The sequence below is a fragment of the Phoenix dactylifera genome, chromosome 7, assembly GCF_051530095.1.
Source record: "Phoenix dactylifera cultivar Ajwa chromosome 7, Ajwa_hap1_PhDact_Kaust_v1.1, whole genome shotgun sequence".
Taxonomy (NCBI): Eukaryota; Viridiplantae; Streptophyta; class Magnoliopsida; order Arecales; family Arecaceae; genus Phoenix; species Phoenix dactylifera.
In genome coordinates, this window is record NC_143196.1 from 27,679,881 (window position 1) to 27,751,969 (window position 72,089).

The 72,089-nt window shown below is 37.8% G+C and overlaps 3 protein-coding genes and 1 long non-coding RNA gene across 36 annotated transcripts; 2 read left to right on the forward strand and 2 right to left on the reverse strand.

Moving 5' to 3' along the window:
* The first annotated feature begins 15,868 nt into the window (after window positions 1–15,868).
* Window positions 15,869–33,701, forward strand: LOC120107848 (protein LNK1-like). 31 transcript variants are annotated; one of them, XM_088701447.2, is made up of 11 exons: window positions 15,870–16,086; window positions 16,182–16,259; window positions 22,733–23,105; window positions 23,252–23,360; window positions 23,478–23,623; window positions 23,732–23,775; window positions 23,887–23,979; window positions 28,815–29,537; window positions 30,144–30,286; window positions 33,043–33,178; window positions 33,265–33,701. In XM_088701447.2, exons 2-11 carry the CDS (start codon window positions 16,245–16,247, stop codon window positions 33,313–33,315), a joined length of 1,833 nt encoding a protein of 610 aa, XP_088557573.2. In that variant the 5' UTR covers window positions 15,870–16,086; window positions 16,182–16,244; the 3' UTR covers window positions 33,316–33,701. The 31 variants fall into 31 exon arrangements, 26 of the variants coding, with proteins under 26 accessions (XP_088557573.2, XP_088557574.2, XP_088557565.2 ...); XM_088701448.2 differs by having other exon boundaries at window positions 33,268–33,701; XM_088701452.2 differs by having other exon boundaries at window positions 15,871–16,086; window positions 16,165–16,259; window positions 22,772–23,105; window positions 33,268–33,701.
* Window positions 33,702–38,460: 4,759 nt separating this feature from the next.
* LOC103711327 (TLD-domain containing nucleolar protein) lies at window positions 38,461–48,050 on the forward strand. Of its 2 annotated transcripts, XM_008797434.5 has the most exons (8): window positions 38,462–38,720; window positions 43,007–43,509; window positions 43,628–43,700; window positions 44,327–44,407; window positions 44,521–44,584; window positions 47,377–47,464; window positions 47,609–47,693; window positions 47,787–48,050. In XM_008797434.5, exons 1-8 carry the CDS (start codon window positions 38,628–38,630, stop codon window positions 47,868–47,870), a joined length of 1,071 nt encoding a protein of 356 aa, XP_008795656.4. In that variant the 5' UTR covers window positions 38,462–38,627; the 3' UTR covers window positions 47,871–48,050. The 2 variants fall into 2 exon arrangements, with proteins under 2 accessions (XP_088557588.2, XP_008795656.4); XM_088701462.2 differs by lacking the exon at window positions 47,609–47,693 and having other exon boundaries at window positions 38,461–38,720.
* A 312-nt stretch (window positions 48,051–48,362) lies between these two features.
* On the reverse strand, window positions 48,363–54,175 carry LOC103711328 (uncharacterized). The gene is made up of 2 exons (XR_001879695.5): window positions 53,538–54,175; window positions 48,363–50,503 (listed from the first exon to the last, which is right to left on the reverse strand). It is a non-coding gene; the product is annotated as an uncharacterized LOC103711328 (long non-coding RNA).
* A 10,396-nt stretch (window positions 54,176–64,571) lies between these two features.
* LOC103720233 (uncharacterized) lies at window positions 64,572–70,278 on the reverse strand. 2 transcript variants are annotated; one of them, XM_008809840.6, is made up of 5 exons: window positions 70,086–70,275; window positions 69,919–69,992; window positions 66,848–66,980; window positions 66,176–66,487; window positions 64,572–65,089 (listed from the first exon to the last, which is right to left on the reverse strand). In XM_008809840.6, exons 1-5 carry the CDS (start codon window positions 70,197–70,199, stop codon window positions 64,817–64,819), a joined length of 906 nt encoding a protein of 301 aa, XP_008808062.4. In that variant the 5' UTR covers window positions 70,200–70,275; the 3' UTR covers window positions 64,572–64,816. The 2 variants fall into 2 exon arrangements, with proteins under 2 accessions (XP_008808062.4, XP_088557587.2); XM_088701461.2 differs by having other exon boundaries at window positions 69,919–70,278.
* Between the last annotated feature and the right edge of the window lie 1,811 nt (window positions 70,279–72,089).

A 72,089-nucleotide genomic window follows, 5' to 3' on the forward strand; every position in this document is an offset into this window, starting at 1 on the left:
GCTCTCCTCCGCCTCCCTGCCACAACCGCTCCTTTCCGCCCAGATCCGTCGGACTCCTCCGAGCTTCGCCCGACCAGCCGCTGATCTTCTGCAGCGCCGCCTCTGTGCCCTCCGCCGGTGCCTGCAACCGACGCCACCACCATCTGCGACAACTACCACTGGTGTATGGCCGAGCATCGCCGGATCCCCGGGTTTCGATTGGCATACGAGCTCTACGCAGTACCCCGACCCCGGACACCGGAGCGTGTCGACGGGTCACGAGCAGTTCTCGTTGCCGGAAAGAAGAAGAACATCGCCGCCCTTCGTTCGGCCTTGCCAATCGAACCCGTCGAGACACCCGCCGGCCACCATGTACACGTTCAGCCGCCGCCTGTCGCCGCCGACCACGGAGCTGCATTCGCGAACGCCGTCGCCACTCTGTTCGGCCGTTCCGCCGCTGCCGCCGAAGCGACCGGATCACCCTCCCGAATCGGTCGGGAGGTTGAAGAAGAAAACCAAGTAACAGGTTAGTTCTAAACTTGTTACCCACAACCTGGTAACCCGGGTCCAACAAGTCAAAAAAAAAAAATGCACGTGACCTGCACGTGCTCAACTTCACGGTTATCGGAGCGGGTTGCAACAGAAAGCCCGAACCCGTTAACCCGAACCTGTTAAGGTTCAAAAAAAAAATGCTTACCTCCGTTTTTGCCGAAGGGAAACCCTAGGGTTTTGCCGCTGTCGCTGCCGCCTCCGCCGTGCCGACGAGCATTCACCTGAGCTCCGCTCGCCGCTGACGTCGCCGCCGCCTCCGCCGTGCCGCCTTCTGCCGCCGTCGCCTTCTCCTCCGTCGTCCCAGCCCGCGCCGCTCTGCCACGCCGTTCCCCATCCCAACCTATATAAAGTAGCCTGGGTAGATAAGACGTCCATCTCGGTGTCGGAAAGATGCCTTGTCCCGATTCAATTCCTATCTTATAAAGATGAGATCTGGTGTGACTGTCTTCCGATGGACGTAGATCAAATCATTCTAGGGAGACCTTGGTTATATGATAGGGACGTCACCCTTCATGGTCGGTCGAATTCGTGTAGCTTTATGTTTGAGGGGCGGAAAATTATACTGAATTCATTGCCACCTAAAGGTCCCGCCCCTGAAAAGAAGGGTGCTACACCACGGAAAGATGAGTCACTTCACATCATTACTTCGAAAGAGGTAATGAAAGATATCGAAAGCCACTCACCTGTATTCGCCCTTGTGGCTAGAGTTATCAATGTAGAGTCAAATTCCGAGCATTCGGCCGCCGTAGTTCCCCTGTTGGAGGAGTTTCACTCTGTTTCTCTAAGGATCTTCCAGATACACTCCCTCCGATGCATGATATCCAGCACGTAATTGATCTCATTCCAAGAGCATCTTTGCCAAATCTTTCCCATCATAGGCTAAACCCAAACGAGCACACTGAACTGAAACGTCAAGTTGACGAACTCTTCACTCGAGGATATATTCGTGAGAGTCTTAGTCCCTGTGCTGTACCTGCACTCCTCACTCCCAAGAAAGATGGCTTTTGGAGGATGTGCGTCGATAGCCGTGCTATCAATAAAATCATGGTTAAGTATCGTTTTTCCATTCCCAGGCTGGACGACCTTTTGGACTATATGTCTGGTGCTACAATTTTTTCCAAGATCGACTTAAAAAGTGGGTACCACCAGATTCGGATTCGTCCTAGGGATGAATGGAAAACTGCCTTTAAAAACCAAAGATGGACTCTACGAATGGCTAGTAATGCCTTTCGGATTAACAAATGCTCCTAGTACTTTTATGAGGGTGATGACACAGATCTTTCGACCTTTCTTGAATAAATTTGTCGTTGTATATTTTGATGACATCCTCATCTATAGTCAAACTCAAGAGCTCCATCTCTCACACTTAAGGCAGGTTTGTGATATCCTGCGGAGAGAAAGCTTCTTTGCAAACCCTAAGAAGTGTGCCTTTCTGACTGATCACGTCACTTTCTTAGGATTCATAGTGTCTTCCAAGGGTGTCTCCGCTGATCCCGAAAAAGTAAGCGCGATAGTCGATTGGCCTGAGCCCAAGACCCTAGCAGAAGTACGTAGTTTTCATGGTCTGGTTACTTTCTATCGTCGCTTCATTAGAAATTTTAGTTCGATAATGTCTCCTATTACAGATTGCATGAAGAAAGGAGACTTTATCTGAACTAAGTCGGCATCCCAAGCATTTAAAGATATTAAGAAAAGGATGACCGAAGCACCTATCTTGCGCCTCCCCGATTTCACTAAGGTATTCGAGGTCGCATGTGATGCCTCTGGCATTGGCACAGGTGGCGTGTTAAGCCAAGAAGGTCACCCTGTCGCGTTCTTTAGCGAAAAGTTAAGCGACAGCAGGTTGCGTTATTCCACCTATGATAAGGAATTCTATGCGGTAGTGCAAACTTTGCGACATTAGCGACACTATTTGCTACCGCAAGAATTTGTCCTGTATTCAGACCATGAGGCTTTAAAGTATCTCAATTCTCAAAAGAAACTAAACCTTCGACACGGCCGATGGATTGAGTTTCTGCAAGCCTATACTTTTGCACTGAAACATAAAGCTGGAGTTGAGAACAAGACTGCTGATGCGCTCAGTCGACGGATCTTCCTCCTATCCGTGATGAGCACTGAAGTAATTGGTTTTGAAAGGATCAGGGAACAATATACCACCTGTCCCAATTTTAGTGATTTATACTTGACCCTACGAGATGGAGTAGAGAGAACAAGATGATTTTTTTTTACAAGATGATTATCTCTTTCGCTCCGACCGATTATGTATTCCTCGCTCCTCATTGAGAGATTTTCTAGTATGGGAAATACACGCTGGAGGACTGTCTGAGCATTTCGGGAGAGATAAAATCATTGAAATGGTGGAAAGACGTTTCTTCTGGCCGAGTCTCAAGAGAGACGTGGCCAAAATTGTCGGTCAGTGTTGCACATGTCAACTAGCCAAACAACATAAACAGAACACTGGTCTTTATACTCCACTACCTGTTCCTGATTGTCCGTGGCAAGATGTTAGCATGGATTTTGTGTTAGGACTTCCACGTACCTCGACCAAACACGATTCTATTTTTGTAGTGGTGGACCGATTCTCTAAAATGGCTCATTTTCTTCCATGTTCTAAGACTTCCGATGCTTCTAGGATTGCGAAACTCTATTTTGACGAAGTCGTTAGACTCCATGGCCTTCCAAAATCTATTGTGTCCGATAGGGATGTTAAATTTATGAGCTATTTTTGAAAAACTCTTTGGCACATGATGGGTACCAAATTAAAATTTTCCTCTGCCTATCATCTCCAAACTGATGGCCAGACAGAAGTTGTCAACCGAAGTCTAGAAAATCTTTTATGATGTCTGGTAGGTGAGCATGCTAGGACTTGGGATCTCGTATTACCAACTGCCGAGTTTGCATATAATAGTTCGGTCAATAGGACCTTAGGCATGAGTCCTTTCGAAGTGGTGAATGGATATAAACCTAGGCAACCCATAGACTTGATTTCCATGTCTCATCAACATAGAGTCTCTGAGTCTGCACAATCATTTGCTTCACACCTGCATTCATTGCATCAGGAGATCAGCAAACATATTAACTCTAATAACTTAAAATATAAATCCCTTGCTGATTTGCACAGACGTTATAAAGAATTGAATGTAGGCGATTATGTCATGGTAAAAATTAGACCTGAACGACTCCCTTCAGGAATGTTCAAAAAGTTGCAATCTCGTCGTGCGGAACCGTTCAAAGTTTTAAAGAAAATCAATTCGAATGCTTATGTTGTAGATCTTCCTGAAGACTATGGGATTAGTGCGACATTTAATATCGAAGATTTGGTCCCATACAAGAAGTCCACATTCATTCCTTCTGATCCTTTTGTTGATACACCCGTTGTTGTTAATCACTCTGACCTAGCACCTGCTATTGAGCCTCCACCTCCAAAGTTTCATACACGCAGAGAACACATAGAACATATATTAGATGAGCAGGTTATTTCTACCAGGAGAGGAAGCTACCAATGTTACCTTATTTGGTAGAAAGGTCGACCCGAATCAGATGTGACGTGGATTTCGCGAGCCGAGTTGCAGCGCCTTGACCCTGATCTTCTGGAGCAGTACAACAGCCGACCAGACCTGCACTCGACTGGGTCGAATTTTTTCCATCCGAGAGGAGTTGATGGGGACATCAGCTAGGAGGCCACTATTTTATTTGCATTTTAGGGTTTATTTGTGGTTTATTTTATTTCTAGGCTTATTTGTGGTTTATTTGTGTTATTTGTGGGTTTATTAGGATTTATTGTTGTGTAAGGGGGTTTATGCAAATTGTGTATTTGGGCCCTATATATAGGAACCTATTTTCATGATTAGGGCTTAATGAAGGTTTAATAATTTTTCCCCCACGTCTTCTCCTCCTCTCTTTCTCCTTCTCTTCTCTTTTTCTTCCTCTTCCTCATTCTTTTCTCCCTCTTCTTCTGTTTCCATCTTAAAGCTACAACGTACAGCAATCCCAACAGTACATTCTCATCACTGCAGCCATTTCTCCCTCCCGGTTCGGCATCATGAATGAATTGCATTCTAACATCCTGGGATGGTTGAGTAGGCAGTCTGACCTTCCAAGAAGAATTTCTAATATTAAGAAAATCAACCACCAACCCTTTTTTTTTCTATTAAATTTGAAGAGGTCTGGAAATAGAACTTGAAGAGGGGCATCGCCCTTTGCACCATCTAGAGGTTTTGTTCAGGAGAACCACGCATTTGTCCTTTCTCCTTTACACTATTTTCTTTTTCTTTGATTTTGTGGGCTGTACCCACACCCATTGTGTGTGAGTTGCCATTGTACAAAAAAAAAAAAAAAAAAAAAAAAAACTGGCGTTACAAATCTGTCCTTCCATAAGAGAATATTTATTTTCATTTCCAAAAGGCTGGAAGGGCAGTGATAATATTCCTCCATAAAATAGAGCATCATCTGATGGGCTTCCAAGTCATGTAAAGTTCTAATATTTTACGATAAGCAAACATCACTTGTTTTTTGCCACAGCCCTTAATCATTTGATAAATATTTCCAACCCTATTTTACAAGAAGAGAGTCATTGAATTGTGTAAGATCTTTAATCCCAAGGCCACCTTTCTCTTTTTGCAGAAAAACGATTTTTCAACTGACTTGGATTGTTTACCACCACACAAAAGCAACCCAAGGTATTTAAGAGGAAGAGGGACAAGAGGGCAGTTAAGCCAATTAGCACAATCAACGCCAAATTCCAGTCTTCTTCCAACCGATGGAACCGTGCTCTTTTGATAATTGATTGACAGTCCAGAAGTCAATTCAAAACAATATAGAATAATTTTTAGAATTGCCAAATTACCTCTCTTTGCTTAAGCAAATATCAAGGCATCATGAGCATATTGAAGAATTTTTGTCCCACCAAAAATCCAAGGACTCCCAAGTCCTTTACAGATATTGGCTGGCGCTTCTACATTAAGCATTCTACAAAGAGGATCTACTGCACCATTGAGGTGGTAGCCCAGTGGAAGCGTGGCCTTACGTCCAACCAAGTGGTTCCGAGTTCGAAACGCATGGGCGTCGATTAAATTATGGAGACTGGATACTCCTTACTCGGACACGGGGTTTGAAAGAGTGTATCGCTCTGCTGGTAGCCTCGGTGGTGCTAGGTGTTGCGTACTCACGTGGTATTCGTGCCGGAGCTCAGAGGGGTAACCGAGCCGGACCCACGGGTAGGGAGGGTATGAGTAAAACCGGCCGGGGTGCCCAACATACGGTCATTTCTGCCCGCATCGAACATTTTTCTAGCGAGGTGGGGGTCCAGTGGGGGCTACTATACGGGGGTGGCTTGTCCCTTCCTCCCCCCTTCCTCTTTTGCCCTAGCGAAAAAAAAAGAAAGAGGATCTACTGCAAGAATGAACGAAAAAAGGTGAGAGAGGATCACCTTGTCTAAGCCCCCGCCTACAAGGAATCCAATTACCAATTTCTCCATTGATATTCACTGCAATTTTTCCAGAAAGAAGACAATTTTTTATCCAAAAGATCCATTTAGAAGGGAAGTTCCTATCAGAGAGAAGTTCAAGAAGGCATTTAGGGGATACTCTATCAAAGGCCTTTGTGAAGTCTAGCCTACAACTCACCACATCTACATCAGATTTCCTAGAATGATGAAGTATTTCATTTGCACAGAGACTATTGTCCATAATGGATCTACTTTTAATGAATGCAGTTTGGGCTGGGTCAATAAGCTCCTTCAAAAAAGGCTGCAATATATTAGCCAAAACTTCAGTCATAATCTTGATAAACCTGTGGATGAGATTAATAGACCGAAAATCTAAAGATGCTTTAGCAGCTTCCTTCCTGGTAATTGAAGAAAATGGTTGCCTAATTAAGTCAAGCAAGATCAATGTAACTCTCATGTAATTGCTTGAAGAGAGAGATGAGATCATCTTCGACAATCTCTCAAAAGTGTTGATAGAAGTGCATAGAAAAGCTATCAGGTTCTAGACTCTTGTCCCCTCTGAAACTGAAGATAGCCACTTTTATTTCCTCCAATGTAAAGGGATCATCTAAACAACCCATGCTTGGGCTAGACAAAGGATAAAGCCGATTCCAATCTAATTGCAATGGAGCAAGCAACCCCTGGTTCATCAAAAATGCCCTTGAAATAATCTGAGAAAAACTCTTTTATTTCCTCTGTGTCTGAAGTTTGTGATCCATTCCATTCAATGCATGATATCTAGTTATACTTTTTGTGAAGGATGGCAGTTTTGTGAAAGAACGCAGTATTATTATCTCCTTCAGTTAGCCATTTAACTTTAGATCTTTGCTTCCAATAAATTTCTTCTCTTTTAAAAATTAATATAAGGTCTCGCCGGCATTAATGTTCTCTAAACTCCTCTCCAGAGGAAAGAATACATTGTTCCTCCTTCCGATCGAAAAATTGATTTCGATTAAGAAGCCTCTCCTTCTCAGCTCTTGCAATTAATCTGATATTGGCTAACCATTCTTTCAAAGCCCTTCTAGATGCTCTAAGTTTAAGAACAAGATAACATTCTTGTTCTTTCTTGAAAGTATAAACAGGCCGTTGTGTCTACGATCTCATGCAGTCGCTGTTTCTGTCTGTCCTCACGAGCCACTCTATCAGAAAGAAAAGGCTGAGCTCCAATATTAAGGTTGAATTACCAGATAATGTGGTGAAGATGACGCTTTTCTTTTACTTGGGTGGACAATTTTGATCTGATAACCACACACAAAATCTGTGCATCCTTTTGAAAGTAAGTACAAGAAAAACTAAAAAAATAACCTTGCCATCATGTAACCTTTTTACTGGACTTTCCATGGACAACCATTATATGACATGGTGCAGGCTGTCAGCGAGAGGGTGAGCAGTAAAATTACAAATAAGCTATGCAATTTTCGGCACGAGATTGTTGGAATTTTAATTAAAAAAATATATTTTTTTTTATTTTCTAATTTTTGGTTGTTTTAAATGTTTTAAAATACCTGAGATGCCTTTTAGAAGAGCTGTAACTGGTCGAAAAGATTTGCAAAAAGATATGGTATTTTTGAACATTACTTATCTTCGAAATCATCGCATCTCTTTGCTCTTCCAGAAAGAGTTTATAAATAGACTCCTTTGAGATTAATTCTTTTATCTTTCGAGAGTTTCTTCCATAGATAGAGAGTTCTTTCACTCTTTAATTTCTGCTTTCTATCTTTTCTTCTTTTCTAGGCATCTGAAGGCATCGGTCAGGTCAAGCCTCCCCAGCGATTATGCTTATTAGAGGAGGATCGGGTGAGCCAGATTGTTGTATTTTGGGGACGAAATTGCTACAAACCTGCATGTAGAGGGCAAATCATATTCTTAGAGCAGTGTATACCACACGTTTCGATTCAAATAAACTCTTTTCAATATTCTGATTTTATTCTAGTAAATAATTTCTTTATAATACTTCTATAAAATAAAAATATAACAGTAGTTTTTAGGCAAAATACTTCTATAACAAAGATTACCATGTTATTTTAGCACATTTCTCTAAAAATTGGTGAACATGATTTATCTTGCAGTTCCATGAAAATTGCACCTCCAACTATTCAATGAAGGAATCCAATAATCGCTATGACTTATGCCCATATCTCCTTGATGCCCTTGCGCGACTTCGTTCGGAGGCCCTTCTCGCCGGTGCAGGAGATCACACAGAACAGTTAGATCCCTTTCTCTTCATTTCTTTCACCACACTACCTTCTCCTCTACTTTTCTGTCGGAACTTGGCGAAAGGATTGAAGGAGTTGTGAGATAATCTGTGAGACTAGTTGGTGCCCATGAATACTTACGTCTATAGAATTAATTAATGATCCAAGAAGCTGGTCTGCCTGTTGGAAACAGCTGGTTCTTTTGATCAAGAAGATGGCTTTGGCTTTGGACCTTGGCGGGGTCAGACAGCTATTTATTATAGAGATCAGAGCAGGTGACCACCTTTACGGATGGAGTTGCGATGATACTGTTGCTTCATTCCATTTTTCGGGTTTGTCAAGTTTCTAGTTCTTGCTAAGTTTACAGTTCTTCGCTTTAGGTGTTGATTTGGATCTGGTTTCCTTCTGTGTATCAATTAGATTGTTCACCTGCTTGTTCATTTTTTTTTTCATGAAAGAGAGAGATTGTGATCAGATTTTTAAAGAAAACATTTTTTATGATAATAAAAACCTGCAAGAGTTTATTGTGTGATATGTGAAATAATTATGGAGAGAGGTTCTCAGGATTCCTTTTTGGACAAGCGAAGCAGGACTCCAAAGCCTGTCGAGGGAGATTCTTCGATTGGATTCAGGGGGTAGACAGGTACGGTGATGGTCATCCACTCATTCTTGAGACCAGGAGACTGGCTCAGAAGATGGGTGATTTTCATGCTATACATGTGTATCGGGAGACGAACAGAGGAGCTGACTGGGTCGCCTCCTATGTCGCCCAGCACTCGGGAGAGTTTCTTTGGACATCAGTAGCTGATAGCCCCACTCCATTGTTTTCTTTACTTTCTTTTGATATGGCTGGATGTACTCAAGTTAGAGTTATATGAAATGCCGTTTTCACCACGGAAAAAAGAAGAAGAAGAAGAAGAAGAAAGAAAGAAATAAAGAAAGAAAGACGCAAGCCTGTTGAAGAGGCTTTAATTACTTTGTAGCTCAAGCTTAAACCTGTATAGACCAATAGGCTCATCACCGCAAGTGATCTGAAATAAAATTGAAACATTGGAAGCAATCATCCTGTGCATGATTGCTAGAACCACTGAAGTCATTGGATGTCGATGACCAGTTGATAGCTATATGATTCGTACAATTCATAAGAACCTGCAAGACAAATTGCATGTGAAATGCTTGTTAAAGTTATAACACCGCATATTAGCTAGTCAAAAAAGGAGGTGGAGGGAAGATCCTAATGTGGCCCAGATTTGTCGTTCGTGTCCGTTACCGACCAGATCAATGTACCTGTGAGGCACACCGGACGGTTATGTTTAGACAATAACAACACGCTTGTTTGTTTAACTCCTCTGCTTTTTTGGGACAAAGACTTCATGCCTTCACCCCTCTGTTTGTTAAGTCGGGTTTTGGTGTTTTATCATATTAAATTTTGGCGGCAACATATCTATGCAATGTCCCATTCCCCATTTTCCATCCAAAGAACATATTTAGCATTGCATACAAATGTCCTTATTTTCAAATTTTATTTTGGAAGATATAAAATATATCATTTTATCTATACTATTTAAAAGATAGAGTTTCTTATAATTAATATCCCACGGTCTTACACTATGTAGTCAAAGTTCCTTTAAAGTAAAGAAGAGAAAAAGTATCCATTATGATTTATTATATACACCAGTATATAGGGTTGAAAGTTGTTAGTATAATTTTAGAGATCACGTAACAACCTATATGACCCATAATATTTTTTTTATTAGCATGATCCTTTATCAACCTATATTATTTTTCTTTATTAGTATGAAATTGTTAGAGTGATTTTGGGAGTCACATGATAATCTGTATCATCCATAATATTTTTCTTTGTTAGCATGATCATATATCAGCGTATATTATTTTTTCTTATATAGAGTCTATACACGCGTATATATAACTCTTGAGATATACCGAATGTGATAGGACGTAGATATAAAATCTTTTCTCTCTATCTCTCTCTCTTTTTTCTCTTCTCTTGTAAATATTTTAACATAGTATCAGAGCCACTGATTACCTAATCTGCTGTCATCATCTTTTCCGCTTTTGCTGTGGTTATCGTTGCCATGTCTAGAAGTTTGAAGACCTCCATTGCCGATCTATCGATTTCTATTTCTAGGTGAATCAACACCCGAAGATCCTCTATTTTTCAGTAGATCCGCAAATCCTTTATTTTTCCACATATCTCCTATTTTCAAGTGAATCAACATTCGACGATCTAATATTCCTTAGTAAACTTATATATCCTCTATTTTCAGTGGATTAATACTTGAAGATCCTCTATTTTCTAATAAATCTGCAACTCCTCTCCACTGCTTGTCTTCTCATCTTTAGATCTTTGATCGTCTCTCCTCACTATTGTTCGGTCCCTTTCTCTCTATCTCTAGTATTATTTATTGCCTTCGGCTCCTTCACCATCCAGTTTGAGGTCTCTTCCTCTTCTTCCATGGTGCATCCATCTATGAGGATTATCGACCTTTGGTTTCTTCTCTAAGCTCTATCCTCGCTGCAACCGTTATCTCTTACGTGTCTTCTCACTGTCGCATTATCAGACAAGTCAATCAGCCAATTGCTCCTCTTTCATGGTACCTATGTCTATGAGGATCATCGATCTTCGGTTGCCTTTTCTCTGAATTCTATTTTTGCTGCAACTGTCATCTTCTATGTATCTTTTTGTTGCTACATCATCAGATAAATCAATCAGCCAAATCAGCAGACACATCAGTCGGACATATCGATAGACATAGTTTGCTATGTTAGTCAGTTATGTCGGTGGATATATTAGCCTACTGATCAGTTAGCTATGTCGGCATTGCCAAATATATCAGTTTGTTGCATTAGCTTCTTGATCCGTGGCATCAGTTTCTAAGCTGCTATATCAGCTTCTATTCTACCATATTAAATTATGTATTGTCACATTAGCTTGACACATCAATTTGTCATATCATCTTTTAAGTTATTATGTCAACTTCTAATCAGCTACATCATCTTTTGAGCTGCTATAACAACTTGCGTTCTACCACATCAGGCTCTGTGCTGCCTCATCAGCTCTTAATCTACCACCTTGTCAGCTTTTGAGATATCACATCAGCTTTTAATCTACCACCACGTCAGCTTTTGAGTTGCTACTTCAGCTCTTGATCTAGTACATCAATTTTTGGAGATATTCGTGATCTAGTTTCCAAACTTAAGTTGGCAACTATAGTACCATCTTGAGTTTGAGGAAGAATATCAGCATAATTTTAAGAATCATGTAACAACCAGTATTACCCATAATATTTTTTTATTAGCGTGATATCGTATCAACCTATATTATTTTTCATTGTTAACATGATATTGTTAGAGTAATTTTAGGGATCACATGTCAATCCGTATCACCTATAACATTTTTCTTTGTTAGCGTGATCATATATCAACCTATATTATTTTTCTTATATAGAGTCTGTACATAACTATATATAACTCTTAAGATATACCAAATGTGATGGAACATAGATATAAAATCTTTTTTCTCTCTCTCTCTCTCTCTCCCTCTTTCTCTTCTCCTACAAATATTTTAACAAAAACGGGCTCGATTAGATCGAGGATAGGCACAATTCAAATTCCAATTTATTGCCGCCAAAATCAGACTTGGAAGATGGAAGAGAGCTAACGGATCCACATAGGAGGAAGAAGTGATGATCTGCACATAGAAAGAAGATGGAAAGGAGGATGTCCCAACTGATCCAACTGTGGACTCTTTGATACTTAAGTTAGAGATAGGGCTCTAGGAAACAATACAGAAGGAGGAGGAAACTTGAAATAAAGTATACAGTATTGTGTTTGCATATAGTGGTCATGCGAATCTGGTACCTTAAGCCTCCTTTTATAGATGCAGAGTATTTGTCTCATCAAGGTTGGACTCTTAAGTCCTAATTCAAGTAGAGAATTAACTCTTAACTTTTCATATCCGGATCAGCTCAACAATACAAGTCTAACTGAAACATATTTCGGTGAACTACTTAGGTAGATATTTTTATAATCCAAAAGGCCAACGATTTGAGATATGTGGGCATCTCATTAGGTCAAGAATGTGATCGGGTGTGTAGATCTTCAGTTGATATGAGCCATTGCCTTTGAGGTCTTCTTGTTTTGAGAGCCATTGAGGTCGGCTTCTTATATTGACAGCTGTTGAGGTCGGCTTCTTATGTTGAGAGATGTTGAGGTTGACTTCTTGACCTAAGAGTTGTTAAGCTCGGCTCTTTGACCTGAGAGCCACTGAAGTTGGCTTATTGATCCTTGTCTCTTATTCCTAGCCTTAGGGGGCGAGTTTTTGGAGTTCGGCTTTGCATGTCATATTGTTTGGGTCGGCTTTAGGAACCATTATTGTGCAAGGTTGGCTTTTCTTTGCCTTTGCCCTCGGGGTGAGTTTGGACAAGTTATCTAATAGTGTGCACTCAATTGATCAAGTCGGGCTTTGCCATCTCCCATTTGAGCCTAGCCTGATGTAGGACTTTTCACCTTGGCAAGCTTTGCACTCGCCTGGCCAGGTCGGACTTTGCTACTTCCACTCCGAGCTTAGTTTGAGCTAGAATTTTCCACCTTAGTAGGCTTTGGACTCGATCGATAGGTTGAGCTTTGCCACTTTCGATCCAAGCCTAGCCTAAGCTAGGATCTTTCACCTTGGCAATCCTGGGATAAGTCCTGTAGTAGTCACTTTGGTGTTTAGGTTAGTGGTCATAGGATGAGTTCCATGATTCCCATACATTAGAAGGCAACTTTGTAAGTCAGGCCTTAAAGATTTGAATCATGTGGGGATGCTTTCATGACGTTTAAGAAGAGCTAAAATAGAGCTTTATTGATGGTTAATAGCAAAAGTACAAAATTTCTGTATCTTAGGTCTTATTGATAGTTCCTAAGATTGTCAGAATTTTAGGTCTCTCCTCGTTTTCCATAGATGATGCTAATTTATTGCATGTGGAAAGTGCAAAAGCTTCGATGAATCTATACAAGAGGAGGAAGCACTGATCTGCATATAGAAAGAAGACAGAAAGAAGGCTACTGGAGCTGATCCATCAAAAATAGATGGAAAGAAACCCTTCCATGGACCCAATCTATTAGTATCTTAATAACTATGAAATTTTATTGATTTTTTTTTTAACATCTTGATCTTAATTTTGATATTGTGGCAACTGATGTTACACATTAGTGTGAATCCATTGCTCAGTAGTAGTCTATTATTGTTTTTATCCTTGAAAGAGAAATAGAAGCGGAGGCAATACCATTCCACATGATTTACTTTCATTTTTCTTTTTGTTTTTTTTATGTTTTTAAAAGCTTTCTTTCCTCAGTTTCCCTCATTCTTTCCATCTTCCCTCGGATTGAGAAAATAAAATTAATATATATATATATATATATATATATATATATATATATATATATATATATATATATATATAAAGAAAAAACAAGTTTGTTTCTAGTCGATTTAGTTCTGTTCCTCATTAATAATGTACTAGTCCAATATAACATTTTGAGTATTTATTTCCTAGTTAATCACATTTCAATCAGATTTCATTTGATCATCTGATCAACAGCATCTGTCAAACACTTATTCTTTGCATGTGTCAAAAACTAGCTGAAAATGAATGCGGCCCAGTCCAACCGATTTAGATTCCAACATGGACCGTTGATATCACTATTCCGGATTTTTTTTTTCCATCTGGAAACCAGTCCATTTTTTTGCATGAAAAATTCCTTGCATGCAAACCAACTCTCCAGTTTCTGTTAGGGTACCTCCTGGCTATGTGGTGTCTTTAGTGGCTAAGGTTTTTAGCACCCAAGCTTGCCCAAGGTCCATGTAATTGGGTTAGGGGAAAGGTAGTTTAGAATTTGTGTTGAAAATAAATTTTCAGAAAATCTCTTAATCTTGTCTAAGCATGGCCAGCCTTGGCACAAATTAAGGGCATTGCTTTTATAAGTACATTTAATTTTTCTTAAAGAGGACATGTATGTTCATTTAGAAGTCCACTATATTCATGTACAATAGCATTTCATATCTTTTGCGCAAAAAAAAAAAAAAAAGATCGATCTTCTTTCACAGCATCGATCATTAGATCATACCCTACACAATTCTTCAAGCAATCCAAACTCCTTCATTCATCCATCTACATAATCTCAAAGTGACCATCGTGCAATCCAATAGTGGATTCATGTGAAAAAAATTGATTTTTTTTTTTCGTGCGAAAAATACAACCCGAACCCTTCATACAAAAATGGTATAGGATGAATTTACAACAATAAATATAAATGGTTTTCTTTCGTATCAAAACATGAAAGCTTTTGCACGTTGTTTTATAGCCACGGTGCTTGCAAATGCTATCTAGTAAATAATCTTGTATGCCGAAAAAATCTTGTACGGTTTGCTCTAGTTATGCTCTAATCTTTTCTATGTGAACTATCAAAATGCACATCCATTTGTGCATAAGCATGGCCTTCTACAATCCTAACATGTCATTTCAATGGGATCCCCTATGATATACACTTGAGTTTAGGCATGATTCCTTACATCCATCTACATCCATCTTGACATGTTTAGAATTTTGACTTTTATCTCTTCAGCTGACCTACTATCACCTCATCGCCCTTTCATCCATCATAAGTTGTCTTAGACACAATAACTCACATTCTTATTCTACCACAAGACGAGGCCCAAGTTCCTCCAAGGGAATAGGGCCATGTAAGAACATATACGTTCAATTCTAGCATTCTAGGTTCATAGCAGGGTTTTGATAATGACCGTTCTAAGATTACAAAAACCATTACTGACAACATTATACAATGGTTATAATCAACCAAATATACTCGTAACTCTATTATTTAGTTGTGATAGGTAGTTACATGCAAAATTTGTTGTTTCAATACTGGATCATGTACCGGTGTCATACTAGCACATTATCGATATTTTGGCATACCGAGTATCGATACGTCATCCATACCGTATACTGGTACCGAATCGGTATGGTACGGTATGCCTAGTATTGTTTGGTTTATAATGGTAGGGTATACTATGGTTATATATAATATTTTCAATAGCAAACATCAATGAATGTGTTAGTTATAATTGCTATAAGGGTGGTAACAATTTTTGGCTGTAGCGGTTGGCCCCAACGGAGTTACATGACCCAGTGCGAGATCTGGGGGGACCCTGGCCCAAACCCTTATCCAGAATCAGGTCCAAATCGGTTCAATTCGCCTAAATGTTAGGCCTACCGAACCAATTGTCCCATATCTCTACCATCCAGTCCCAAGATGTACCGCCGCAACATTTATTCCCCTACGTATCCCCCCGCGCAAACCCCCAGAACGGCAACCTCGAAAGCCAGACAAAGACTACCAGTCAACACTACACTCCACCGCCGCCTCACCAGAACAGGCCGGCCCCACCCACTTCTCCGCCAAACTTTCCACCTCCACGTGCCGGTTAATTAGCGGCCCCCGTGCTCCGAGCCAATCGGCAACTGGGAATAGATCGGATCCCGTACTTCTCTCGGCCACGAGTTAAGGGTAGGTGGGTCCCACCGCCATGGGTCCGCCTCGGCCCTCCGAGCTCCGCCTCGCATTTAAAATAAAAAAATTCAGGGAAAAGCGTTTTATTTTTCTAAAAAAATTTGGTCTGGGAGACGACGGCAGTGGGAGGAGAAGGCTCTGGAGAGAGCGGGGCGGACAGCGATTCCCTTCGCCATTGAGATCTAGGGTCAGGGTTTCTGGCTTCTCGGATCGATCGGTTCTGGTCCGAGGTGATTTTGTGGGAGGATCCGGTGAAGTCTGGAGCTCCGAGGTTTTGAGGAGCTTGGAAGGTTTATGGTTGGCTTCTTTTCGTTCTTTCTTAGTGCTTTTTTTTTTTAATATCTGTTTTTAGCTGAAATTGTAGTAATTTGGCAGTATTTTTGCCATCGCAGTAAATATGAGGCTGGATTCGACGGTATTTTATAGCTTTGGTCCGGGATAAAGTATCTGGAGGGATGTCAGATCATGAGGTATATTTGCTTTAGATTTTGATAATTCTCGAAAAAAGTCAAATTTTGGACGTTTGGAGCTTTCCTGTTTATTTTTGGATTTTTAATTTTACATGTGAAGTTTAATTGTTATTGTTTCTAGAAGTAAAGAAGTTCACACTACATCTAGTTGGCATTTTCTTTTATGGATAGCGTCATGAAAATTTTTATTTAGCGAACTTTGAAAAAAATTCATTAGGCTGTGTCAATTTATTTGTGGATTTCTTTGTGCTTTTGATCCCCTAATCATGAGGTTATACATATGTATGCTACTGAGCTTCCTCTATCACAGTTACGGTACTGTGGTTTAGCAATTAGATATATTTTATGATATTTGACATGGTTTCCCCTAATGCTCCCCCGCAATCTGGTGTTTGATGTGGAACATACATCTCGTCATTTAAATGATGAAGTTGCTTCTTGCACTTTGGTCTGATGAAAGCATCTATAAGCTGATGTTGGATCAAACATTAGATATGCTTAGTGGCAGGACATATATTTTCGCACTATTGATATGGTCATCAACATGGCCTATTGTTCCGGTACTGGGCACAAAACTGGGTGCCTAGTGGCACAGGTTGGTACGGGCCTGCGTCGTGTCGTGCCGAGTCTGTACCGACATAGTAGAGGAGGCAGGGAAGAGTGCAAACTGGAGAAAGGAAGAAAGAGAGAGAAGGAGAAGAGGGAGAGGAAGGCTTGCGAAGGGCCGGCGGAGGCCGGCGGAGCGCTGTTGGAGGCCGGCACCCGGGAAGGAGGCAGAGGCCACGGTCGGGTCCAGGATTCGCCGGCCTCCACCACCCTCCGCTGGCCTCCCCCCTCTCCCTCTCCCTCCCTCGCCCGCTTGCTCTCTCTTTTCCTCTCTTTCTTTTTCCTTCTCTCCCTCCAACAACTGATTTCGTTTTTGTTGCCGGAACCGTTCCGGTACACCGCCGGGACGGCTCGGTATGGCCGAAACTGTTCAGGTCCGCTGCCGGGATGGCTCGATATGACCGGAACTGCCCGGTTTGAGACGATTCCGCCAACCCTAGTCATCAAGTTCTATAGGTTTCGAGAGCTTATGAAATACCATGTTGGCAGCATTTTGTAATGTTAGCACGATTATCATAGAAAGAAGTTGGGCTGGTTGAGAATATATAACATCTAATATACGAAATAAATAGTGAGAGTGATCTCATGACTTATGGAGGCCATAACCCACAAATCCACCTTGTCTAAGGAGCGAGAGCTAGTTGTTATTCTTTTGAGAAACTGGAGTACGTCATAAGCATGATGCATTATTCAATGGTGAATTTTCTTGTTAGGATACATGGACCAATGAGAATCATGGAAGGCTTGCAGCTTGGTCAAGTTTTTTGTGAGCATGAACCTTTATTGAGTGTAATGTAACAACCCAGGACCTCACCCAAAATGGCTAGCCGGAAGTTATTGTTTTTGGGTTCCTTGATCCTGTATAAGTACCTAAGATCTACCCAGCAAATAACCAATGTGGAACTAAACACACGCCCGCACGGATCCTCACATAATACCAAATGTCACGCCCCCGCCTGCGCGAGGCACGTGAGGCACCCAGTGCCCACGTGGGGGCCACATGAGGGGGAAACACGGGGCTCCCCTGCCAGATATTGTCCGGTTCTGGAGCTTCACGCAAGCGTCCTTCACCCCTCCCCGGTTTTGTTTTCCACCCAAAACGCGTCTGCAGGATTTGGAGACACCCGCCTCATATGCCCAGGCTCTGAAACGAGTCTTTCCGATGTGGGACTATTGGGCCTCACACCCTTCCCACCATCGGACAAGAGTCGTCCTCGGCTCTGATACCAAATGTCACGCCCCCGCCTCTGCGAGGCACGTGAGGCACCTAGTGCCCACATGGGGGCCACATGAGGGGGGAACACAGGGCTCCCCTGCCAGATATTGTCCGGTTCTGGGGCTTCACGCAAGCGTCCTTCACCCCTCCCCGGTTTTGTTTTCCACCCAAAACGCGTCTGCAGGATTTGGAGACACCCGCCTCATATGCCCAGGCTCTGGAACGAGTCTTTCCGATGTGGGACTATTGGGCCTCACACCAATGTCACGCCCCCGCCTTTGCGAGGCACGTGAGGCACCTAGTGCCCACATGGGGGCCACATGAGGGGGGAACACAGGGCTCCCCTGCCAGATATTGTTCGGTTCTGGGGCTTCACGCAAGCGTCCTTCACCCCTCCCCGGTTTTGTTTTCCACCCAAAACGCGTCTGCAGGATTTGGAGACACCCGCCTCATATGCCCAGGCTCTGGAACGAGTCTTTCCGATGTGGGACTATTGGGCCTCACACCCTTCCCACCATCGGACAAGAGCCGTCCTCGGCTCTGATACCAAATGTCACAACCCAGGCCCTCACCCAAAATGACTAGCCGGAAGTTATTATTTTTGGGTTCCTTGATCCTGTATAAGTACCTAAGATCTACCCAGCAAATAACCAATGTGGAACTAAACACACGCCCGCACGGATCCTCACATGTAATCATGTGATAGACTGTGGCACTCGAGCAACTTTATGATGTTCTTTCTTGATTTTCTTATAAATTGACTGAAGATTTAGTGTGGTCCTGACTGAAGGTTACCTTTCATCAAACTCAATAGTGTTGTTTTGTTGCAATAAATCATGGTGTATGATCCAGGTAATCTCATGTCAACATAATATCTGTTGTTCATTGGCACTATTAGAGGCGAATATCTGAGCAATCTTGATTAATATATCAGTGTGTCAAAACCTTTCATGCAGAACTGATGATGAAGTTCTTGAAGGGATTGATAATATGAATGTTGTTGCTGGTGATACAACCTAGTCAACATAACCAGTAACATAGTAAACTTTGAATGAGCTTGGTGTGTGCTGTCATATCTGTCTTCAATTTTGTATGTTTGCATAATAATGTCTCAAATCCAGAGTCAAGAAATCTCTTTCAGAGTATAATGATATCTGTCTGGGACTCTGGGTAATGGATACTTATCCACCGGAGAAACCTGGGCTGGTGGGGAGGGGTGAAATTCCTCATATAATTGCCATAAGAGGCACTATTTATATTTAGATGATGCATATGCCAATAGTATCCGAGGGTGGACCTTGGCGCAATAGTTAGATTGCTCCACTATAACCTAGGTGCCATGGGTTTGAAACATGGAAGCAACCTTTCCATACGCAGAGTAAGTCTGCATACACCCGACCCTCCCTAGACCCTACAATGGCGGGAGCCTCGTACACTGTGACACCCTTTATATGCCAATGGTATCCCTATGTTATTAACAAGAAACATCTCAGAATAGAAAGTCCAGTTAGTAGCATCCGAGCTTTACCACAATTAATAGTGCCATTAAAATACCCATTTACATCCATGGGATTATCGTGCATCAGCATGGAGGTGAGAATCCAAGTTGACCATTGACTGAAGGGTGAGAACATAGAGCTTGTTCTGTCTGATTGCAAGGAGAGGTCGAGTCAATCTTCCAAGGGTGCTTATGGCTCCTTTATTGAAAGATCGACATCACAACTTTGCCAATCCTCATTCTTGCAACTTCTCATTTTATTTGTGATTCGCATCACATCATTTAGGGTCTTGCACAACTTAAGAAAAAAGGTGGGTTCAAATCAAGTGGAGAAAATTAGAATGAATATGCCGTCAATAGTTGACGACCAGTCGTAGGAAACAAGATTCATATCTACCTTTTATGATCTCAATCACGGAATGTAGGTATAACATAGGGAAGTATTTTGGGTGTGGTGGTAATTGCAACAAGAAGCAAAAATGGGGGCATTTGTCTGTATAACTAATAGTTGCTGGTTGTGGTACAACCGTGCTAAGGTAGCTTGAATCTTGGACACTCCAAATTTTGTGTTTCTTGAGATATCAGATTCTTGGACACATTGGAAACTTCAAGACATTTTTTGACACTTATAAACTTGCCAAGTCAATATGTCACCTCCTAAATGCATCTGTATGCAAAACTTCTACAGAAAATTGTCAAGCCTACCATAATATTTAGTAACGGATATCATATTTATAAAATTGTGCAAGTGGTCTGGTTATACATTTGATGCAATCCATTCATAACTTCATATTTACATGCACAATTATAAGATATAGATATTCATATATGTCAGGTTCTTAAAGGATTCTGTGCTATACTCTTATTGACCCTTGACTATTTGCATACAGAGACCCCATTAAGTGTGAAATGATGATTTATCAAAAGGACTTCCCTTTCTTGTATAATAGTAGTTTCTATGCGCAATTAGTAAGGTAGGTTGTCATCAGATTGAGTTAACAGCAAAAAATAGATCATAAATTTGCTTGAAATCTCAACAGATGAGTAACTTTAAGAACCTGGTGGTATTCACAGTTTCTAAATGTGTACATGCTATTATATACAGTTCTTTACATGTGTGATGGAAAATACTACATCCAGAGATATAGTCCATTAAATTGGCATAAATTAGTGTTCTAGCCTCCTTTAAAGGTTTGCTGAACTTCAATGGTCCATTCAGCCTTGCTCCTCAAGTTTCATCGTATTAGAGCACCAAAATCATCTCCCTGTGACATATTACTGTCATGATTGTTGTTAATGCTTTGAGTATCATGGTAATTTAACTGATACTGCTGTTGATCTCCACTGATTGGATGTGATAGTAGTACGGAATCTTACTATAATATGTTCACTAGTATTAAATAATCTAGTACTTATTGGTCACAAAACAAATCACTAGATTTAGAAATTCTCAGGTTCTTAATATCAAATATTGGATATCTAGTTGCTTGTAAGAATGAAGAGCATTTCACCACATTGACACATATCATTTATAAGTTATGCACTATTGTCCAGCATTGGTATGAGATTGGATCACTTTAGTAAGCACCATGTTGTCCCTTTATACCTTTCCTAATAGCAATTCCATTCTTCAATACAAAAGAAGCAAATTATCCTTTCTTCCAATTACATCGCTGCTAATCTGGCTAGAACAAGCTAAATTCCCCTATTCTTATCAGTTTTTGCCTCTTGCCCTCATATTTCATCACATGACATCTTAACCGTCTCATGCCAACCTAATTTATGAGATTGCAAGGCTTCCTCCCCTTTTTTGCTTTTTTCTTTTGTATTATATGTATTTCTGAATGCCTTCTTGATTTGTTGGGCGGGTGGATGTCTGGGTACACATGAGACCAGGCCCTAAAACCCCCTCTAACATAATTCTCAAATTTGAGTGGCGATGAGGTGGTGGACATCTGACAAGTGGGACTTTCTTAGGGAAAGAAAAGAACTTGAGGTAATTTTCATCTTCTCCATTAGTCATTATTTTGCCCTATGAAACAGATATTTGGATTTTGTAATGTTGAGTGAAGTTGGTGACAAATGATGTCAATTGATCTAGAACAATATCACTTCGTACCAACTCAACTCAGCTCAACTAAGCCTTAATGAAGTTTTCTGTCGGCTTCAGTCATTTGGATCGCCCTTGACTTGGTTGGTATCTTGCTTTAAAAAAACCTGGGACGATAGGGAAGCTCAAGACTCCATTTATGCCTAGACCAAAACTGGTTTGGAACCAACGAAAAAAAAAACGGTCTTGTCTCGAACTTCTTTGATCCTTGCTTGGATTTCGGCTCGATCGACAAAAAAAAGGAGTAGAGTAGCCCCCCTAGAACTGACAAAAGTCGCTATCAATGAATTTCCGAGCAATTCTAAACCAACATATGCGATTCATTCCCGTTTTATTTCTCTATTTTCTTCTCTACCTGAACTCTGGTTCTTTATCATACGGTCATCCCCCACCAATGCCAATGAATGATAAGTACTTTTTTTTTAGTATTTTTATTTTTTATTTATTATCGCAAACTAGTTAGGTCAGCTACACGAGTCCATATAAGAAAACAATAACAATACCAATTTAGTTTTATTTTTTCTTATATTTTGATAGAAATCTAGTAATGGTGGCCACTGTAATGTAACCACACTTCCGGAGGAGCTCTGCCAGTTGATGCTTTCAATCACATATTTCCGAGCAAAGGTGCTATTGATTACATATTGAAATGGTATTCAACAAATATTCTTTCTACCTTTACAATGAAGATAAAGGGCATGAGGTCATCTTTTGTGACATATGAATTAATTACTAAAATAATTTTGTTTTTTGTTATATCTTTGGAAAATTCATTACAGTGAAAGAAATATATTGCTGCACTTGCTTCCGCTCAGCAGAAAAATTAGATCATTTCAGACTATCTTCTGTTCGATAATGGTAAAAAAATTGGCCATTTATATCTGATGCTCATCGATTTTGATGCTTTCTGATCATTTCAAATTCAAAATACATGTTCAATCCAGTCCTTTCAGAGTTTATATAAGCATTGGGTTATTAATATTGCATACTATCAGATTTAGATCTTTCTTATATATAAATAATTATAAATTCATTGCTTCTAGGCAATGTTGAGGAACTTAGTTGTTAACTGGTTTGTCCAGACGGAAAATGTTACTTGGTTTGAATTTGATGAGACTGGTCACCAAATGCATCATCAAGGTGGTGAAAGGGTTAATGAACCTGTAGCATTAGGTGATTTTCTTAAAACGCCACAGAATGAAGTAGGAAATGATGATGGAAAGAGCACAAGCAGCAGAGGATCTAAGAATAACAAAGTTCTTCAGGAAAAATATGAAAGAGCTTTTCGTCCTTCTCCAAAGGTTGGAAGCTCCACTGTACCAGAGGGCTCATGGTCTCATGAATCAAGAAAAGTAGTTCCAGCAATTTGTAATCCTAATTCCTTCCGAGACTTCACTTCTTTGGCTTCCCAAGATGGTAAATTCCTAAACTACTGTTTCAAATAATGCAATATGTATACAGAAAACAAGATATTTTGCTTCAGAATCCTATTGTTAAATCTAGGATTGCTTCCAGGTAGAGTAAAGGCTTCCATTTCTCACTTCTTTATAATTCCATTGCAGATGCTGGACTTGTTTATGTGGAAAATCAGTACATGGACAGAGAAAATGATATCCTATATCATGATTTGCCTGATACTGGCAGTTTCGAGGATATTGATAGAATGCTTAGGTAGCTCATATGGCTGTTAGTCTAAATCTGTTTTCTTATTTCTACCGTAATTTCAACTTTTTCTGCCATGATAATTGTTTTCATTTGTATTTTTCTTATTCTTTTTCTTTTTTGGAGGATTTGTGAATCCACATTTGGGCAAGGAAGCAGCTCTGCAGATGAGCTATCATGGTTTTCATCTTCTTCACAAAGCACCTATGGGATAGGAGATACTTTCAAATCATACTCACAATCTTCAATTTTAGACCCAACAGCTTTAAATGGTACATTAGCACATCACAGTGCAATAACCAATGTTTTTCCTGAAAACAATCCGTTTGCTGATGATAGTGATAAGATCTTGGGTCATTGTTATCGATCTTTTGTACCAGTCAGCAGTGGTGAAAATAAGAGTGACTGTACACCACAAGAAAAGGTTGGTAAACGTTCACATCATGGACACTCATTTTTATGTGTGGTTGATAGGAATGAAAGTAGAACATTTACATAAAGTTAGTTCTTAGAGTGATTGCTTCTATATCTGCAGGCATATGATGGGGATGGAAGTACTGAGATTAAATCAACTCTTATACAAGTCGGCGATGAAAATAGCTTGAATGAATGTGAGAATTTTAATATGGTAATCAGCATACCTTCATATTTTTTTCCTTTTTTCCATTTTTTAAAGCGAGAATGACTTCATTGAATGCGAAGCCCTGGATACAATAATTACCATATTCTCAATTTTAAGTTTTTATTGAATTGCCACAAATCTCTCGCATTGACATTCAATTAAAAACTGTTTCAGCATTTGCTGGCCCACTGGTTAAATTGATCTCAACACTTTGTTTCAGAATCATGCATGCGGTGGAAGTTGGATCTATATTAAATTGTCTGATAAAACAAGTTAATTAGATAGCACGAAACTTATGAAGTGAATTTGTGCACATTATTTGGGTACTCTTTGTTGATCACCAATTTGGAGCAAGGAAGTAGGTGTTTAAGGCTAAGGATGACCAATGAAATCTACGAAAAAATAGTTGACCTGCACCAAGACGAGGAGAGTTAAGAGCATATGCTGGTGATTATCCAACCAAAGCCCTTTTCAGGTCCTCCAGATTGGCCTGACATGACCTTACCTTAACTATTGATCATGCTGAGTCTACTTCAGGTTCACCCAAAAACCATCCAGAAGTTGAGTTTCGCTAAAGGTGAAAAGAGGAGATCCAAGCAATCTGACAATCTGCAACCTGTATAATCTCAAGAAAAAGATCCAGCACTCAAAATTCCAAAACCCTTACTGAATTGAAATTTATAATTGAGAACTAGAAAAATATGATCTAATTTATGACAACTTAATGCGAAAAAACAAGATAGTAACATTGTAATCTGTAAATAACAAGCTAGAAAAGGAAACATATTTTGAAGATGCTTCTTATGATAATTCTCCTGTACTTTACTACCTCTCTTATTATTGATGCTGTATTTTTCAGTACACTTGAAACTGAGTGCATGGAGACGGGTTGGAAGTGAGATTTGGAAGAGAATCTGGTGAACGTAGAGGAGTTCCCACCTACTAGCACCAGCAGCAAAATCCTATCTTGTGTTCGAAGAAGGCCATCTAGTTAGAAGACTGGCTTTTAAAGTGGGGTCAAAGTTCTAGTCTTATTTGTAGTCAAGTAATAGGCATAATTGGTGAAGGACCAGTAGAATCTTAAAGAAATCTTCACCAGTATTTTTGATATGAAATTAGAAAATTAAACTAGTTCAATCAGATCCAGTATCAAATCAGCTTTCTAGCACGCTCTGAATTGCGTCATTTGGAGGTCAGGCAAAGAAGTTATGGCCTTTCATGCGTAGTACTGTTTTGCTCAAAGATATGCTGATATTCACAATTTTTTCATTGTGTAGCTTCTCAAAACTAAACCTGATTTTTTAACTAATTTCTAGAATTGTGCCCATACTTTTCTTCATTTGGAAAGGTTGTTGCTCAAAATAGGAGTTCTATTAAGTTTACTTAAAGGGATATATTATTTCTTTTCCTTTCCTTTTCTAATTATAATTCAAGTTCTGAGCAGTCATGGAACTCCAAAACCATCAACTTAGTCCTCTTTTCTCATATAGTTGAGAAAATTGCTTGGTTTGATTGCTATCTTGAGTGTTTTTCAGGTCCTTTTCTAATCTCTGTTATTGGCATGGCATGGAAAACTTGCCATGCCAGCATCACTTAAATCCTTGATTTTTGTTACTTCTCTATTTATTCTACAAAAGCTTAGCCTTCATCTTTTGCTTTGTTCTATCGAGATCTTGCTTTTACTGAGGTTAGTTTTGCTTTTTTCTTTTAACCTAGATTTTATGCTTTGAAGCCTGCACTGTTCATGAGTGCATTAATTGTGCTAGTTCCAATGATGAAGCGGATATGGAACCTTTGATGAATGGTTCTGGCCACTAAGCAATCATACATGGATAGAACAAAATTAAGTTTTTTGTTATGTTCCCACATGGACACAATATGACATATCTGACACGTGTCATATGCTGTAGAGATGGTTTGTTTGAGTGGTTCTACGTTCACAGCACCTCTCTCTCTTTGCGGAATCCAGCAAAGGAATGAAAGAAAAAGAAAAAGCAAGATGTGTAGTTGTGAGAGAGAGGGCTAGAGAAGAGAGCTTGGGCATGAATCCCATGCTTTTAAATTTCCGATCCCTTTTTGATGGTGAAGGGAATGCACAATCAAGTGGGCAAACAGGCCATCCTCCTCTTTGCTGGCCTAGGGTTTGTGGTGAATTGGGACTAGCACGAGAAAAAGAAAGAGAGAAGGTGGCGGGTTTCCAATTGAATGGGTGGATGGGCAAAGAGCTTACAAGGTGCACCCAAATCTTTCCCTGTATTAGGCCTACCACCATGTCAGGTCCAAACTAAAATGGAGTCAAACAATACTATATCCCAAAATAGTTGCTTAGAGCAATTACAACTCAAAACTGTTGCTTATCAATAGTCTAAATATTTTGAAGTCCACATAAGTGACTTAATAACCACGATAATTTTGAATAAAACCCAAGATCATATTTTATGTATGAATAATTAAATTATATAGCCATGTTCTTGTGTCGAAGTCTTTTAAGCTTGCTGTGTCTGATTCTTCAGCACATTTGGACACTTGACACCTGCATCCTGTGTCCAGGTAACACCACTAGTAAGATGCATGGTAGCAATTAAAACAGCTGAGAAAGTTGTGAATTATAGAGGTTTGGTTGGTGGGAAAGTCTCTTGTAATCAAGTGAGTTTGAATTATAATATTTAAAATGCTTTTGAAATATCAAAGAGTTTCATACATCATGCAAGGGGCAAATATGTTAGGTTTTGCAATTGATAACTCGAGCTTTAGTTTTAGTGTGTAATGAGATTATTCAACTAGAAGGATATGCTGAAATAATACAGCTAACTCGATCTGTTGCTATACCTACAAAATAGTTAAGCAATGAAAGCAAAGAAGCTATTGACTATGAGGTGATGCAGGGATAACACATCAAGGAAAAGTGCAATCTGATGAAATTATGAAAAGTTTAGTTTGTTCTTCTGATCAAGTCGATTGAATAATGATTTTAGTCTTGACGGTCATTCTTTTGGGTTTTCTGCATGTTTTTAGCTACCTTTTTTACTTTTTCTTTCAAAGTACCGACTCCTACCCTTTGCACCTCCACGTGATATCCGTAGAAAGGTTCAAATAGCACAGAATATAAGCTAATAAAGCATATATTAACAGTTCATTAAGCAATACATAAATGTGTCACTAAATCATAAAGAGCATCTAGGAAATTCAGATAATAGTAAACTTTAGTTCACTGCAGTCCAAATCTTGATATGTTACACGGGGTTTCACTGGTGCTTGAAGACTTAGTGAACAGAAAGTTACTGCATAAGGCTTATTCATATTTTTTCTTTCTCACTGGATAGGAATATGGTTTTAATAAAACCAAATGTATAAACAAAAAGAAGGAATCAAGGACAATGCAGCTATTTCTTATGTAGTTATCCCTCCATGTCATCATATGGGAATTAGAGACATATGCCGGCTTTAGATGGCTTGCATTGTGCGAGGTGAAGAATATTCAACAATAACTAGGCCTGAAACTTCCCCTCTTAATCGCCTAGCAATGCCTTGTTACACACAAATCAGAAGCTAACTAAATATTTCAAAATTAACACTACAACCAAGATAGAAAGATAGAGTTAATTTCTCATGATACAGAGGCTCCCAGTGTAAAATAAAAGTCTCTAGATAAAAACAAATTTTTCTGCTAACAATGCATTTGGAGAAGAAATGCAGAGATTTGTTCATACTTAATCATCTTCAGCTAGCGGACTACTAGTTTGGCTCTCCTTGCAGACATGAAATCTTGCCAAACTAAATACATCCTTTTATGCTATTTATCATTGCACATAACCTTACATTGAATCTTTTTAACCCTACTAAGAGCATTGCATCAACAGAGCCATGTAAGATGGACATATTGGCGTAAGAGAGCATGGCAATATATGTTATATACAGAAGCAGTCTTAATTAAGCAATGCACTTGACTTTGTGGACCAAAATGGGAGAAATAAGGTGGGTGAGTGGAGGAGTGATAATATTACAGGCTGACCACCGGCCTCTCTTAAGTAACTACTTCTATCTCCCAAAAGTGATGGGGCTTCACTAGTTTATTTAACAGAAAATATTTTTCTATATTTTCATGCATATTAGTACTCCTTATTTAAAACTACAGGGCTTCTTTAACGTGAAGGGAGAATGTTTCTGACATTTCCATGTAGCAAAACGATCAAAAGAAGAGGGGGACTTGCATTGCATTAGGAGAGTGAAATTCCATAGCTACTATTTACAGTTGTTCATTTCACATTTTACTTTATGTTGACTGTGTTGTGGAGCCATTTCATGTTAGGGTGAAATAACAGCTATGAGATTTATAATCCACATAAAAATTAATGTTATGTATTCAAAAATGAACTTGAAATGGCATGCCTGCTAAAAATATATTTTATTATGTTATTATTGTTGTATACCTTTGCATGTTTTACTTTCTTGAAGCATTGGGTATAATGGACCAAAGCAAGTTATAGGCAGTCTTGTGTTTTGGATCCTTAAAGAAAGTGACATTTATCGATCACACAACTAGCATTCAGACTATGGTATGGACATTATTTTCTAGAAAAAATCGTGTTTAAGTGTATAAGTTATGCAGTCAGTGTCTATATCATGTTGGTTAGACTTCCAAGCATTTGATTTACAGATGACATATTACTGTCACTATATGTGACCCTTTAATGTCAGTTCAGACCTATGATTGCAATTTTCTTTCAATGATTTATGATTTGAACAGGCAATCTTGGAGTTTTTTCTCAATGGATTGCCTAAGATTGCCTAGTCCACACTGTATTTTATATCCTTCAGTTTCTTCATTTGAGTTTCTACAGATTAATATGCACTTAAAGAAGCTGCGAAGACCATACTTATTTGAAGGAAATGAAAAAGATCAACTTTCAGAATCTACAAGTAACATGTCTTTCTGTGGCCCTGGCCAAATGCAGCAAATTGCTGATCAGGATAATGTCTCTTCAGTTTTCTCAGCTCAACCTTATTCCTCTCAACTTTTTCCGAAGCAAAATCATGTTTGGGGATCTAGTTCTTCAAGCAACATGCACACCTTCAGTCTTCGTGCACAACTTGAAGGAAGCCTTCCTCTGCATCAGGATCTGTTTGCACAGAAAACATTAAGCATTTTATCTGCAAGTGATTATAATCCTTCCTCCTCTTATGAAGTCTCTGCACATGCTAGCAATTATTTTCCACAGTGCATGGAGAACTTGCCTGTTCCTTTGTCTGAGCCTCCAGCTATGATGCCTGAGGAAATCAATGAGAAACCATGCCTTGAACAGATTTTATGTGGTGCATCGTCTGCTAAGCATCCATCTCACCTGTCTTCATCAACAAGTATAACATCACGTCAGGAACAGCACCATACATTTCAGCATGAAATTAGAGGTGACAGCGTACAAAAGGACGTAAGCTTTAAACTTCCAGCAATTGAGACAGATTCTTCAACCATACAAGAAAGCCCTTGCATGACGTCTGGCTTTTCTGATGATATCTCGCTGAAAGCAATTAGCTTTCAACAGCTTCAGGATGTCATGCTTCAGGTATATCTCAACTCATTTGATCTGTTTTCCATCATTTGTACGCACTGTACATGTACATTCAGATGGAATGATTGTTCATACATGTAAATGGATATATGTGTATATCAGCATTTGCACACTTTCCTTGTGTAGCTATGTGTTCCCATGGCATATAGAAGCTTACAATCTGAATCCACGATTTCATATGATCATATTTGTTCACTGTTACTACCAGATATGCTTCAGTGCAATTCCATGCTTGTGTAGATGCTCGAATCCAGAATGCATGATTTCATATCAGTTCTGGTTCCCTATGTTTGATCTGCTGCCAGCATGCTATGCACCATGAACAATCCAAATACATATTCCTTGGTGGATATTTCTGTAAAATGCTCTCCATTGTACACTCAGAATTCACTTCCTTATATTGAATTAGATTTTTTCTACATTAATGTACGGGCATAGGACTATTCAGTGCATCCAATTTTTATGTTATTGCACCAGATTGGTACCTTTTTATTTATTCTTTCATGGATAGGTCAGTCGAGAATTTACTAGGAAGTACAAGGACCGTTTTGGCAGTGACTGAGAAGTACTCACTTTTTTCTTTTCACTTTCTAAATTCAGTTGGATAGTGGAACAAGACTATGCATAAGAGATAGTTTGTACCGTTTGGCACAGAGTGCTGAAAGAAGACATAATTTCATTTCTGCAAACAATTCCAGCAAAGAGAGAGGAGGAGGAATTTTGGATACAGAGGAATCAAACAGGTTTTCCTTATCCCACTAAAGCTTCTGGATATATATTTCTTACATCCAATGGATTTTTTTACTATTTGGCACTGTCACGAAAAACATCCAAAAGTTACTATAACACATTGGTTAAATCACTTGTTGGCTAAAATAAATTAATTTCTTAAATAAAGAAGAAGCCCATTCAGTTATATCAGTTAAAGGGCAGGCTTGGATGGGTTTTCATGAGGGAAACCCACAAAAGAAACACGCCAATAATTGCATGGGAGCATTATCCCAAGCTGCATAGGCCTGCCTTATTGGAGGGCTCACTTGGTATATCTATTAATTGTTCTAGTAGGTTCTTCTATATCTATTATAATCATCAAATCCCTCTTTAATACATCATTCTAAAAGGTGACAAAATGACCTTCAATGATGCTCCATCATGAATTTCATTCTAGTAATTTAAGATTAACATTGATTCCTGTTCTTCTATCCATATTTCTCCATCTCTTATTACTTGTTAAAGCGAGAAACTGGCCAGATTATTCCCTTGGGATTGTTGCTACTTTTACTAGTTGTTATTCACACCTCATACTTACTTCTACAGATCCTTAGTTATTTTCATCATCTTCGTTCTAACAGATAGGAGCCAAAGTAGTTATTTTGTTGTTGTTCTTAGCATTTTATTTTTTTAAAGCTTCTTTGGTTTCTTGTTCGGCCTTGAGTTCTTGTCCCTAGACTTTTCAAGTTTTTCTCTAGATGTTTGAATTGAATGCAGCAAGGGGCTTTGGATACCATTACCAGGCCTGGAGTTTTTTTTGTCTTGAAATGATACAGTACTGGTAAGGTACCAGTATGGTCAGGACAGACCAAGACAATTAGTATCAACAGGAATAAAAAGCAACTGTTATGCAGCCAGTATGGTTGGCATGGTCTATTGATACACAACCAGCATGGACCAGTTCAAGAGACAATTGATGTACTGCATCCTTACTGGTACTATTTTTCTGTTAGAATTGTATCGGTACCATTCGAACTGGCGGAATTTAAATCATTGGAATGTGGGCACATGTGCATTATTAAAATAATTTTGAGCATATGTTTTCCATTTTCCCTTAATCTTACCATTCACTAATGTTATATTGTTGTTAATTCATCTATTTGGCATATATCTTATAGTTTCTTTTAATTCATCTTTGGTAATTTATAAACTTGCCTTTATTAATCAAACTATCATACAGATAGAAATGAACCCAGATTTTTTATAACCAGGGGCACTGTTTGCTTGATGCATGATAACTGAACCTGAATCATAATAATATTCTATTAAAAATATAAAAGTTATACTAATGAATTAAAATTATTTGGTATAAACTAAAATATTGAAAGATGGAAGAGTTCTTAAGCTACTATTTATCATATTTTTTTTATCTTTTTTCCCTTTTTTCAGCTAATTTCTTTAATCTATTTTAAGTATCTAAAGGAAAATACATTGCATGCTGCTTCCTTTTTTTTTCATCTCAAGAATTATCGACAGGCTACTTCTGTTCTGAACTCTTTCATTAAGAGGCATCTGATGTAGTGGACAGAAAAACAGTTTGCTATGTCCCAATTATCAAGAAAAAGCTAACTTTGGTTAGATATAATCACAATATGGCTAGGCCAAGAAATATTGCGAGTACTGAGTAGTAAAGACGGAAAAAAATATTCATGAGATAGACAATGAAGGAGCTTGGTAAGTGGTCGTTAGCTATTGTCAGGAGTGGGTGGAGGAAGAGAGGTGGCCGGTGATCATGTTAGAGAGGGAGAGACGGACAGAGACAGAGACAGAGAAAGAGAGAGAGGTAGAAAGAGACTTGGTCCACCTTTAAATTCTATAAAAGCTTTTAAGTCATCCACCTGTTGGATATCCTTATGGTCCCGCTCATATTTGGCACATGTTAACTTCCACTTTCCCACATTCAGCAATATTTCCCTCATGAATGTTTCATGCAACTCATTCTTACAGCTCTGTCTTTGCTCATCTTTTGGTCCCAATCCTTAGTTTTTGCTAATATTCATGACAACCAGTGAAAATAATGTTTGCTTCAGAACAGGAAAGTAAAGAGACTTTTGTTTTATGCAATCTGTTCACAATGGAGACAATTATTGAAACCATCTAGATAAAGTAGTCAAAAACTATGATTTTGCCCTTTCAGTAACCTTGGTAAGGAATATATGTGAATGATTAGGAATGACATTATGCCTTTGTTACTTTACCATGTGTGTGTGTGTGTGTGAAAATTTAATTAAATAATTTGTCTTTTTTGTATCTGTATGTTTTTTTTTCTTTGGGGTGGGAGGAGGGAGATATCTTGGCTTTATAGAGCTTTTTCCAAAAGATGCTTCAAAAATGCTTATTAAAAATCTTGGGGAAAATGGGTCGCACTTTGTTTTATTAGTGTCTGCATATGGCACATGTGCTGTTGTCTTTCTCTTTCATCAAATGCTATTTATTATCATAATTTTTTTGATGAAGAATGTGAAAGGAGGCATTTTTTTTGTTTAATGGATTCTATCCTAGAGTATAATAATATGATGTAAGTAAGACAAGGATGTGTTAGACATTATGTGCTCGGTCATTATTGACTTTAGTTTAATACAATATGCTTGTGACAAGAATCTGAGTGAAAAGAATATCGTCCTTTAGAGAAAGATCTGAAAATGCATGAAGCTTTTTTTCCCTTGTGGATAGTTAACGTTTCTTCATGTTTACCATCAAATTTATTCTGCATGTTGGTCTTTGTCAGGTCTGCGGGGTATATAACTACTGAAACTGAAACAAATTCAATAGATCGCTCAATTGCACATCTACTTTTCCACAGACCCTCAGAGACTGTGACAAGGTCCAGTGAATGTGCAACGTCACTTGAATCGCATATGATTGTAAGTTTCTTATTGCAAATGTTGTCCTAGCCATGTTTTTTGTACTATTCAAATCTTCTGCTCATCTTTCTTACTCTATCATGTAGCAGGATGAACAGATACATGGTCATGTACAACTTCCAGGAAGTAATTCCTGATGAATTTGGTCCAGCAATGAGTATTCAGTGGTTGTACTGAAGTTCCACAAAAGGAACTGATTCAGCAATATGGCATTTGGTGCTTCAGCCACAGCTTCCACATAATGGACTGCTGCCCTTGCTCAGAAGTGTCATTTGAGTGGTATCGTAGTGATGGGCAGGTTTTTATGGTGTAATTTTGAGTATAATTAGCTTGTTCTCACATGGTTATATATTATATCCGAGCTACTATAACATGTATACCTTAGTTCTCACATGGCACCATTGAAACTAACTAAAAGGATAAAATAAGGTGATATGTAAACTCATTGGTTTTTTAAATATGTGGATATTTAAGTCAGCGCTTTCAAGCCATGTGGAATAACATGATCCTTTTAGTTTATTTATTTTATGTATCTCTTAAAAAGCAGTACAAGCGTGCACTGTATGTGGTTCTTCTTCATTAGATATCATTATTTATTTCTTGCTCCTATGCTTGCATTGTTTATGCTTCGTTATAGTTTTTTTCACAAGAATTTTCAGATGTGTCTCCATGGATAACATTCTTTTGTCATCTATGTTGTTTGAATAGTTCGTTGTTTGATCTACCGAGAAAAGGTTATTGCGTTAAGATTTTGAAACGCTATATTATATATTTAGTGTTTCTTTTGGCTTAGTAGCTGGAGCCTTATTATTTCTCTGATGTACTTTTGGGTTATCCAGGAGGACAGGGAGCTTATGTGAAAATAATTCTATTGTTCGTCATTCCTATTGAAACCCAATGTCAAATATGTATGTCTGTATTTGTTAAAGAAAAATCAGAAGCACACCATATTATAGATTAGTTTCTCCTTGCAACCAGTCCATTCATGATGCGACCATAGTGATCTGCCATTAAATCAAGGCGTGAGACTTTTCCAGTGATTAACTCTCCAGCTGGAGTTATTATTAAATGATACCATTTGACATCTGGTGTGGGGTTTTCTCGAGCTTTTATAGGCTTAATTTAATTACTTGGTAGTCAAGCATCAAGCAGCATTGAGCAAAGAATTGCAGAAGGATTTATGACTTACAGATCCAGAATGTCAAAATTGTAGGAAAATAAGACTTACATTTGGCTAGGATGTAAGTAAGATGCAATTGTTCATCATAATAAGATGTTTAGTTGCACTTATTTGTGGGGAATAAATGCTTTACGAGCAAATTTTTGGTAGAAAAATGCGAAAATAGCTCAGTAGTCAAAATGCTCTTCGTCCTTGATTATTTACAGTCTAAAATAGCACAATTACTGAAAAAGTAAAGATAAGCTATATTTTTTTGTGCTGGCCTAAAGAAAAGAAGTGCCAAAATGTATGAATTACCTCTGGACTGATTATATTTGTAACACGTGATGAGTGACATTTTATATGAATATTAGAATTTAATGACAAATGTAGGGGTGATTGTACTTTTTTGATAAGGTTATCGACTTAATTTTTTAAAAAATAGGGTTTCCTTGGAGTTGAACAAGAACCCTCTAAAGAGCTCTTATTAAAGCCAGGATCCTCTCCAATTCAGTGTTGAAGTAGGGAGGGCTTGTCTCAAGCCTTTATAGGTTTTAAGGATCATTTACAGCATCTATCGCATCCCAAACCCAACACTTGGTCAGCCATGTGATATGATCGTATACCTTCTAGAGCATAATTTTAGAGAATATGCAAAGCTTGATAATCTGATCTGTGAGGATCTACAAAGCGTGGCTTTAGTTCTACATCAGCTATGCATTGGGTAGATCTTGGATAATTACACAAAGTTATAGAACCTAAATAACATCTTTTGGCGAGCATTTTTAGGTGAGGTTTTTGATAGTTATAAATAGTATTAGAGCGACCCAGTCTATGGCCTATGTGGACTAGAAAACAACGTCACATGCCTATTTGGTTGACTTTGAGCTGATCGTAAAGTTTGTAATTAGATTTTTGATACTTGTGATTGGATTTGGGTCTATAACCTGGCGAGGATGTAAGGCTTGAATGGAGGGAGCATGTGAGAACTGTGCAAGCGTGTTTTTAGTCCCACATCAATTATGCACTGGATAGATCTTGGATACTTATACAGAGCCAAAAAATTTAGATAATAGTTAGCCTTCTTGGATGGGGTCTTTGATTGTTACATAAACCAAAATGCTTAATAATAGGAGATAGGAAAATAAGATGCATAAAACATTTCATTCATTGCTGATAATTAGACTTATCTAAAATACATGGCTCAAATACGTTCGATATCAAAAATAAAAATCTAACGATCATCCTCGCCAAGAGTCCTAAATCAAACCTGTGAAGCGGCTCTAGAAAGGAATAAGATAATAATGTGAGCTAAGATCTTGGTAAGAATTCCGCAACTGCATCAGCAAAAATATAAATAACTGCTAAAATAATACTAAAATGTTTCCATTATGCCCCAATCAAATGCTTATTAACAGATCAGTATATGCCTCATGTATATACTAAATAGCAACTTAGTACATATATCATATATCACCAGATTCGCAATTCCAATATAGTTTCCAATTAATAGTTTCGTACAACTGCGAGTTCAAATATATGATCTATCATTATTATTAACATAGGTCGAAGCTAACAATTTTATTTTCCGACATTGGTTTGGCCATAACCATGCCTCAAGTCTGCAGCAGATGAATCTCATATCACTCGTGCCATACTTCAAATTATGGGCAGCAAACAAAATATCATACGCTTCAGCCCATGATTGGCAAACCGCACACCAGGCTCTAGCTGATAGATCAAGGTTTCACACTCATGCACTGCTCGTGTCAGGTATTGACCTCAGTAAATATGACATGACTTGATTAAAAGTGGTTTCACTCAACCAAATCTGGGCTTTTAAAGCTTGGCCGAACCTCAGTTTGACTCGATCCAACTTGCCAAGTGATTAGGTAAAATATGGATCTAAACCTTACACTCGAAGTTGGCCGAGACTAAATCTTGGTAAAAGTGATCCCATATTTGATTTGACTCGCTTGCTTCCCTTTTTCAAATGGTGCAAGCACATAACAATCAATAGTTGACAAATTGAAGTATCTAATACTTTGGCAGGTTTGTTGACTATCATAAATGGCAATTAATGTATTAATTTTGTCACTCAAAGTGTTAAATAATTGCCATTTATATGATCCATAAAAGAATATTGGAATTTGATCATTTCGGCTGATATATGCTACTATTTTCTGAGTTATTTGTTTGCAACAAACCGATACATTGTCCATTTTTTTCTTTTTATTTATTTAAATAAGTTATTAGAATCCATGACTGAAGTAGTACTTAACCTCAACTTTGTTATATTGGCTATTATCTCAATATTTATTATCTCGGGATAGACACCTAAATCTTGGATTTCCTAAAAACCAATCAGCCATCAAGCACTCCAAGGGCGTCAAGCTTTGAAATCTTGCTTCTATTTATTTTTTTTTAGTAGAGGAAATGTTCTTTGCAAGTTAAATTGAACATCTCACTGTTAGAGCCTCAAATTATGACCTCCAGCTTGACCAGCTAACTTGGGTTAGATAGTGCCCTCAGGCCCCTCACCTCGATTTCAGGTGGGCTTCTTCCTACTTCTAGAGACAAAAACTGCTTTATTAACCCAAACTATGGTAAAAGATACTGAGTTATGGTTGATGCAAAATTATAGTATTCTTCTGCAATAAGTTCTTCTTCTTGTTGTTATTAATATTATTATTTTATCATCATCATCACCATTATTGTTCGATCAAGTTATGCGAGTGCACCACCTACAATAAATATTTTACTATTCTTGTGAGGACTTGTGCAGGCGTGTGTTTAATCTCACATCGGTTATTTATGGAGAAGATCTTGAGTACTTATATAGGACTAAGAAACCTAAAAATACCTTCCAACTAAATTTTTTGGATGAGGCTCTAGGTTGTGACAATCCCTATTGTAGAAGTGCTTCCATTTTATACTTGTATCTGTAAAACAAGCTATATTCTTTTAATGAGATAAATTTTGTTGATGTTCCTATGTTTATAGTAAATGCACGCACAACAGTGGTGATGCCCATTCAAAAATGTCTCAAGCCTGGGATGCAGTGGTCCACTATGATTCAAAAATAGACCATCTTTGTAAAAACAAAAAAAAGAGTCTATATTTGCAATTATGAAAATAAAATGGATTTTATAGCAATTTTATCGAAAATAATTAAATATCACATGTATGATGTATCCACTACCATTGAGATACAATCAAACCCTTAATAACCATTTGGAAGATGCTCTAAACTACTTGCATTGGAGTTGCAGGTTGTTTCTACCTGCCAATTCTAGACTTGCAATTTGCAAATCGAATGGTCCAAATGGGACTACTCATTGTCATTTGTAAAGGCTTGCATTAGTTTATTTGCTATGTGTTTTAAATGTATAAGATCATAGACTTGCATTTGAAATAGTCAAATGAGACCGCCCGTCCTTATTTGTGCAGATTCGGTTGTATTAATTTTGGGTCTGGCTTAGGATTAGCCAATGTTGGTGGTGTCTAAAATTTTTTCTTTTCTATTTGATCTTAGAATTCATTTGATTCACAGAAAGAGAAGAAGAAAAAATATAGCCAACAAAAAATAGAAAAATATCTTATATTGAGTTGGAGTGTTAAAATAATAATAATAATAATTTTTTCATAAAAATAAAATTTTGATATTTTATATAAAAATATGCAGCATATAAGAATATTCGATTTTTACTGACCGAGAATTGGGATATTTTTTTAAAAAAATAAATACTCTCAATCCTTCCAATAGAATGTGGTAAAAATTTTTCTTTTATTTAGAGCATAACGAGTATTTATATATTTTTTTCAAAAAAAGGTGCTCAATCAAACCTTAAATATATTATTTTACTATAATCAATAAAAAATAAAAAATACTTTTTAGATATATATAAGTATTAATTTTTTAAAAAAATATTTTAATAACGAAAAATTCTTTTAGCGAACGAAATCAGTTTTTGCTGGAAGGTCGTGGCGGAAAGAAAAAAAAAACACAAAACAAAAGGTATGAAAGATGGACCTTGATTTTTTACAGCGGGAAGTGAAAGTAAAATCTGGTCCCAGCGGCCAGGTAAGTATGTTGAGCATCGAAGCATGCTCCTTTTATCCTCTTGAAGGCAATAACCACAAACACCCCCACCGCCAGTCTTTCTACTTTTTCTTTCCTTCCCTTGTCCTCCACGGAGGCACAAATAAGCGAATGTTAAAGAAAGAACAACCCCTTTCCCTCTCTCTCTAAAGAGGAATTTTTTGGTGGGAGATTCTTGGATGGGCTAAATGCCCTCACTAAGGAGCAAAGCAGTGCACCTCGTCTCGGATCTGACCACCGTCATCCTCAATCCCATCTCCGATGAGCCCTCCAAGCCTCCCGTATGCTCCTCCCTTTTTTTCTCCTTTGCTTAGGTTTGTAGAAATCATGTCAATCTTAGGTTATGGCTCCACAATTGGCTTTTTCTTGAAAGATGTTTTGATGTTTCCTATGCTGGGTTTTGGGAAATTTGTGATTTGGTTTCGTTCTTTAGGGTTAAACTTACTGTCTGTACGGGGGTTTAAGCATTGCAGAAAATTAGTTGGTTCTGGTAGTCTAACACATTATGAGGAATCCTTCTTTCCGGGATTTTATGCTCCGTTAGGAATCCTAGCTGAGGAATGGAGTATCGGATGATACCAATGTTACCGACCGTGATAGCAAGGTGGCAATTTTGGAAAACCTAAAATATCTGGAGTTTAAGAAACGGACTTTCTTGAGCTGTATAATATGCTAAGTGGCACTTGGCTTTTTTTCTTTTTTTTTGACCTTGGCTTGATTTGTGTTAGAATGGATATGAATTTGAACTTGGTGAATGGTAATTAGAGGAATGATGGTCGATGGAAAATGTGTAGAATATAGTTTCGTAAGCTGATTATTATTATTTTTTTTATTTTTTGCGTTACAATTTTTTTTTTTAGTTTGATCTTTTGTTGCAGACACTGGTCTGAATCTGAACTAGGTGAATGGTAATTAAATGAAAGATGGCAAGTGGAAAATGTAGAGAAGGTAGCAGGTGCTTTTTTCTTTTTAGCTTCTAAATAATGTAGTGTTAGTTTAGCATGACATGTGGAAGACTAGAACCAAAGAATCAGTTGAACATCTGCTACTACCTTATTCTCATGAGATCGACCATGAAAATTTACAAAATACGGACCTAGTAACACTAGGTGATTATTTTTCTAAATTAAGGCTCTCTTTTTGGTTGCTAAGGAAGCGAGGGAAATGAAAGACCGAGCATGCATTTTGAATGTTTCCTCTCATAATATCATTGCTGCCCTTGCTTTTGCAGTGGCCATATGGAACAGTAATGTCTGTTGCTCAGATGTAAGGGTGAGAGTTGAAGTCAATCATCAATAAGTGGAATTTCATTAGGCTTTTGTTTCCCAAAACATATAATTCAGGAGTCAAGATTGAGGAAAGTATAAACTGGGAATGATATGTCGAAAGCATAATAATCTTTATAAATTTCACTTATTGAATTAGGAAGATTACAATGGCATATGATGGTAATAAATAGATATCGTGTTAAGAGATAGTGGTCTCATTTTAAGGTGAAGCACCATAGCAACCTAGCGCGCGCTTATTCACAGCCAAAAGTTTTGGTGTTGAGTCTAGTGAAGTGTATATGGATAAATCAGGGTTCTATATACTAGACTTCCAACACATATTTAATAGATCCCAGCCAACACCATAATGTGGTAATGATGCTTCTTTGACTGTCATATTGGCTCGTCATGCTGGCAGTGGAAGAATCTGGGTTCAGTCCTATAAGTTGGTGGAAATTTAAGGACTTGATATAAGATGCATCTTCCTAATTAAAAAGACAGACTTGGATTCTCATTAGATACTTCAAATTTTCCTTGTCCAAAGATTGCAAAGAACCACTGTTATGATGCTAAAGGCTTCTTCTATATGTTAAAGTTCGGTGTTATGCTTGTTTGATTATCATACAAAATGTTACCTTTCATTCACATTTCTTAACTTTCGCGTGTTATATGTTATATTATTCGTATATTGTTGATGTCCTATAATCGATTTACTGAAGGTTTGCAGAATCTGTCCTTGGAACAATGTACATATTTACCAATGAAAGCTTTATTTTACAAGCAAGAATGGTTAAATGTTGAATTTTATCCCAGCTAATGACTAATTTTTGTAGGAGGTACTGTTGGTGAATCATGTTTTTGTGGGTTTTGTATAAAACTAAGTCAGAAGCAATGAAGCTATTAAAGAATAGGTGCTTAGAAGAGTGAAATAGATGCTGGTCTAGAAAGTTCCGGTCTATCATTTTAATGGTCCTCAGAGCAGAATAGTTGTTTTCAATACCCGATGCATTTACCTCCTTATTTACACGTTATTAGTTCTGATGGATAGGTTCTTCTGTTATATTGGCTTCTTCTTGACTGGTTAAATGTGAACAGGATTGGGGAATCTTGTCCTTTTCTTGTATCTGCACATTAAATTAAACTATATTAAGGTCATGATTCATGCTCAGGATGGAATTTGCAGCATCGAGTTACTTCTCGACTCATCAGGAAATTAGGCTAAAACATTCATGAATAGCAAGGCAACCTTTCTATGTTTGATTAAAGCTCAATTGGTAAGATAGAATATGCATATATATCAAAATAGCAGCTGAGATTAAAATTGTAACTCCAAATTTTAGCCTTGTGTCGGCAGATTATGACTATGATTCGAACTCTTCATTATTGATCAAGCTTTGTTATAATCCCATTATAAAAGGCCCCTTCTAAACTGTTGTTGTAACAGTTTCAAGTTACAACAAACCTTATTTGACCAGATCTGCTTGGGTAAGGTTATTCGGGAACAAAATAATGACTCTTATAAGGGATGTTATTTTCCCTACATTGGGAAATAATAGTCAATGGAAAAATATCAGTGTTATTTGCCAATACCACTATTCACCAAATAAAATTTATTTTTCCTAGTTGATGCAAAGTTTTGAATTTAAATAATATTCTTGATAGGTTAGCAGGGAAAATGCTAACTACTTTGTAACAAAATAACAGCTGGACGATGGAAATTTTAAAGGAGTAATGACCATCATATGTTAAAATCCTTTCATATCTAGGGCTCATGTGAAGCTTTGAAATTTTAATTACCCTTTTTCTTTTGAAAGATAATATCTCATTTATGGGTGCATAGATGAGTTGGTCAAATGAAAGGTATTCTTCAGCATTGTTGAAGCTTGGCATAAGATACCCTAGCCTATGCTTGGCCCAAGTATCATTAGCTTGAGCTAGAGCAACTAATGGGCTGCCCTCAGTTCCAAATTGGTCAAGCTCAGGTTGTCATGCTAAACTAGTCTAAATTTAACTTGATTTTAGCATGGCCATTTGATTAGCTTAGTGATCTTTCCAATGATTGCGATAAAAAGCAAGAAATTAACATAGTATATGAGATCACCTCTATCTGCTAGTTAAGGAGTTAAGGGTAACTTAAACACAGCTTTGTTTATGTCATGTTATACTTCATGTGTTTGACATATTAATAACGAATAAAATACATATGAAGTATAGAGTGAGTGAGGACAGGTTATAAACTGAATAAGCTAGGCCAAGCCTTGCACAAATTCAGTCTAAGATGTTGTTTTAGCCATGAGTTGTTGAGCTTTGTTCAATTTAGCGTTCCTACAAAGCAGGGTGGGTTGAGGACTTGATGGGCTTGACCGCATCAATATGTGCCCTATTTGTCAGTAGGGAATTTTATGACGAGTGAAATAGAAAACATCCCTACAGAATCCCTTTTATGCTTCCCTTCACCCTTAAGACAATTGCTTCACCTTGTTATATGGTTAAAACAAGTACAGCTTCTTCAAGGATTCTGGTTTCCCATGATCCCTCCTTAGAACTAGATTGAATGTGGTATTGCTTTCTTTTTATTCAACCTGACCCATAGTCATATGTAAGAGTTCTACTTACAGGCAAAGATTTAAGTGCTGGTGGTGCAGTTTGTGTTGGCCAAGGGTTGGCAAGTCCCATGCTGTGCAGTGCCAAAATGACAAAAAAGACTTAAATAGCTTTTTGATTAGACAATATTATATAAGGACATGATAAATGCTTGCAACTACAGTTAGAGGACAAGTGAAAAATTCTAGAAAACAGTTGCTATAATGAATTCTTATCACACCACTGGTCTAACTCTCACAAAAATGGATCCCTTTTTCACTCTAAAATGTTTCCATACTTTAAACGCTGCAAATGCTTTCCAGACATAAGACAGAAGAAGAATAGGATGAAGGGTTTCCAAAAATGTCTCCCTATTTTATAAGTGGAACCGTCACCCTTGCCAACTACGAATAAACTCATTTTTTTTTCCTGAGATTTCACGATTTTTCTTAATAATATAATTGCGAGTTTCTTTAATGATGACATAAACATCAGTTTTATTTAATGAAGGTATAATTGTCAGACTTTTTTAAATCTTTTATTCTATCTTCTACATCCTTTTTGTTTTTTCATCTCTGTGTATCACAAAGCCAATATTTTGGATATTTCTACTGTCATTGTAGGAATAAAAAAAAACAACATGTTTTCTTTTTCCCTGAAGAAACTCTGGAGATGTTTCAAGATCTGTAATATATAAATCAATTTTGTCTGTTTAGGTGGACGGACAAGGGGTGAAAAATACAGAGAAGGAAGCTTCAGAAGAAGATTCTGGGGATCCAGATGGACCTGATACATCCTCTTTTACTGCCTTCCTCATCTCCCTTTTATCATCATCAGACACTGGTAGTCATCCTGTAGAGGATTTAAATGAGCGCCATGCTGAGATGGGAGATGCAGCTTCAGCATCAGAGATCAGGGAAAATAGTGGAAAGAAAAGTCTACTTTCCAGAGGCAAGCAATCACTGGGCAGAGCTATAAACAAAGCAGCTAAACTAAGTGGTTTTAGACAAAGCTCAGAGCCAAAAACTAAGGCGGTAAATGAATCAAAACTGGTTGAACATGAGAGGAGGCCTGTAAAGGTTCCACAAGAGATTGCATCACATTTTTGTCTACCAGACATGTCTGAACCATCATTGCTTCTTTCAGAAGATTTGCGAAATGCTCTTTATGCAGCACTGCCATCTCTGGTCCAGGGGAGGAATTGGCTTCTGCTTTATAGGTGCTGAAACATATCCTTATATGTTACTATATCGTGTAGATAAACACAAGCACCTCATATCTGTATTTTTGTGAGAATAAATTGCGGTGCTTATGTAATCTCTTCTCGTCTGATGCAGTACTTGGAGGCATGGGATATCCCTATCAACTTTGTACAGAAGAAGCATGCTTTGCCCTGGCTACTCTCTGTTGGTACACTCCCATATTACCTCTTCAGAATTTGGTTAATTTGGTTGCTAATGGTTGCATTTTCCACCCCTGAGATTTGTTCCTTTTGCAGTCAGAAATATTTAGAAGAAACAGAAAAAAGGGTTTTCATAATATTTCATTCATCAATTTGTGAAGAATGTTAATGATATCAGAATAGTATTGATTTGTGAAGAATGTAACTGCTACAAAGTTTTGATAGGTGCGATGGCTTCATATTCTAACTCTTAAGTAGATGGAATTCAGTTGACAATCTGTAAAAGTACTTAAATTTGAGTATGCTTTTGATTGTAAGCTTAAAAAGCTATTGTAGTATGAGCCAGGATTCCAATCATGCGGTTGCAGGATTTATTGAATGTGGCTAATTTTAGTAATGTGTGTTCACTTAAATTTGTATGACCTAAGCTGTATGCCTATTCTCCATTTGCTCTTATTTCCAGCATAAAATTTATTGTAGTATGATCTTATCAAATTCGAAATATTTTAATATTCTGCAGGTTCTTTATTATATATCATGATTGCGAATGATGCTTTTTCATATTCTGTCCTGCACCATAAAATTTCAAGCCTCTTTCTATGATCACTTTGTATATATTTATTTTCCTTCTCAGGTTGTTGGGGATCAAAAAGGTGCAGTTTTTGGTGGCTTAGTGGAGGCACCATTGTGCCCTACCAATAGGAAAAAGTATCAGGTGCTGGAGGCTGGAAATTTATGTTGTTCCTTGATTATCTATTATTGACATTTATTGAACAGTTTCTGATTTACTTCTACTTTTTTATGTTGCACTTATTTGGGTTCTTGCAGGGTACAAATAGAAGCTTTGTTTTCACCAATCTGTCAAGCCATCCTGTCATATATCGTCCTACAGGTAGTCCACATCAGTCCACATCCATTTGGTCACTACTACTGTCCTTTTTGTCTACTAAATGATTACCTAAAATGTAGGAGATATTTCTTAGGCTGCAGGTTCTCTGGTTAAATCTCATACCTCCGTTGAGGTGGTCTCGACAAGGTTTGAGACTTTGAATATTTGGTTTTAGTTTCACTTTTGGTTTTGGATTCTGTGGGGTTGCGCTTTTGGAATCTTGGAGTTTCAGTCTAAGATAAAGGAGTTTCAGTCACGAAAATCTTTAAAAAGTTCAAGAAGTTGAGAAACTAGAAGAAAGAAAAAAGAAATTAAGAAAAGATATTAGAGGACATTTAGAATATTTCATGATACACTGGTTCAGTGTATGCATATTTTCAAAATAATTTTTATGTGGAAGTTAATGTTGTGTGTCAATAAAATTCATGAACTATACTAGTACTTTATGTTGTGGACATATTACTTGTTGAACTAAAGTTGTTCGAAAATTCACTTTATGTAGCAGCTGTGAAGCTTTTTATGCCCGGTGCATTCAAATTTTTCTTCCCACCATTTTTAATATAATTTTAAATAGATAAACTGAATTTGGGCACTTCTTTCTTTTTTTTATGGTCATCTCACTATTTAATTAAATGTGTGCAGTTATTATGTTATATTTGATTTTATATGAAAAAAGGATATCATTACTATGAGTAGTAGCATCTTCTATTTGGTTGTTTGCTTTGGCCTTTGTAAAGTACTACAATATGGGTCTTGTATGAGGCCTTGGCCAATGAAAGTAAAAATCAAGAAATAAAAAAAATCAAACTGTTAGAAATTGATACTATAAGTATGTAGTCAAAGTAATAGAAAATAACCTCAATATGACGGTAAGCACCAAAATAAAATTTAAAGAACCATTCATAGCTAATTTTGATAAATTTCAACTAAAGCTGGCTTAGATAACTGAATGGCCCAAAACCAGCCAATCTTGGTGGGAACTGGCTGAAACGCAAAATTAGGTTTCAGTTACAATTGTAGTTGCCGCCAAGGGAAATGAATATAGAAAGTGTTATGTTAGTGGGAATCGGTAAATAATAGTCAAAAGGATATCCAAAAGCGTGAAACTTGGAAACAAACTTATAGACTTATAACAAATATATGGGATGCTAGAGAAAAAGGGGAAACCACAAAGAACCTACTTGATTTTATACATCTGGTAATTCAGTAAATAATGGCTGTTTAGAACCCATATGATGTACTTGTACAAATAAACTCTTATCTCTTATATGGACGATACTCTTACTTTCTCTTTCATTATGCTTGCATGAAACAAGGGTTGCAATACAAAAGTAGATGGTTATTTATCAAAAAATTTTAAGTGGAGAAAGAAAAGCAATCCCTTTTGTCTTTACCTCCTGCTTTGACTCCATCTTCCCCCTTCTCAGTTTGTTCTTTGGGGTTTGGAGCATGGCAGTCAGAATAATGAAGAACTGTGCCAATGGTTGTGTCCCCCACACCACCCCCCAACTCTCTCTCTCTCTCTCGGTGAGATCATATGTCTCTTGTTGAGTGTCAATGAGTGATTTGAGGGGATGACGAGAGGTCATGCTACTGGGAGTTTTGTTTCTTTCTTCACTATCTTAATTTGGCTGACCTGTCATCCATGTGGTAGGCAAATCAAATATGCTTCCCAGATGCAGTTCCAAGGAGACTCCTGTTCCGAATTATGTTTTTTGGCAACTTTTTTTTTTTGTTCTGGCTTGATCTTGGCTGAAAATTAACTGATTTTGGCTGAAACATAAAATCTTGGGTCTCGACCACCTTTGGTTTCAACCTAAATCCAGAACCTGTCTCACTATATTTTGTGACAGAACATTCATCAATTCATCCTTTCTTGATAATACTGCTCTATCCTAACTCTTATCTAGCATTCTTAGATCAAAACGTTTTTAGTTCAATACTTTTGTTGAATGCACAGGCTTGCCACTTGCACACTTCAACGTCAGTTTTGCTTGACTCATCTTTTGCTTATGAGCCCACTTTTATCACATAGTTACTCTGATGGTCACAAAATTGTGGAAACGTTTCTTTTACTTCTACTGGTAATTACCGTTCACAGGACAGTTAACAGGCATCTTAACCTGAATTACCTTATATTTTCTTATCTGATCTCTGTAATCATATATTAGGACTGGTGACAAAAAAAGAGGGAAAGTTGATAAGATCTCTTTTCCGTCAATATATGCTTCATGTTTACCCGGATTTCCGGCAATCATGCTATGTACTCTGTCATGGTCTGGTTACCTCTTAAATGTTGATTCTTTAAAACACATTCTATTTCTACTCTAGAACTTACCTTTCTATTATTGCATCAACCAAAACAATATCATCTATGAATAAGAAGCATCTCGTGGCCTTTAGTATTAACAACCAATGCACTGGCAATGGTTATCCTACCCCTTGTTTCTGTCATCTATTAGACGCAAGGTAGAAAAATAAATAAATCGATTGATTTACCTTTCTATTATTGCATCAACCAAAATAATATCATCCATGAATAAGAAGCATTCCGTGGCCTTTGGTATTAACAGCCAATGCGGGCAATTGTTTTCCTACCCCATGTCTCTATCATCTAGTAGAGGCAAGGTGGAAAACTAATAAATTTATTGGTATGGTGAATTCGTTTTTCCACATCCTCAACTAATCCTTTGTTAGAGGTGAGCTATCACCAAGGATGAACGCTTGAGTTTGCCTTAATTGAGATTCTGCTGAGCTAAAACACCAAGGCATGGTCTAACTTTTTGACCTTGCAGGTGCTAATCATTACTTTACTTTGTGCTCAACTGATTCCTTGGCCCTGGGTGGAGGTGGTCATTTTGCGCTATACTTGGATGGAGATCTGTGAGCTTCCTGCCCTTTTACATGTATTTAATATTTTTATTTACATCTGATGTACATATTTGCACTTGAGGTAATTCCTATGTCAGGCTAGATTATGCTCAAATATTTATATCTTTTTTTTTAAAAAAAAAATCTGTTTAAAAGGTTGAACGGGTCGAGTTCAACTTCAGAAACTTTTGGCAATTCCTGTCTTGCACACTCCGAAGACTTTGGGGTCAAGGAGGTTGAGGTACAACTGCGTGCTTAGTATATGTGCTAACAGTAATGCCTCAATTCTTAGACATTAATCTAGTTATTAAAATTAATTTTCTGTACATTGCAGCTGTGGGGGTTTGTCTATGCTTCGAAGTACGATGAGATGGTAACTCTATGTCGAACAGAGAAACCAGGGATCTGCAGATGGTGAATTGCTGTTGAACGTTTGGAAGGATTGTGGCATATTTAAACCTTCTGTTTGTAGCTAACACATGTTTGGAGTTATTGTACACATGTGACCAGGCATTCTGTATATAAAATCACGTAACATAGTTCATACTTGGTTGTAACGCGACAACAGAGACTCTGCAAGAGAGAAGCTTCCACAGAACTATGTTCTTATCATGCGTGTCGGAGAATATTTTAGCATAAATTGGCATAAACACAAAGTCTAAGCAATGTGCATGGTGGTGCAAAGTTAATTGAACAAATTCTAAGTAGCCTTTTCTTCAGAGGGGGGAACATTTGGTGAAATTATAATATGCAGGTACAATCAGATTAAGCAATCATAGAGTTAAATATATGAAAGTCAATAATACAAACAGAAATGAGAGCTGTGCTGGAGGAATAAAAATGGGGCTTGATCCCATAACCCTAAACCCTAGATGAACAGCATTATAAGTGCTTGAATTTATTTGTGAAATGGATTAACCACCATAACTAATAGCCATATCATGCCTCTTTACCAGATCTTAAACAAAATCAAAAGCACCATCATGTCCTTTTACCAAATATACACACGTAAAATCAAAACCAATCTGCCAAAATAAATCTTTTAACATTTGCTAAGAAGAGTCAATGTGTATATGAAATAAGCACTGGCTGGCTATGGCGTCTGCTTAGCTGCGGACAAAGTGAATTCTTCTACAAGAAGTTCTCCATGCAAAGTCACATGTGACTGCCATAGTTCGGCTTGGAATGAGTGCAGCTGTTTGACACCCTTGGTGTGAAAGATTTTGACGTACCAAGTATCGGCACGCTCTTTGTATCGCATATATCGATTCATACTGGTATACGATCGGTATGCACTGATCCTATCTGGTACGACAAATCTTGATTCCACATCAATTTGTGCACCACCTCTTGATTGACACAGTTTAAGCCCTTTTATATAAGAAACATCGGCACAACGCCAAGCCACGATAAAACACTCTGACTTCCTACAGGGCCAAAAGGTATTTTTATATTCACACACCAACAAAATAAGTGCTCTGATCAACATTACATTTACCCCTGAGATGCCCCAAAGCAAGAACTAGCAATCACAAAATACTCCATCTCATAAAACTTGGCTTACGAACAGTCATCTACGTACTACAAAGTAACTGCAAAGTATTGACTATCAAGAAGATTCTAGTGGCAAAAAGGCCACAGTTGGTAACCTATTCAGTATCCAAAATCTAAAAACCGACTTCATAAAAGTAACACATACAAGGTAGTCAATCCACCCTAGATAGTCGCGAATAGCTATCTATTCTATATACCACTTCCTCAGCAAACAAATCAAAAAATAAAAACAAAAGATCATCATGGAACCAAACAAACGATCCTCCATTAAGGACTTCAATTATGTAAGGATCCATAATGAGGGCAAGACATCTTCTTTGCCTATGATAAGAATCATTGATTTGGAAAATACTAATTTCATTGCTAAATATTATCAAGCATCCTCAGGGGTCTTAATTTTTTGATCATGCTGAATGCAATTATTTGTTTGTGGTAACAAAGGTTATCAAAGACAATCCCATATGAGTAGAAACAAAATATGATTAAGGAATGCAAAATCCAAACATGACCAAGATCATAATAGATATGGATTCAGATGCAAAAAATGTCATAGACTATTGGTTTAAAACATTCAATTCAACTCCAAAATCATGTCTGGATTCCAATATTTCAAATTTGAAACCAAGGTATTAAAAATTAGATTATCCAAGGCATTGTATTTATATTGTTGTTTTAGGATAGTTAGAACTCAAGATAATAACGAGAGATCCAGGAGATGCAGATTGTACGTGAGAGAGAGAAAATTATTCGCAACATCTTCATGCTTAGCTCGAGAGAGAATTATTAGTTGATGACAGTGTGGGTAGCAATGAAAGAGTACGAGGATACAGTTGTGCTACATATTTTTCAGAGTTCAAATTTGAAGAAATGATTCAAACAATGCTATGTAGGTATTTATACCACATTCTGCATTAATAGATGATAGATGACCAGAGTTGCAATACTAGTAAGATTTTTTACACTAGCTTGTATGAGTGCACTACTATTAAGCATGCCATCTAACATGAAGCACGTATTGCACTCATACAAGCTATTGTGAAAAATTACGCCGGCATAGCGGACATGTTGCTCTAGTCATCAACCATTTGTTAACACAGTCTGTATGATAAAAGTGGCTACATGGCAATGTTCGAATCATTTCTCCAAACTTGAACCCTGAAGAACATATAGCACAACTCTCTATATCCTCATGATCTCTCTCATCACTACCCCAAACCTCATCAACTAATGATTTTGTCTCTCGAGATAAATATGAAGATGTTGGAAATAATTCAATCTCTCTCAAGTCCAATCCACCTCTCCTAGATCTCTCTTCATTGTCTTGAATTCTAATTAACCAACCGCGACAATAGTAATATAATATTGTGATAACTAGCAATACAAAAAATACAATTATCAACCACCACACATATTTCCCTCCCTCTGACCCATCTGAAGTTTGCTTCTGGACTGGATCAGAACTAGCTATTGGAGGCACAACATTGAACATATCCATTTCTGCAAAGAATCATGTAAAAGAAATGAGCATAATACACATGAAATGAATACATTCTACACAAATGTTAAACATATTTAAACATATCTGATAAGAATAAAATCATTCAGGGATTAATGGTGTTAGATCAAGACACTCAGTTTATGTATAATTCTATAGTATGATATTTGAGATAACTACAAAGACAATGATAAGAAAAATCTTGTATAATAGATTTATTTGGACCTTCATTAATTCAATAGCACGTGAGAATGAAATAACATGCCTCACAATGGATTTCCCAACCTACTTTGCATGTTGCTCACCAAGCATCTTCAGGTGTTGGTTGAGGTCGATATTAACTAAGGTTCGCCGTCCAAGTACCAAACCCCATATCTATCATCCCGTTACAATGTCGGTATGCGGTATAGTAGAGATGGCAAGGCATACCGAGTGTTGGTACGGTATGAAAGTACGTACCGGTTTGGTACCGGTACGATACGCTCGATATGGTACGATACCGACCGGTATGGCAAACCTTGATATTAACCTTTAATGGTGGTAAGTTGCTGGGTTCGCTAGTTTTTGATTGATGGCTTGGTTTTCCAAAAATGTTGGTAACTGTTATGTAGAGAAATTCGGACTTCAAATAATATCATTCATCAAGTATGGAGTGCATCATCAATTGTTCAAACTTTGTTAGATATAAACTATTGTTTAGTTGTTAAGGTATCTCTGTTCTTGCTCAACAAACTACATGAACAAGTTTATGCAGATATTAGAATCTCAAAGAAAAAGTAATTACAAATATCACAGACTAAGAATTAGATAATTAAAAAAAAAAGGCAATAGCTGTATACATATATAATATAATGCTTGAGCAATATATTGTGCTGATAAATGAAATTCAAGTATTACAACAACAAAATGAAGTGACAAATTACATTTGTAATGTAATATAAAGCAGCAAAAGTGGCAGTTTTCTCTAGTTCAGTGTGCAATAGCCTTCTAGCTACCGCATTGCTGAAGGACTTCAAAAAGATCAGCAGTTAAAGGGAAAATAGTGGGGTTGTCATCAATGAGATTACTACAGGTTACCAACTAGGTTTAAACCAGCACAAAGAAGAAGCAATATGCACTATCACCATCTAGATGAGGAGTTTGGACCATGAAAACTTTGACTTTTAAGACAATCAAAGATGGAACTAAAATTTTCTTAACCTCACATTCTATTTTCAACCTTTTTAGAGTCCAGCATATTAAAACTGAAACTACTAATGCCATGGATTCATATGATTAAATTTGAAATGACATGTTTAGTTATATATTTTGTGTGACATGTCATAAACTCATAAGGCCAACCCAGCTACAATAGCACTCAAAATATTCCTAGAATCACAACGAAACTAAAAAAGGTACTTAATTACCTTAAAACTTTCAGCACCTGACCAATCACCAAATAGTCGAGACATCATACAATTAATTGTTATGACAAGGTGGACTAGGTCCCTTTGCACAGAATGTTCCATGTGCTCTTACTTCTGATATGAGAAATATGCATTGATTGCATGGCATCATGATCTCCATGTACTTATTCCATTAGTCTTTCTGGGCAAACCAGAGTTCCATCATATCCCTTAAAAAAAAAACATACTACAAAGAAAGGCTTGCAGAAAGTAAGCACAACTAAAATAACATCCACCTTTCCAATGCAAGCTTAGGGCCTTAAACATCCAGCCTGACTGACAAAATAAATGCAAACCCATCCATGAGCATAAACTTCTGTTTCTTACATGATCGTGTGAAGGGAAGAAGGACCTCACCAGATTACAATAGATACAATCATTTCCTTGAAGGAATGAAGCCTGTTGACTTGGCCGGATGCCTGGTAAGCCAATCTCAGGCAGCACAAATAAGCCCGTGGAAAAATGATTACTGAAGCTAGGAATCCTAAACCCTTAAATTAAGATTTTGATTGCCAATTCTATTCTTTATATAAAAAGCCCAGTAATGACATGTCCCAAATTAATCTAAAGAATGTATAGCAAATGCAAAAACTGAAAAAGAAAGGATAAATTGACAAGGGCACTTAGATACAACAGCCAGCTACATGGTCCCTTCAAAATTGCTTATCAGTGATTATGAGGCTGTCAGTTACATTTGATGTGGAATAACAAGTGTGCAAGGGCGGATGGCATCTGAGAATCAAATTACAATATTCAGATTAGTGGATTGAGTCTTCTATATGGAGATAGTGAATCTTGAATTACAAAACATACTTCCTTCTTGCTGACTGCCATACTGTAACTCGGTATCACCTTGGATCCCTTAAGATGGTGCCTTTTAGTCTGAGGTAAATTCAAATCATGTTGGTGCATATTAGTGCAACAAAAGTTATCTACTTTATTGAATGTGCCTCTCGTGATGTCAATTGTAGAATGGATTCCAGGAAGTTCTCAGCAGGTGAAGAGATTAACAGACATGGAGAGGCAGCAAACAACAAGAATAATGGCACTGGAAGAATGTACAATTGTGCAACTCAGTTGAGGCACTGTCATTGCATAGGCTTCAAAACTAACATGAAGAAACACAGGGAATTCAATTAAGAAACATCAATTGTCTTCTAGACATGCGCATGTATATCTAGCAGCCATCACAAGGCACAAATTTATGGATGTTGAATATACAGTACATTGACAGCTACGATGGTTGGCATAGAAAAGTACAACTTTCAGCAAAAGAACGGTTCTTAAAACAAATAACCAGACAGGGAAAAAAAATAAAACAGACAGATTGGAAATTAAAAATTCGTAAAAAAACAAATCGCCAGAAAAGCATTTCACAACCCAATCTAGAAATCAACATGCTGGATTCAATCAAAGCATAGTCAAAATAAAAAAAATAAAAAAAAAAATCACCGCTTTCCGCAATCCATACTCCAGCATTGTATCAAGAAATCAGTCCCATCGAGAAGACAGCACTTCGCAAGTAGATCAAGTTCAAGAAATATCAACCAAAGCCCCAAGCTTCCGGGGCCTGAAGCGGGCCGGATCTCACCTCTTATGCAAGCTCTCGGCCTCCTCCGCGCTCATCTGGGCGCCGAACATCACGAGGCTGATCCCTCCCGCGGGCTGCGAGAAATCACCCGAAAATGGAAGCTCTGAGATGCCGGAAGAGAAGGAACGGGCGCGGCATAGGTCGCCGGAGAGGGGAAAGATGGGAGCGGTAGAAGGAGCCGGATCCAGGAGCTATGCGTGATGTGGGAAGGAGAGGGGAGGGGTAGCGGGAGCGGGAGGGGATGCCCTCCGTGGAACGCATTCCTCTTCCGTATACCATCATTTCCTCTTCCGGAGAATGCTTGCTCGAAGACGATTGCCAATTTTAACTGTGTAGAGAGACACCATTTCCTTGTGAGGGCCTTGGATTGTTTTTGCAATCAGTTGGAGGAAGGAAAAATTGATATTGTTATAAGATGTTCTTTACTTCTTTTACCATCCGTCTATCTGTATCTACTTTATATTGCTTTATATTATTGAGGGGAGAGATGGGAAAGAGCTAGTGATATAGTCCAATTTATTTAGAGGTCGACTCTGAATTAAAGTCCAATCTGTTTGGATGTTGAATTAAAGAAAGAGATGGAATCCATTTTGTTTAGAAGTTCTATGAGAGAGGTACAATTTGATTGAGATTGAGAAAGCGAGAGGCATGATCTGATAATTGACATTTTTTTTTTTTTTTGATAAAACGGCGATTCACATTCTACGGACGTGGATGTAGCCAACAAAATTAGATAACAATAAAGCAGATAAAGAACCTGACACTCTGTTCCGGTCCGTCTACACAAATCCGCTAGAATAGTGGACCGCATAGTATGCAATCCAATCAGCTGCTCCATTCTTTTTTCTATAGGTATGTGTAGCCTGTAATCATCACACTTTTATAGTAGTCTGCGAATGTCGAGGAGCAGCACACTTCCGACCTCGGACCCAGTTGATCACCGTGGCCGAGTCGCCCTCAAGAATAAGTCGGTCCGCCCCTAATATCCGTTAGGCAAAAAAAGTATCATCCTAGGTTGCTCTGAGCTCAACACATACCACCGAGGCATCAAAGATCTGCTGACTCCCTGCCGCCATAAGTATGGACTCATGGTCTCTGATGACGAAACCTGCACCTCCGCCACTCTCATCGTCTGTTATACTGCCATCGAAATTCACCTTCAGAAAGCTAGGAGGTGGGGCACCCAAGATACGAACACGTATCTAGGCGCTACGAGAAAGCACTTGGCTGAGTATTCCTAAGCATAGAAACTAATGGGCTGAACCAGATTTTAGGAATCTTGGATGTTATGTTGGGTTTAGGCCAGATCTTAGCTGCTTGATGTGTGGTATGCTTGGGCTTCTTAGGCTATATGGATTGATCCCTTTTCGTTCTCGCCCCCCATGTTTATCCTTCTTCCATTTCTCTTCAAGTTAACCTTTTGTGGAAGTCCTTCCCACAGTTTTGCTAGAGATGGAGAGGAAATTAGAAGCACAATTCTTTTGTTTTGGTAGCTTTCTAGAGAGGAAGCTCATAAGGAAGACTAGTAAGGGAATCGTGGATAACAGAGCCCTTATCCTCATGCAAATGACTCTTATAGAGTTTCCACCATTGAAAAAAAAGAAAAGGTGGCAAGATTCTGGACATTAAGCTCAATGTTTACACTGCAATGATTGGTTAGCAAGAAAGTGAGGAAGAATCCCTACTCTGTAATCCTGTTCTCAGTGAGATAGATCATATCTGCCTGGACATTAACCTCAAGGTTTTCTACACCAGTAGAAACTGCAGTACTAATTACAAGTCAAGATAGTTCAAATGATCAGAGTAGAGGCAAAATTGAATCCTTGATGTGTCAATTGTGCGACTCCAATAAAGCTGCATGAACCATCTTACACTATTGAGTAATGAAACACAGGTGGCCAGAGGGACATTTCAAAATTTAAATTAATTATATTGATCCACAGATATATCCACTTTCTCGACAGAACACTCGTTTGTCTTCTCTCTCTCGTAAACCGCAGGCACATGAAGAGAAACGAGCAAACATTCTAGCAAAAGGCTCAGCCGGTCCTCTTTCCCAGCCGAAGTCTAAAAACTTAAGCAAATGCCGTGTTGAAATTTATAAAATAGTAATGATATAGAAAAAAGTGAGTGACAGAAATAAGTTGATGGCCAAGTAAATACTCAGGACGAACCACAATGCATTACTAAGAAAATGTGAGGCAAGAAACTCGAAAAAATATATATATACGCTGGAAAGAAAGGAAAAGGAAGAGAATGATAGACTTGCTGTAAATACTCGAAAGGATATGATTCATTTGCTGAGAGCTTCCATGCGGAGTTCCAGATCTGCTGAGGCAGGAATTTTTATGGCATACTTGTTCTACTATATCTGGTTGGACAGGAATGCCGGCCTGTTTGAGGGGAGAAGGTCGCCTCCGAGGATGGTGGTGGATAGAGCGACGCTATATGCGAGAGAGGTTCTCACAGCTACCGTTGGGTTTTCTTCTGAGATAGCCATGGACATCTAGGGTACTTCTCATGTCGCTTCAGCGCCCCGATTTGCCCTTGTTTCTTGGGTACCCCCACCCCTTGGCTATCTCAAAGTAAATTTCGACGGCAGTCGGTCAGTGGATGGTGTGACTGGAGGAGTTGGATTTGTAATCAGGGACCACCTTGATAGGATGATTGTAGCAGGAGGGCGGCGCACGCCAGGACTCATAGTGGTCGGGGCAGAGCTGCGGGCTGCTTGGGAGGGCATATCTTATGTGTGGCAGGTACTAAGTGTGGAGCGGGTCTGCCTTGAGGGAGACTCATCTATGGTTATCGACTGGCTCCGGGGGGCAAATCGGTTTGGGAATGGTCATCCCCTCATCCGGAAGACTCGTAGGATGGCCTATTTGATTGGTGATGTTCAGATTGGACACGTGTTTAGGGAGGCGAACAGAGCAGCAGACCGGGTCGCCTTCTTTGTTGCCCGGCATTCCAGGGATTTTCTTTGGACGTCCATATCAGACGTCCCTCCTCCTTTGTATTTTTTACTTTTCCGCGATCTGGCAGGTTGTACTCACATTAGAGTTATATAAAATGAGTAGCCGCTTTTACCAACCAAAAGAAAAAAAAAATGGAGAGAGAGAGAGAGAGAGAGAGAGAGAGAGAGAGAGAGAGAGAGAGAGAGAGAGAGAGAGAGAGAGAGGAGGAAAAAAGAAGAAGAAGAAGAAGACTTGTTGTAGCTGGGAATTTCCAACAGTTTCATGATTTCCAAAAGTTTCATTAGCTACATGCATCTATATGTCCAACAAATCTCAAGTTCTTATCTCAAACAAGTTGTTTTGCTGCGCAAATTTTTTGGGCAATCAATGATGTGGAAACAAGGGAAAAGAAGATCCTTATGTCACTTCAGTGTCCTGATATAGTGATCAAGTACTTTTTGTGATCCAACTCTCACATCTAGTTTGCAGTTGCTTTGGCCATAAATCAGGTTAATCATGAAAGGAGAAATCATACGGATATCCACGTAATGTTTGTCCAAAGGATGGGAAAGACAACTAGATTGGCCTATATCAGATGTTAAGACAAAGTTATTTGTATCTTCACCAACCCCTGAGGCAAATATCTTTTACAAGCTGAGGATTTGGATAATTTAGGCCCTATTTGGTGTCTTTTTTTAAAAAAAAATCCAGAAACTCTTAGTAATTATTTTAGAAAATTGAAAACCTTGTTAATTATTTTTTTTGCTTGAGCCCTGACAAGCGAAAAAATTAGAAAAAAGTTGCACTCCAATCAATGTCACAGTGATCGAAGCAATTAAAAGAGCTAAAGTACCGATCGGTATCAGGAAACGGTCATTAACTATTAAATATTTTCTATTTTTACTTTATTTTTATTTTATTTTCTATAAAATTATTTATTTATTCTTTTATTATAAGTTTATTTTTACATTTTTATTTTCTCGTTGTGCACCGTGGAAGTCATTCTTGCATCCATATGGAATCAAAAACTTTAGATACCTACCACTAAGACCCCTAAAAATTAATGCAGCTCATACATATTGACATGGACCCTAGCTTTAAAGAAAACAGAGAATTGGCTTTGGATGTGATGAGATCAAAGTTTTCTCTAGGCTCATTGTGGTCATCCTGATGATGCTTGATGGCGCTGGAATAAATGATGTAACAAAGCAAGGTATGATGATGGAAGATTGCCGAGCACATTGGTGGAAGGGAAATCAGCTGAGATGGACCTTAATCGGCCATCTCCAGCAAGGGCTTCCTCGTTGGGTGCATCCAAGAGGTTGAATCCGTCAACCAAGGATGCGAATGTCTCGCCTCTACGGAGTTTTTCACAGTGAATTGGTCCTAAGAAAATGAAAACAGAAAAATCTTGGTTGTAGGTGGTCCAAGGTGGCCGATGCTTTCAATGAAAACTTTGAAGGTGACCGATGAGGTGATCGCGATGCTTGAAACTCAATTCAATGATAGTGTGAAGGAGATCCAACAGTTCTCTAGTGAGTGAAAAGATTCTCTCTTGGGTAAGTTTCTCGGATGAGGTTTTCTTCTTGACTTTGTGCAATATGAGATACGAGCTCAGTGGAATGTAGAGGGAGACCTCCATGTCTCACCTCTCTCTGAAGGGATGCTACTCTTTGATCTACCTTTGGAAGAGGTCAAGAATTGTGTCCTTGCGATGGGGCCTTGGTCCCTAGCATGCCAACTCTTGGCACTAGAGTTGGAGGCGGAATTTCAGGCTTGGTAGGGACTCGATCTGACATGCTGGAGTATAGATTTAGCTTCCGAACTTGCCACTGGAACTTTGGGAGAAAGAAAAAATTTCAAAGATTGTTTCAGTCATAGGAACTCTACTGTTCCTAGATGAATGGATGGAGTCTTCAATTCAAATTGGTTTCACCGGGAGGTGTGTGCTCATCGACACCACCAAGCCTATCTGCTCGGGTGCCAAAGTGCAGGCGGATGATTATGTTTTGTGGCAACAGTTCACTTATGAAGAACTATCAAAAATCTGTTACTCTTATGGGCTATTGTAGTGTACAGGTGAATCTTATGGATGCCCGATAGCCACAGATGCTGATGCCAAGCTTATTTACAAGCTTTGTATTCATGCAGTAAAGGTTCCTATTACTACATCTGAACTGGTTGGGAATAGAAGATCGCCTACTCCAAACCCTTCGACTGGCCAAGAACCTGGAGGATGGTGCACGCAAAATAGGTGTCAAAGAAATCCCCTCCAAAGGTGCCTCCAGGGTCAAAGTTTCCACCTCAGGAGGACTTGGGATCCTGGTTTGCTCCTTTATTGGTTGCAAATATGGAAAAGAGGTTAGATCCTCAAAACATGAAAATCACGATGGCATTTACAATAGCTATTGAGGTTGTGGCTACTTCATCAGCAAAGAAAAAAAAGGAAGCGGTCTCCAGCTAAATCTCAAAAGATAACTTCATCTTTGAGATCAAATCTCCCCCGCAAATCAAGGTACTAATTCTAGAGGAATCTACACAAGAGAGCTGAAGCCAAAAGAATGCAACAACAATATCTTCTACCCCTCGACAATGTTTCTCCATAGTATACACTCAAAAAATAGTCTGGAGGCTTTTTAAGGCGCTGACGCACTCGGAGATCAAATCTGCAAAGGAAAAGAGGTTGTTGCTTCTAATGTTGTGGCCGATAATGCTTCTCTATCTCATGATATTTTTTAATAAAAATTAAAGTCGGTAATTCATTATAATTACAACCTAAAGGGTGAGCCTAATCTAGTGTCACCTCCACCTGAGGATCCCTCTTCTAGTGATTAGTATGAAGGGTCTAATGTTGTGGCTGTTAAAATTCCTATGATGGATGGCAAAAATGTAGACCCTTCATCCTCATAGTCGCCATAAAATTTCTAGCTTGGAATTGTCCGGGGGTAGCCAAAAACCTCTTTGTCAACTATACTAAAACTCAAAATCATCAACATAGTCCTTCTATATGTTGCTTTTTGGAAATCAGACTTTCTAAAAATACCATGAATAGAATCAAAAGGGTGATAGATCTATTGTGGGACGTGTACATAATTCCAACACTTGGCCTTTCATGAGGAGCCATTGTAGGTTGGCATGAAGATATTGGCAGTATCACCTTTTCTCTCTAATAGATAGGTAGACTTTGGTGCCATTACTCCACAATGAGGGCCAACCTAAGTTTTGGGGGTAGTTTATGCTAGTACTTGTGAGATTGAGTGCTGACACCTTTAGGCTAAGGCTAGTATGGTTATGTCTTTGGGCTTACCTTTCCTTTTTATTGGTGATTCCAATTGCATAACTTCTTCTAAAGGTAAAAAAGGGGGTAAACATTTTAAAATTAATAGAGAAGTCTATAAATTTTATACCTTCGTCCGACAAACGGGCCTTATAAACTTGGGCTGCCGGGGGCCTAATTCCACTTGGTGCAATAGCTGCTTGGGACTTGCTCGGTATGGGAAAGGTTGAATAGGGCCATTGCTTCTGATACTTGGATTGATCTCTTTCTTGAATCCCATCTTAGTCATCTAACTAGATATGCCTTTGATCATTGCCCTATAAAAAACACTTAGAGGTCCAATACTTTTTAAATTTGAAAAGTTTTGACTATTTTGTGGAGGCATTCGAGGGGTTATTAAACAAGCTTGGCATTATGAGGGTCATCATTCACTAGGAGTCAAGTTGACAACACTCCTTCAGAACACAAAGCAAGCTATTAAGCATTGGAAGAGAAGTATATGTAATTTATTCTAAAAAGGGTGGCAGTTATATGAGGAGATACATATATTACAAACAATGGAAGCTCAATAGGAGGGTTTTACTAAACAGCAACATATGCATCTCATGTCCTTGCTAAGAGCTTATCATTGAAACCTTCAAATGCAAGAAATATTCTGAAGACAAAAGACCAGGACCATATAGTTAAAGGACGGAGATGCCAACACTAAATTCTTTCATAAATCAACAATTATCAGAAGAAGACAGAATAGAATCACAAGAATTTCGATGAGACAAGGGGAAATAGTAGAGGATGAAACTCAGATTAGTCAAATGCTACTGATTCATTTTTAGTAAAGATGGTCTGAACAATCAGTGGAGGGAGAAAAAAAGATGAGGAGAGAGATTAAGAAGGAGAAGATGTGAAGGCAATTGGGGGTGGGTTCGGTGTCTAGTTAGCCAATGGAGTTTGGCAAGAAAAGCTCGATAAGTATGCAGCAGCAAGGTAGGGTGTGAGGAAGCTCAAGAAAGGAGAAGAAATGAGGCAGTGGATGAAGAATCTAGGTGAGATGGGAAGAGGAAAGAAGATAAAGGGGAAGGGCATTTTGCTCAAGTGCTAGGGTCCACCAATCCCTTTGGGGCTAGACCCATGCCAACCCAATTAGATCGCGCCTCACATTTTCTAAAGTAGAAATCACTAGTAAAAATAATTATAAAAAAGCTAAAATACCATAGGATGTAGATCTTTATTCCTATATCATTTTTTGCATATGTACCCTTACCATCTAACGCTGTTAAGAAGTTAGGGGTTTAAAATTGAAATGACGAAAATACCATTAATAGGTAAATATGCACACAAGAAATATTTATAAGGGTATACATGCAAATAATAATTTTGGAGGATGTTCATGCAATTTCATATATTTAGGAGGGTATACATGCAAAAAAAATCTTAAATTTTTGCATAAATATCTTTCTAAATATTGAAATTTGTATGAATTCCCACTAAATTGATATTTACGTGCATGCCCTTATAAAATACTATTTTTTATGAATACTTTTGACATAGCGATTCAGCTAACGTTATTAGCCAAAATTATATTTATTTAAATTAAAAATTAATTAAATTATGAAAGTATCTTTTTATTTTTGAAGCAAGTAACATGTTAGCAGGTTTCATTGGAAACTAATATCTCTATCTTCTTTGAAAAAAATTTCGATCTCTCTCGACCCTCTCTTTCACTTCTCTGTCTAGAGTCAAAATCATTCCCTCGACTTCCTTCTCCACCATAGACAACCTTTCGTTGTATCCTTTTTTATATCAAAATCAGGTCCCGTTTTTAGTTTTATGAATTATTTAAAGAAAAGTGTTGCGAAAGATTTGTAACATTTATCTTTTGGTGCATAAGTTTTGCAATATTTATCTTTTAGAGTTAGAAAATTTTTCATGTACAACCTGGTGGTTGATTTAAAATTACTGTGACAAGATAGGCCCCACATATTAGATCTTTTCTTCTTTTAAAAGTTGAAGCTCCAAAGAAAAGTAGCTTAAGATATACAACGTAAGGGGTAGCCTTGTACCACATAGCCATGGAGGTTGTTACTAAGTCTGAAAAATTTGAAGTCCTTTAATGATTTTGCTTGGAGATGATTAATGTTGTTCTTCCACCCATAAGCATAGCAGAAGCAAAAAAGCTTGATCATTGTAATCTATTGTATGCTTTTAAAAGATTCTAATCATTTTCTATATTCTAATGCATTCTTTCATATTTGCATCTATAATAATAAATATTATAAGCTATGTTTCGATGAAAGAAAATATAGTAGTTGTTATAAATGAAGAAGAATAAAGTAGAATAATTCCATAATTAGTGAGAACTTTCATAACTCTTTTTATTTTCTAATTGTCGAATCAAATTTTTGCTTAAGCAATATTTTTATAGAAAATATTGAAGAGCAGACACTAGACAAATCTGAGTGTTAAAACAAAGTTGAAATAGAAAAAAAAATAAATAAAATTAGATTTTTTTGCATATAAACCCTCCTAAATTTGTGAAATTGCATGAATACCCTCATAAAGTGTTATTTGCATATATACCCTTTTTCAAATATTTCTTTTTGCATGTCTACCCATAAGGGTATTTTAGTCATTTTTAATTTTAAACTGCTAATTTCTTAACGGCGTTAGATGGTATGAACATATATAAAAGAAAAAAAATAAAGATTATACATGCAAAATAAGTATTTTATAAGAGTATACATGCAAATATCAATTTTGGAAGGGCATTTAGGAGGATATGTACGCAAAAAATCCTAAGTGATATACGGAAATCTCTATAGATGTCTTCCAAGCTTATGTTCTTTTTTTTTCTTTTCAATTTCCGCTTGGTGATAGTATCTAATTTCCAATTTTCTTTGGCAGGAAAAATTTGCCAATTAATGTGGCCGAAAGTTTTTTTTTCAATAGGATCTCTCGATCTATATTTACCAAATCCAGTAGCAATATCTTCCTGCGAAATAGATATCATAATAATGAACTTTAATTCTATGCAGGTACCTCACGTGAATATTTTCTATACACTATAAGAACTTACTAGTAATTATCTATGCAGATCCATAAATTACCAAGTAAGTATTAAATTGTTCCACTATAGCTTTCTTTGTAAAAGCAAAACACCAAAAAAAAGCTATTCTGCCAAAGAGAAGGGTAATTATATAAGAACTTGCTAATTTTGTATTCTATGCAGATTTCTAAAATGGCATATGATTATGAGATTTCCTCCGTAGGATAATCATCTATGAAATGGCATGCTATCTCAAGGCAGAATCCCTGCATTCGGAAAAGTATGTCCATAAAAGCAGACCCATTAGGACCCGGCGAGCCACCAAGCATTTTCGCATCACAAGCAAAGTAGGGCCTATGCCAATATCCAGCTTCAACAATTTAAGCATTCTAATGCTCTGTTTTCTTGTTTGGAACCATGCAATAGAAGCGAGTAGATGGGATCTATTTAAAGAAGAAGATATGGAACAAGAAAGGCAGCTCAAGATACTCAACAAGCCCTACGTCTTGCCCTTCAAGGTAAGCATGAAGAGCATTTTCTTCATGTATCACCGGATCGCAGCTATGTGGCTGCGTTTGGGGTATGTATCATTTCTGAAACCCTGTCACTGGTAAGATGACCACTATTTAAAACGGCACATTTAGGAGTATGAATTGCGGCTAAAGGGCCTATTTAGATATTTCTACAGTATTGGGCTAAAAATCATGCAGGATTTATGAATTGGGTCGTCCATTTAAGCATCACCCTGTATCAACCAAATACCGCCCAGCTCAAATCCTGTAAGAAAAAAACGTCTGCAGGTCTTTTTTTTCTCCGTATAGTCTAAAGGCTATAATCAAGGCTGAGTTTAAATAGGCTCTTAGAAAATGTAAGCTAGATGGGCCAACAAACCCCATTTCCGATCTTATAGGAAATATCTAAACAAACCCTGAAACAAAAGGAAATACAAGGGAACCAAAACCAAACTACCCAGCTAGATGGAAACTGAATCAAGTATAAACATAAACGGAAAAGAGGAGGAAAAACAAGAATCTTAGGGCATATTTGGATATTCCTACCGAATTATGCTGAAAATCCTATTAAAATCAGGTCTGTTGGTCTTTCTATCTTGCATTTTCTAAAAGCTTGTCCAAACCCAAAAGATTGCATAAAGAAAAAACTACCTATGGAGTCTTTTTTTAATTCCCATCATTTTTTAATTCCCATAGATTTTGGATTGGATGGTGTTTAGTTGATACAGGATCATACTTAAATGGACGACCAATGTATGGATCCCACGAAATTTTCAACTCAATCCTATAAAAATATTCAAACAGACCCTCAAACAACCAAACCTCCTAATCCTGAACAGTAATAACTAACAAGGCATAAAATGGGGAGCTAACAAAGTGCAACCTGCCAAGATTTTCCCAGCAGCCTAGTGCCTAGTGATTTCATCAGCTGTTCTCAGCCTCAAAAATCTAGGAATTGTTGCCCCAAGCTTCAAATTAGGGGCACCATTTCTCAGGTGACATTTTCACAACAAAATACCAGTGCTCTAGTTTTCAAGGGCTGAATGCCATTAAAAAACTCCTAGGTACAGAACTCAAAGACCAGAGATTAGGAGGTTGTTTGCAATGACAGATTTGAAGAGAAGCCCTTAAAATTCAGCAGTCACCTTTATAAATGGGATAAGCATTCTAGCTGTCCTTTACAATATTCTGTTTTATAGGTAGCTAATCTTAATTGCACAGCAAAACAAGGGGAAATAATTTACTTTAAGATTAGGTCCAAAATCATGATCATGTAGAATGCTATAAAGTACGATACAAGAAAGAAAGTTCAGACAACATTCCATTGTTTGAATTTTAAATTAGATATATCAAAGCCGCTCTCCATGACTGCAGAGCTAAGATCAAACACTCCTAAAACACCAACCACATGCAGGAAGTGTTTTAATCACCCCATAAAACATCTTCCTGACTTAAATTAGAAACCAACACATGCTAATGTAAATATGTTAGAAAACTTAGACCAGTGTGATGCTGCTCTCGCCACCAGGGGGCTTACGGACACCTCCATAATATTCCCTGGAAGCGGCCTTCCCATCAGCAAATATATCGCTCCCACTCATCTCCCTAAGCTTTGCCATGCTCAATGGCTTCTCAGCAGATCCAGGCGGTCCATCTCCTTTGAAAATGTCATTTCCTGTGAGCTCTTGAAACTTTTGGTTGTGGATTTTCTTTGCAGTCTTGATCACAGGCTCCTCACTAAACATGATATTGCTTGGACCACCAGCCGGCTACAAATGTTGAACAAAAGTATGAATACTTAAAGTACTAAAAGAAGTAATATGAAGAAATACGCATCCTGAAGTGAATAAAACATGAGTAGGATAACATATAAAATATGGATAAAAATATGGACAAAACAAATGACGTAAGAAAATTGCATGACAAAGACTTGTGATCATTAGGAGGCAGAGCACTTGATCAGCAGCAATACAAAATATAAATGACAAACAACAACAGCAAGGCTGCCAATTTTCTGCACATAGTGCTTCAAACAGACTGGTAAGACTGCAATATGCAAGATTCCCAGAAATATTTCCTCCTTTTTTAGGAGGTTGAGGAAACTAAAGATAACCGTCATATGGTGTAAGGGCAATACCACGGTGAATTGCCTTAAACAAAACAAATGGGTCACAATGTAAGGTTTAAAAATAATCTGCATTAGACTTATGGGACCATTGAAAAAGAAAGAAAGAAAGAGAGAGAGAAAAAGTGACCCTAAGTAACTAGACACTCGAAATGCATCATTTCTAATAGAGTGGAGCAGCAAAAACTGCACTGAATAATATCAGCCATGAGAACTTCAGACATGACAAGCATTTTGAAACAGGAAAAGGAAAATCGGCACTACAAGTTTTAATACTGAAAAAACAAAGAACACTTCAAGATTGTGTGAGGGACCACAAAGGCAAACATTGAAGACTGTTTTCATACAGTAGGATGGTTCCAATGAATTTTTCTGGAGTTCCTCATGCATTTTTCTACAAGCCAATATCATGTGTCATCACCCAACTTTCACTGATGAGTCACAAGAAAACATTTTGAGAATTATGAAAATATTACCTACCAACCGTGTAAAGAAACTTCCAAATCCTAAAAATTTTACACCATAGTATAAAAATGTTAATGCAAGGAAAAACTTAGTTTTACAGTTTTCACAAAAGTGAAGAGACAAAGCCTAAGTAAAAACATCATAAGGTGCTTTAAGAAAATAAATTTAAAACAAAAAGAAATGCAAAGTCATGTTTTACCCATCTTCTCATCCCACATTAGATACTTTTACAGATATACATATGTTTTGTGGCTGGGGAACTCACATTAGATACTTTTACGGATGTATGTATGTTTCGTGGCTGGGGTAACCCAAAGTCCAAGTTGCCCCTCAACTCCAAATTGCGAGCTGCTAATGGCCTGGGTGGAACCTCAGCTGGAGGACCAAAGATGTCATGCCCACAAAGTTCTTTGCACTTTGCTTCAGAGATCTGCTTATTAGTTTTAGCCTCTGATTCACTATCCAGAGTGCCACTTAGCTCTCGCTGCTTTGCTACCTCTGTAAGGGTGGTGGGCTTCCTTGGAGAGACACTCTCATCAGCACTGAATGAGATATGGCTAATTGTGCTAACAGCTTGCTGATGGACAAAAACATAAAAGCCGACCAATTCAGTTCCATGTTAGAAGATATCATAAGAATACTTTACTAGGCTTTTGTAAGACCCAAACAAGAATGCAGAGATATTGAAGCACAATTAACACACTGAAACTAATCAGTATAAAAGTCTGATTTGTAGAATAATAACTTAAGGTTCAATGCTGGTAGCAAAAGGCGACAGGAACATAGCAATTGTTAATTGTCACTCTTCTACTTCCCTTCAAAGTAAACTGATTTTATTGGCAGTCCGGTGTAAAATGAAACATTATTGAATTAATAGCTCATCGATAATAAGTTTAAATTGAAAGATTTGTTCTCCCAATAAAATTTGAAGCAATACCTGATACACTCGTACACTTGTTTTATTAAGATTCGAGACAGAAGCACCAGATTCTGACGCACCATTTTCATTGTCAGCTGCAAAGATTCCACTGCCAGTCATCTCTCTGAACTTCGAGCCAGAGCAAGGTTTCCTATACTTTGAAAAATATAGTATTATTGGTTTGTGGAGAAGTTCGGACTTCAAATAATATCATTCATCAAGTATGGAGTGCATCATCAATTGTTCAAACTTTGTTAGATATAAACTATTGCTTTAGTTGTTAAGGTATCTCAGTTCTTTGCTCAACAAACTACATCAACAAGTTTATGCAGATATTAGAATCCCAAAGAAAAAGCAATTACAAAATATCATAGACTAAGAATTAGATTTTTTTTTTTTAAAAAAAAAGGCAAAACCTGTATACATATATATTATAATGCTTGAGCAATATATTGTGCTTGTAAATGAAATGCAGGTATTAAAACAACAAAATGAAGTGACAAATTACATTTGTAACATAATATAAAGCAGTAAAAGTGGCAGTTTTCTCTAGTTCAGTCTGCAATAGCCTTCCAGCTACCACATTGCTGAAGGACTTCAAAAAGCTCAGCAGTTAAAGGGAAAATAGTGGGGTTGCCATCAATGAGATGACTACAGGTTACCAACTAGGTTTAAACCAGCAAAAAGAAGAAGCAACATGCACTATCACCATCTAGATGAGGAGTTTGGACCATGAAAACATTGACTTTTAAGACAATCAAAGCAGGAACTAAAATTTTCTTAACCTCACATTCTATTTTCAACCTTTTTACAGTCCAGCATACTCAAACTGAAACTACTAATGCCATGGATTCATATGATTAACTTTGAAATGGCATGTTTAGTTATATATTTTGCCTGACATGTCATAAACTCATAAGGCCAACCCGGCTACAATAGAGCTTAAAATATTCCTAGAGTTACAACAAAACTTAAAAAAAGGTATTTAATTACCTTAAAATTTTCTGCACCTGACCAATCACCAAATAGTTGTCATCAAACAATTAATTATTACGACAAGGTGGGACTAGGTCCCTTTGCACAGAATGTTCTATCTGCTGTTCCTACTGAGATGAGGATTATGCATTGATTGCATGGCATCATGATCTCCATTGTATTTATTCCATTGGTCTATCTGGGCAAACTAGAGTTCCAACATATCACTTCAAAAATATATTTTACAGAGAAAGACTTGCAGAAAGTAAGCACAACTAAAAAGACATCCACCTTTCCAATGCAAGCCTAGGCCCTTAAACATCCAGCCTGACTAACCAAATAAATGCATACCCATCCATGAGCATAAACTTCTGTTTCTTTAGTGATCGTGTCAAGGGAAGAAGGGCCTCACCAGATTACAATAGATAAAATCATTTCCTTGAAACAATGAAGCCCATTGACTATGTCTGATGCCTGGTAAGCCAATCTCAGGCAGCACAAATTAGCCCGTTGAAAAATGATTGCTGAAGCTAGGAACCCTGAACCCTTAAATTAAGATTTTGATTTCTAATTGTATTCTTTATATAAAAAGCCCAGTAATGACATGTCCCAAATTAATCTAAAGAATGTATAGCAAATGCAAAAACTGCAAAAGAAGGGATAAATTGACAAGGGAACTTATATACAACAACCAGCTACATGGTCCCTTCAAAATTGCTTATCAGTGATTATGAGGTTGTCAGTTACATTTGATGCACAATAACAAGTGTCCAAGGGCGGATAGCATCTGAGAGTCAAATTACAATATTCACATTAGTGGATTGAGTCTTCTATATGGAGATAGTGAATCTTGAATTACAAAACATACTTCCTTCTTGCTGACTGACAAACTGTTACTCCATATCACCTTGGATCCCTTAAGGTGGTGCCTTTTAGTCTGAGGTAAAATCAAAATCATGTTGGTGCATATTAGTGGCACCAAAATCATGTTGCCTCTCGTGATGTCAATTGTAGAATGGATTCCAAGAAGTTCTCAGCAGGTGAAGAGATTAACAGACATGGAGAGGCAGCAAACGACAAGAATAATGGCACTGATAGAATGTACAAGGTGCAACTCAGTTGAGGTACTATGATTTCATAGGCATCAAAACTAATATGAAGAAACATAAGGAATTCAATTAAGAAACATCAATTTCCCTTTAGACATGTGTATGCATATCTAGCAGGCATCTAAAAATTATAAGGTTATGGATTATAGAAAATTCTCAAAATTTTCTAATGTAAATCTCTAAGAACTATTCTCCTATTCAACATTCCTAGGAACATGACTTGTCAGCCTCCTAAGTTACACAATCTGCACATGTTATGGTTCATTCCCTTCATTCCAAACAACTAAAATATCTAGAGTTCACAAAAAAAAAAAAAAAAAAAAAAAATCACATAATCTAAACAAAAAGTTTTCGAATTGCTTCTTTAAAACAAAATAGTGTTATTTCGAATGGAATGTATGAGAGTTTGATTTCCGTCATGGTATCATTCAAAAACAAATATCACGCCTAGAGAAATCTGAAAAACATCCGAGATTTTGTTTTATTGGAAATATCAGATGCTTGACATATCAGGAAAAAAAAGGTTAAGTGCAAATTAACGAAATTGGATACTAAAATAGATTAACATAACTTGAGATAAAAGGTTAGACAACTGAAAATTTTCCATAGAATTATCACAAGGCACATTTTTATGGATGCTGAATATACAGTGCATTGACAGCTACGATAGTTAGCATAGAAAAGTTACAACTTCCAGCAAAAGAACGGTTCTTAAAACAAATAACCAAAAAGGGAAAAAAATAAAAGACAGACAGATTGAAAGTTACAATTCGTAAAAGGACAGATGGGCAGCAAAGTATTTCACAACCCAATCTAGAAATCAACATGCTGGATTCAATCAAAGAGTCGTCAAAAAAAAAAAATCACTGCTTTCCGCAATCCATACTCCAGCATTGTATCAAGAAATCAGTCCGATCGAGAAGACAGCGCTTAGCAAGTAGATCAAGTTCAAGAAACATCAACCAAAGCCCAAGCTTCCGGGGCCTGAAGCGGGCCGGATCTCACCTCTTATGCAAGCTCTCAGCCTCCTCCGCGCTCATCTGGGCGCCGAACATCACAGGGCTGATCCCTCCCGCGGGCTGCGAGAAATCACCGGAAAATGGAAACTCTGAGATGCCGGAAGCGAAGGAACGGGCGCGGCATAGGTCGCCGGAGAGGGGAAGAGGGCTTACCTTGTGGGTGCGGCGGGAGGGGGTGGCGGAGTCGGCGGCCGGCGGGGCCTCTGACCAGGTGAGCAGATCCGCCGTCGAGGCGTGGGGTTTTCTCACGGGAACGCTCCTCTCCATCGCGCTTTGCTGCGCTTCGTTCTCCACACAGAGAGAGAGAGAGAGAGAGTCTTGGTGGTGGAGTGGACGGGAAATAAAGTTTTGGCGAGAGTGACATATAGGCTATTTTCCTTTTCTTTTTCTTTTTATTTTTTCTCTCCTCATTAGTGGGGGGAGCTCGATCTCCGGAGTTGACGTAGCAGTCATCTCTTTTTCTCCCTCTGGATCTCGTCACCTTTGTTTGGAGTAACAGCCGTTACCATTGTTTGGAAGCATGAATATATCTTAATATTGGATTGCAGTATATTTTTTTTTGACATTTTTTAGAGAGAGAGAAAAAGGAGGATGATGCAATAATCTAAGGAGCTGTATTATATTATATCATCTTAGAGCTTACTGCAATATACTTCTTCTAAGTCAATGCATAAAACAAATTATTTCAAGTCACCATTTATGCACATTTATCAAATCATAATACCTAACTTGGCGCTCCCGTAGCCAAGGGATTCAAAAAAATTGGTAATAAATCCAAGAGCTGCACTAATCTCCTCCTATCATAGAAAAAGAATATTCTTTTTCACGTAACAGGAACATATAGTATTACTTATAAAATTACATACATAAAATGCCATTATTAAAAGAAAATTGAATAAATTAAAATTATTTAACTAAAGTAAACTTATTAATGAAGGAATGATACCTATTGAGTTGTTTGCTTTATTAAAAATTTATTATAATAGGCTTTTATGGCTTCTTATGTAAAATAACATTTACTTGATACTTTCATGGATGTCTTTCGAAAAAAGCATATCATATAGGATATAATTTAATTTTCTTAACCAATAAAAAATAAAGTTGCCATTGACATATTTTATTATTTGTCATGGTTATAAAATTTTGCAAATCCGATAAATATCTGGTGCAACTCGCCAAGATGTTTATCAGGTTTGTATTTTCCTTCCACCCGTAGATACTGCCAACGGCACATCTCGGCTAATGCAGCAGCATAACAATTTCAAATTTTGAATTTAAATTTGCACCTGTGCAACGGTCGGGTCGTAACGGCCCTCAGGTTGAGGTAACGGGTATTTATTTGCACCTGTGATGGGATCTGGGGCGCACGTGGCCTTAGCTGGTGATGTCTATTTTTCGGGGGGAAAAGTATCTGGATGATGGATGGCATGATGCTGACGACTCTCCTCCCCTCCATTGTAAAATGTTTCCTAAATTACTATTTTACCCCTCGCGCTTGAATAATTTTTGACCGGCAGCGGACCGGCAGGTGTCTGTGGACCCGTTCGGGCAGCATAACTCGCCTCACAAATTGGAAGATTGGACGGTAGATTTTGTCTCAACCGACGCTACTATTTTAACTAAAAGTTGTTGGGGATGATTACTGTATGCTAACGAGAAATTAGTCCTGTAATCCAAGCAGTTAAATGACACCATCACAGGGTACTCCTTTAAAAAGTTTGCCCAATGGACCTTTTTCCCCCTCCTTCTAAATAATATCCTTGATTCACAGGGTCTAAAGTTTTGATACATTTGCTAATTGGTTTGGCTAATTCCATTTAGCCATCCCAACACTAATTTCCATATTCTTCATTAGAAATTTTAATCTAAGCTTGCTAGGGCTTGAGGGGTTAGAGGTGTTTTATCTCCCAATGTACAGTAGTTTATTGTCTATAGTTCTTCCTATCAAAAAGAAGAAAGTACATGTCTTGTTATATTGAGAGTATGTGTGATTAATGAAAATCTGTAAAAAAAATAATGGATTTGACTTATTAACAATTATTCTTACCAACATGGCAAGAGTGTATAGGTGCGAGAAGAGGTTTGGTGACTTTATTTTGAGCAATTACTTCTAATATTTCTTCCATGCAATCTCGATGTGAGAAGAGGAATTGAGCA

Excerpts from the sequence above, each read along its gene's own strand:
- LOC120107848 (XM_088701439.2), top strand. Across the intron at positions 23,980-28,814 it reads AATGTGAGAATTTTAATATG|ATTAATATGCACTTAAAGAA; the intron begins GTAATCAGCATA and ends GAGTTTCTACAG. Across the intron at positions 29,538-30,143 it reads TTCAGGATGTCATGCTTCAG|TTGGATAGTGGAACAAGACT; the intron begins GTATATCTCAAC and ends TTCTAAATTCAG.
- LOC103711327 (XM_008797434.5), top strand. The coding sequence starts at position 38,628 with ATGCCCTCACTAAGGAGCAAAGCAGTGCACCTCGTCTCGGATCTGACC. Across the intron at positions 44,408-44,520 it reads CCAATAGGAAAAAGTATCAG|GGTACAAATAGAAGCTTTGT; the intron begins GTGCTGGAGGCT and ends GGGTTCTTGCAG. Across the intron at positions 47,694-47,786 it reads TTGGGGTCAAGGAGGTTGAG|CTGTGGGGGTTTGTCTATGC; the intron begins GTACAACTGCGT and ends TGTACATTGCAG.
- LOC103720233 (XM_088701461.2), bottom strand. The coding sequence starts at position 70,199 with ATGGAGAGGAGCGTTCCCGTGAGAAAACCCCACGCCTCGACGGCGGAT. Across the intron at positions 66,488-66,847 it reads CAAGTGTACGAGTGTATCAG|CAAGCTGTTAGCACAATTAG; the intron begins GTATTGCTTCAA and ends TTTGTCCATCAG. Across the intron at positions 65,090-66,175 it reads CATCCGTAAAAGTATCTAAT|CCGGCTGGTGGTCCAAGCAA; the intron begins GTGAGTTCCCCA and ends CAACATTTGTAG.